The 72,089-nt window shown below is 44.4% G+C and overlaps 1 long non-coding RNA gene across 1 annotated transcript; it reads right to left on the bottom strand.

The window, feature by feature from the left end:
- Positions 1-28,927: 28,927 nt before the first annotated feature.
- On the bottom strand, positions 28,928-47,162 carry LOC141100510 (uncharacterized). Its single transcript, XR_012234708.1, has 3 exons — positions 47,098-47,162; positions 37,631-37,742; positions 28,928-29,038 (listed from the first exon to the last, which is right to left on the bottom strand). It is a non-coding gene; the product is annotated as an uncharacterized lncRNA (long non-coding RNA).
- Positions 47,163-72,089: the final 24,927 nt, after the last annotated feature.

The raw sequence follows: 72,089 nt of genomic DNA, 5'->3' as shown, positions 1-72,089 counted from the left end.
TAACGCGAGATCAAAAAGACGCATATAAATATCCATGGTACCGCTGAAAACGTCATCTTGTCCCGCAAAAAACAAGCCGCCACACAGCATCATCAGCAAAAAAATAAAAAAGTTATAACTCGCAGAATAAAGCGATGCAAAAATAATTATTTTTTATATAAAATAGTTTTCATTGCATAAAACCGACAAAAACATAAAAAAAGACCTAAATGAGGTATCGCTGTAACCGTACTGACCCGAAGAATAAAAGCGCTTTATCAATTTTACCGCACGCGGAACGGTGTAAACGCACCCCCCCAAAAGAAATTCATGAAACGCTGGTTTTTGTTCATTCTGCGTCCCAAAAATCGGAATAAAAAGCGATCAAAAAATTTCACGTGCCCGAAAATGGTACCAATAAAAACGTCAACTCGTCCCGCAAAAAATAAGACCTCACATGACTCGGTGGGTCAAAATACGGAAAAATTATAGCTCTCAATATGTGGTGATGCAAAAACTATTTTTACAATAAAAAGCGTCTTTTAGCGTGCGACAGCCGCCAAACATAAAAACCGCCATAAATAGTAAATCAAACCCCCCGTTATCACCCCTTTAGTTAGGGAAAAATAATAAAATAAAAAAAATGTATTTATTTCCATTTTTCCATTAGGGTTAGGGCTAGGGTTAGGGCTAGGGGTGTGTTGGGGTAGGGTTAGGTTAGGGTTAGGGCTAGGGTTAGGGCTAGGGTTAGGGCTAGGGCTAGGGTTAGGGCTAGGGTTAGGGCTAGGGTTAGGGCTAGGGTTAGGGGCGTGTTGGGGTTCGGGTTGGAGTTAGAATTGGGGGTTTCCACTGTTTGGGCACATCAGGGGCTCTCCAAATGCAACATGGCGTCTGATCTCAATTCCAGCCAATTCTGAGTTGAAAAAGTCAAATGGTGCTCCTTCCCTTCCAAGCTCTGCTATGCGCCCAAACAGTGTTTTACCCCCTCATGTAGGGTATCAGCCTACTCAGGACAAATTGCAAAACAATTTTTGGGGTCCAATTTCTCCTGTTACCCTTAGGAAAATAAAAAATTGGGGGCAAAAATATCATTTTTGTGGAAAAAAAATGATTTTTTTATTTTCACGTCCGAGTGTTATAAACTTCTGTGAAGCACTTGGGGGTTCAAAGTGCTCACCACACATCTAGATAAGTTCCGTGGGGGGTCTAGTGTCCAAAATGGGGTCACTTGTGGGGAGTTTCAATAGTTTAGGTACATCAGGGGCTCTCCAAACGCACATGACAACCGCAGACCATTCCATCAAAGTCTGCGTTCCAAAACGTCACTGCTTCCCTTCCGAGCCCCGACGTGTGTCCATACAGTAGTTTTCTCCCACATATGGGGTGTCAGCGTACTCAGGACAAATTGGACAACAACTTTTGGGGTCCAATTTCTCCTGGTACCCTTGGGAAAATAAAAAAAATGGTGACTAAAAGATCATGTTTGTGGAAAAAATACGAATTTTTTATTTTCACGCCCGGGCGTTGTAAACTTCTGTGAAGCACTGGGGGGGTCAAAGTGCTCACCACACATCTAGATAAGTTCCTTGGGGGGTCTAGTTTACAAAATGGTGTCATTTGTGGGGGGTTTCCACTGTTTAGGTACATTAGGGGCTCTCCAAAGGCAACATGACACCCGCAGACCATTCCATCAAAGTCTGCATTCCAAAACGTCACTACTTCCCTTCCGAGCCCTGACGTGTGCCCATACAGTAGTTTTCTCCCACATATGGGGTAGCAGCGTACTCAGGACAAATTGGAAAACAACTTTTGGGGTCCAATTTCTCCTGGTACCCTTGGGAAAATAAAAAAAATGGTGACTAAAAGATCATGTTTGTGGAAAAAATACGAATTTTTTATTTTCACGCCCGGGCGTTGTAAACTTCTGTGAAGCACTGGGGGGGTCAAAGTGCTCACCACACATCTAGATAAGTTCCTTGGGGGGTCTAGTTTACAAAATGGTGTCATTTGTGGGGGGTTTCCACTGTTTAGGTACATTAGGGGCTCTCCAAAGGCAACATGACACCCGCAGACCATTCCATCAAAGTCTGCATTCCAAAACGTCACTACTTCCCTTCCGAGCCCTGACGTGTGCCCATACAGTAGTTTTCTCCCACATATGGGGTAGCAGCGTACTCAGGACAAATTGGAAAACAACTTTTGGGGTCCAATTTCTCCTGGTACCCTTGGGAAAATAAAAAAATGGTGACTAAAAGATCATGTTTGTGGAAAAAATACGAATTTTTTATTTTCACGCCCGGGCATTGTAAACTTCTGTGAAGCACTGGGGGGGTCAAAGTGCTCACCACACATCTAGATAAGTTCCTTGGGGGGTCTAGTTTACAAAATGGTGTCATTTGTGGGGGGTTTCCACTGTTTAGGTACATTAGGGGCTCTCCAAAGGCAATATCACACCCGCAGACCATTCCATCAAAGTCTGCATTCCAAAACGTCACTACTTCCCTTCCGAGCCCCGACGTGTGCCCATACAGTAGTTTTCTCCCACATATGGGGTATCAGCATACTCAGGACAAATTGGACAACAACTTTTGGGGTCCAATTTCTCCTGGTACCCTTGGGAAAATAAAAAAATGGTGACTAAAAGATCATGTTTGTGGAAAAAATACGAATTTTTTATTTTCACGCCCGGGCGTTGTAAACTTCTGTGAAGCACTGGGGGGGTCAAAGTGCTCACCACACATCTAGATAAGTTCCTTAGGGGGTCTAGTTTCCAAAATGGTGTCATTTGTGGGGGGTTCCACTGTTTTGGTACATCAGGAGTTTTCCAAACGCGACATGGTGTCCGATCTCAATTCCAGCCAAAAACGTCAAATGGCGCTGCTTCCCTTCCGAGCTCTGCCATGCCCCCAAATAGTGGTTTACCCCCACATGTGGGGTATCAGCGTACTCAGGACAAATTGCACAATAACTTTTAGGGTCCTGTTACCCTTGGAAAAATAAGAATTGAGGGTGAAAAGATCATTTTTGTGGAAAAAATATGATTTTTTAATTGTATGGCTTTATGTTATAAACTTCTGTGAAGCCCATGGGGGTTCAAAGTTCTCACCACACATCTAGATAAGTTCCTTAGGGTGTCTAGTTTCCAAAATGGTGTCATTTGTGGGGGGTTTCCACTGTTTTGGTACATCAGGGGTTTTCCAAACGCGACATGGTGTCCGATCTCAATTCCAGCCAAAAACGTCAAATGGCGCTGCTTCCCTTCCGAGCTCTGCCATGCGCCCAAATAGTGGTTTACCCCCACATGTGGGGTATCAGCGTACTCAGGACAAATTGCACAATAACTTTTAGGGTCCTGTTACCCTTGGAAAAATAAGAATTGAGGGTGAAAAGATCATTTTTGTTTAAAAAATATGATTTTTTAATTGTATGGCTTTATGTTATAAACTTCTGTGAAGCCCATGGGGGTTCAAAGTTCTCACCACACATCTAGATAAGTTCCTTAGGGGGTCTAGTTTCCAAAATGGTGTCATTTGTGGGGGGTTTCCACTGTTTTGGTACATCAGGGGTTTTCCAAACGCGACATGGTGTCCGATCTCAATTCCAGCCAAAAACGTCAAATGGCGCTGCTTCCCTTCCGAGCTCTGCCATGCGCCCAAATAGTGGTTTACCCCCACATGTGGGGTATCAGCGTACTCAGGACAAATTGCACAATAACTTTTAGGGTCCTGTTACCCTTGGGAAAATAAAAATTGGGGTGAAAAGATCATTTTTGTGGAAAAAATATGATTTTTTAATTGTACCGCTGTACGTTATAAACTTCTGTAAAGCCCTTGTGGGTTCAAAGTTCTCACCACATATCTAGATAAGTTCCTTGGGGGGTCTAGTTTCCAAAATGGGGTCACTTGTAGGGGGTTTCCACTGTTTAGGTACATCAGGGACTCTCCAAACGTGACATGGCGTCCAATCTGAATTCCAGCCAATTTTGCATTGAAAAAGTCAAACGGCGCTCCTTCCATTCTGAGCTCTGCCATGCGCCGAAACAGTCGTTCCCCCCCACATATCAGGTATCTGCGTACTCAGGACAAATTGCACAATAACTTTTGCAGTTCAATTTCTCCTGTTACCCTTGGTAAAATAAAAAAAATTGAACCTGAAGTATTTTTTTTATGAAAAAAAGTTAGATGTTCATTTTTTTTTAAATTTTCAAAAAAATTCCTGTGACGCACCTAAAGGGTTAATAAACTTCTTGAATGTGGTTTTGAGCACCTTAAGGGGTGCAGTTTTTAGAATGGTGTCACTTTTGTGTATTTTCTATCATATAGACCCCTCAAAGTGGCTTCAAATGTGATGTGGTCCTAAAAATAAAATGGTGTTGTAAAAATGAGAAATCGCTGGTCAACTTTTAACCCTTATAACTTCCTAACAAAAAAAAATTTTGGTTCCAAAATTGTGCTGATGTAAAGTAAACATGTGGGAAATGTTAGTTATCAAGTTTTTTGTGTGCCTTATCTCTGTGATTTAAGGGCATAAAAATTCAAAGTTGGAAAATTGCGAAATTTTCAAAATTTTCGCCAAATTTCCGTTTTTCTCACAAATAAACGCAAGTTATTTGAATGAAATTTTACCACTAACATGAAGTACAATATGTCACGAGAAAACAATGTCAGAATCACCGGGATCCATGGAAGCGTTTGAGAGTTATGACCTCATAAAGGTACAGTGGTCAGAATTGTAAAAATTGGCCCGGTCATGAACGTGCAAACCACCCTTGGGGGTGAAGGGGTTAATAACAATAAGTTATCACTCATACTTCTTCCAGCCAATCACCTCATGCATACGATTCGCCAACAATTTGCTGTAGATTTTGTAATCTGCATTCAACAATGTTATAGGTCTCCAATTCTCTAAACACTTTCTCTCACCTTTCTTATGCACAAGCACAACCACCCCCTCTTTTATTGATTCACACAACTTACCACTCTCCCACATATACTTACATATCTCAGTCAAATCAGCACCCAGAAAATCCCATGCCTTCCCATAGAATTCTACCGGCAATCCATCTTTACCTGGTGTCTTATTCTTTTGGTTTTCTACTTCTTCCATAATTACATCCTCATTCAAAATATTACATTCTCCCCTATCCAACTTGTTCTCTAACCCATTCAGCACTTCTGAAACAAGACCAGAATCAATCCATTTTTTATCATATAACTAGCTGTAGAATCTATTCACCTCCTTTATCACATTCTCACCTGACACACACAAACCGTTCCTATTCAGGATTTTATTCATATCAACCTTTCTAACATTCATTTTCTTAAAAAGAACCTCATGCACTTTTCATCTTTCTCAAGATGTTCTATTTTGGTGCGATAGATGATTTCTTTCCCTTTTTCATCCATAACACTCTTTAATTCACTCTTTGTATCAGCCAGCAGATCAGACACATCCATACCACTTTCTCCACACCTCCATAACCAGTCTAAACGCTTGTTTAAATCATTAAATTTACTCCGATAAATAGCAGCTTTTTATAGCCCCATTTTTTGAAGAATTTTTTGCAACATCCCTCCTACATACTCTCCACTCTTTATACTTTATTCTTAATTCATTCATCACATCCTCATCTTCTAACAATCTTACATTCAGTTTCCAAACCCCACCCCCATACACGGTCATCAATCGCACTAAACACACCTCTCAAACACTTATGATTAGGAAAAGGTACAGCATTTTGTTCAAAATTCATTCACAAGATATTTTTGGAAACAACATTTTATCTATCCTGGATGCAATACCACCCCTATCAGCATGGTATGTTGGCGGTGGTGGGATGCCAAATTTCAGAGGAGCATCATCTAGAAGAGAAGAATCAGAAATAAGATTGGATAACTTTTTACCAGTTATGTCACAATTCCCTTCTGTGACGCAATTAAAGTCTCCAACTAAAACTGTAGGTATTTTGCCCAGAAGAAACAAACTTAATTTTTCCAAAAGAGCCAGACGCTCCTTTTTCCTGTCGTGTCCTGATGGACAGTACACATTAAAAATACATCTACCCACCTCTACCACCGTGTAGCTATCTAAACTAATCTCCCTGTTACCCATTAATATCCCTACACCATCATTCCTATTAACACATGAGCCAGACCATACATGCTGTCCGTAAGGCAAGTCTGTTGTGAATTCGCTTTCTGGCCTCCCTCTAGTTATTACTGAAGGTAGAAGGTAGTGGAGCTTGTCAGATTGACAGAGGGGTTGTGAGTTCTCTTTCTGGGCTTCCTCTGGTGGTTACTGGAGGTAATGGAGCTGATCTGATTAACAGAGGCTTGCCACCTGATAATGAGGACAACGATTGGAGTTCTGGGGTTTCAGATTGGGATTAAAGACAGCCGACTCCCTCTATCCCTGCTGGTGATTTTCTTCTTGCCTCCTGAGGTCTGATGTTTCCAGCTCAGTCCCTGCATGTTCAGCTAAGTGTTCATTTGCTATTTTGTTTGCATTTGATCTGGTTTTTTCTATCTCAGTTTTGTGTGGGTCAGCCAGCTTAGGCTGGGGCTGTGCTGAATCACCGTCCAAATGTTACTGCTTGTGTCAGTTTGTTTTTATCCCTTATTAGATTGGCCTCTTTTTGCTCTGCTTTCAGAATATACCAGAGTGCTGATATAGTGGGCGAGGTCGTGCGACTTCAGTGTTTTTTGCATCAGACGTGTTGGACTTTTTGCAGGGTTTTGATTGCAGACAGCGTTCCTCCTTTCCTGTCTAGTATGGTTTGGGAGACCCCACCCCTCTCTTGTGTGACGTGCAAATAAGAGCTGTCTCAGACCACAAGCCCATACTAGGGAGCAGCCTGTCTGAATCCTGGTCACATTAGACACTGTTCACATGTTCAGGTTTTTAATACATTAGATAGGGACTGCTTCGATAGGGGTTACCTTGACATGGTGGAGCAGCTTGGTGTACTTTTTTTGCGCAAAAAAAGTATCGACTAAATACCCTGTATTTGTTATCCAGCACTTGCTGATTACTGCTATTTTTTATTGCAGAGTATTTTTGCAAATCTGTCATTCTGTGTTTTCTTGTTGTATCTCAATTAGTGGGTGGTGTGAGCATTGTCTGATCGACGTGTTCACACTTGTGCATGTCACATGTGTGTTTTTAATCCGTTGTTTTTTTCCTTGCTTAGCATGGTTTGGGAGACCCCACCCCTCTCTTGTGTGAAGTGCACATAAGAGCTGTCTCAGACCACAAGCCCATACTAGGGAGCAGTCTGTCTGAATCCGGTTCATATTAGACACTGTTCACATGTTCAGGTTTTTAATACATTAGATAGGGACTGCTTCAGTAGGGGTTACCTTGACGTGGTGGAGCAGCTTGGTGTACATTTTTTTGTGCAAAAAAACGTATCGACTAAATACCCTGTATTTGTTATCCAGCACTTGCTGATTACTGCCATTTTTTATTGCAGAGTATTTTTGCAAATCTGTCATTCTGTTTTCTTGTTGTATCTTTTCTTTGAATGCCTCTTTTTTCTCCTGTAAACTCTATGTTGATGCCTTTGCCCAAAAAGCTCTACTTTTGTCTCATCTGACCAGAGAACATTCTTCCAAAACATTTTAGGCTTTTTCAGGTAAGCTTTGGCAAACTCCAGCCTGGCTTTTTTATGTCTCGGGGTAATAAGTGGGGTCTTCCTGGGTCTCCTACCATACAGTCCCTTTTCATTCAGATGCCGACGGATAGTACGGGTTGACACTGTTGTACCATCGGACTGCAGGGAAGCTTGAACTTGTTTGGATGTTAGTCGAGGTTCTTTATCCAACATCCGCACAATCTTGCGTTGAAATCTCTTGTCAATTTTTCTTTTCCATCCACATCTAGGGAGGTTAGCCACAGTGCCATGGGCTTTTAACTTCTTGATGACACTGCATACGGTAGACACAGGAACATTCAGGTCTTTGGAGATGGACTTGTAGCCTTGAGATTGCTCATGCTTCCTCACAATTTGGTTTCTCAAGTCCTCAGACAGTTCTTTGGTCTTCCTTATTTTCTCCATGCTCAATGTGGTACACATAAGGACACAGGACAGAGGTTGAGTCAACTTTAATCCATGCCATCTGGCTCCAAGTCTGATTTTGTTATTGCCAACACCAGTTGGGTGCTACAGGTAAGTTACAGGTGCTGTTAATTACACAAATTAGAGAAGCATCACATGATTTTTCGAACAGTGCCAATACTTTTGTCTACCCTCTTTTTTATGTTTGGTGTGGAATTATATCCAATTTGGCCTTAGGACAATTCTTTTTGTGTTTTTTCATTTAAGACAAATTAAATGAAGATAATAATACCAAAGAATTTGTGTTTGCAATCATTTTCAGGAAGAAACTGAGTATTATCTGACAGAATTGCAGGGGTGTCAATACTTTTGGACACAACTGTATGTAAATATTTGCGCTAAAAAATATGTCCTATAATCCAAAACAAATACTCCAGAGGGACATTTTGAGTACCTGGTGATGCCTTTTGGGCTCACTAATGCCCCTTCTGTGTCCCAATCTTTTATGAATGATATTTTCTGAGACTTTGTGGATAAGTTTTTGATCATTTATCTGGATGATATTTTGATCTTTTCCAGTGACTGGGATTCTCATGTGGAACATGTCCGGACTGTGTTCCAAATTTTGAGGGAAAATTCTCTGTGTGTTAAGGGATCGAAGTGCCTCTTTGGTGTACAGAGGATTTCATTTTTGGGATTCATTTTGTCCCCGTCTGCTATTGAAATGGACCCAGCCAAGATACAGGCCATATATGATTGGGTTCAGCCCACTTCTTTGAAGGCTCTCCAGAAGTTTTTGAGTTTTGCTAACTTCTACCGTAAATTTATAAGTAATTTTTCTGGTATTGTTAAACCACTGACTGATCTGACCAAAAAGGGCACTGATGGGGTGAATTGGTCTCCAGAGGCAGTCGCAGCATTCCAGGAGCTTAAGCGGAGATTCACTTCTGCTCCGGTTCTATGGCAACCTGATATCTCACTCCCATTTCAGGTGGAGGTAAATGCTTCTGAGATTGGTGCAGGAGCCGTTTTGTCCCAAAAAGATCTGGTGACTTCTAAGATGAATCCCTGTGCCTTCTTTTCTCGAAAATTCTCCCCATCTGAACGTAACTATGACGTGGGGAATCGGGAATTGTTGGCCATGAAATGGGCATTTGAAGAGTGGAGACATTGGTTGGACGGAGCTAGACATCAAGTTGTGGTCCTCACCGACCACAAGAATTTGATTTATCTTGAATCAGCCAAATGCTTGAATCCTAGACAGGCTAGGTGGGCCTTGTTTTTCACGCGTTTTAATTTTGTGGTCTCTTTTCTTCCGGGCACTAAGAAAGTTAAGGCGGACACCCTTTCTAGGAGTTTCTTTGCAGATTCTCTTATTGTGACCGAGCCTACTACCAGGGGTAGTAGGGTGTAGTTCTTTCCGCCATCTCACCCGATTTGAGACGTGCCCTGGAGGAATTTCAGGAGGCAAACCTGAACATTGCCCTATGGGAAAATTGTATGTCCCTGACCAGTGGAGGAAGAGAGTAATGTCTGAAATTCATTGCTCCGCATTAGCTGGTCATCCAGGTATTTTTGGTACCAGAGATTTGGGGAGTCGGTCTTTTTGGTGGCCTGCCTTATCTCATGATGTCAGGAATTTTGTGCAGTCCTGTGGGACCTGTTCTCGGTCCAAGCCCTGTTCTCGTTCTAGTGGGTTGTTGATGCCCCTGCTGGTGCCCAGGAGGCCATGGACCCATATCTCAATGATTTTTATTTCCGATCTTCCTGTCTCTCAGAGAATGACTGTTATCTGGGTGATTTGTGATAGATTTTCTAAGATGATCCATCTTGTACCACTCCCAAAGTTGCCATCTTCTTCTGAGTTGGTGCCCTTGTTTTTACAACAGGTGGTTCGGTTGCACGGGATTCCTGAGAACATTGTGTCGGACAGAGTGTCATGTCGGACACTGTTCACACCAGGGTGTCCGGCAGACAGCGGTAATACCCTGTTGGGTATTCTGTTCCAGTCGGGATAGGGTTAACCAGGTTGTCATGCTGGCTGAGGGCTGGGCCACGCCCTTGGTCTTTAAATAGTTCATCCTGACTATGGGCGTCGCCGACTATAGCTTTAGCCTAGTGCTAGCAATACCGGTCAGCAGTGGTGGTGTTGGAGCGTCTGATATCTGGTGCAGTATATCCCTCAGTGGTTCTTTCTCCAATCTGTTATATATATATTTGGTTGCCCTTGCACATTATTGTATTCCCTTGTGTATTAACTGTGTGGTGTTTCTTTTACCCCTGTCCATACGTATTTGTGGGGTCTGGTGTCTGGTCCCCTCACTGGGTGGAGGGAGGTGGGTTCAGCTTAGGGCTGGACAGAAGACAGGGACAGGGTGGAGGCTCAGGCAGGCACACCGTCAGTGTATACCCTGGGTAGAGGGACAGACAGGGTTCCCCTAGTCTGAGGGACATCGCAGGGGTCCCGGGGTTTTTGCCTAAAGTAACCTAGGCATACCATGACATTATAGTCGGCCCAAATAATAAAGTGAGAGAAAAAAAAAAAAGGTAGGGAATATAGGGGTTACTTACTATGGATCCTATACTTTCCCTAACCAAGCAGCTGGAGGCTCTATCCATACAGGTCACTGAACTCAGGGGGGCGGTCCAGCAACAAGGCCTGTCAGCTCCTGCAGTACCTGCTGAGGCTGCAGCCAGGGCAGCTGAGCCCAAGTTTCCCCTTCCTGAACGATTTGCTGGTGATCGTGGTAAGTTCACGGTGTTTCGTGAATCATGCAAATTGTATTTCCGTATGCGTCCACATTCCTCAGGTAATGAGGCTCAACGCGTGGGCTTGGTGATTTCTTTGCTGAGTGGTGACCCACAGGCCTGGGCCTTTTCACTCCCTTCAGACTCACCGGCATTTGAATCTGTAGATTTTTTTTTTCTCTGCTCTGGGTTTGATCTATGACGATCCGGATAGATTAAACTTAGCAGAGTCTAAGATACGCTCACTGCTACAGGGTGATCGACCAGCTGAGGATTACTGCACGGAATTCCGGCGCTGGGCGGTGGACACGCAGTGGAATGACCCTGCGCTTAGAAGTCAATTTTTGCATGGGGTTTCTGGAAGGGTTAAACAGACTCTCCTAATGTACGAGACTCCCGCCTCTCTGGAGGCTGCGATGGCACTTGTAGTACGCATAGACCGACGTCTCCGTCAGGGGGCGCTGGTTTCGTTGCCTCCGGGAGGTGGGGGAGTGGTCGGTGAGGTTGCCGCGGGTGAATCCGTGGAACCCATGCAGATCGCTGGTATAGCACAGTCACCGAGTAACAAGCCTAAACGTCCTTGGCACAGAAGGCAGGGGCTCTGTTTTTTTTGTGGCAAAGGAGGACATTTTATTAACGCTTGCCCCCTGGTACCTAAGAAGGGCGCGCCGGCGGAAAACTGATAGGCTCAGAGGGTTTGGAGGAGTCTAGTCTGAGCCTTTGTGTATCCTCAGTCATGGTTTCCCAGTGTATGCTCCCTGCTAGGGTGGTACTTGGGGGGCAAATGCTCTCTATTACAGTATTTATTGATAGTGGCTCAGCTGCCAATCTCATTGATGAGAGGTTCGCGCATACAGTGGGATTTCCGGTGGAGAAATTGCCGAACCCCATCCGGGTGGTTACCATCAATGCTTCCCCGTTGTCTCAAGGGGAGATCACAGAGTGTGTGTTGGATATACAACTCCACATCGGAGTATTACACTCAGAGCGGGTAACTTGTAAGGTGCTTAGTAACTTACTGGCTCAGATGGTTCTGGGCTTTCCATGGTTGTCAATGCATAATCCTGTTATTGATTGGAAGACCCAGGACATAATTCAGTGGAGCAGGGAGTGTCAGGAGAGGTGCCTGGCTACATGTATTTCCGCTTTGACCCCCAGTATCCCGGAGCCGTTGCTGGACTATGCGGATGTATTTTCTGAGAAGGGTTGTTCAGAACTACCACCGCATCGCCCCTATGACTGTGCTATTAGGTTGAAACCAGGGGCCAAGTTACCTAAAGCTAGAATGTTTAATATCTCAGGTCCCGAGAGGCTAGCTCTCAAGGAATTCATTGCGGATAGCCTGAGCAAGGGTCATATTAGACCTTCCTCTTCTCCTCTGGCTGCTGGCTTCTTCTTTGTTAAAAAGAAGGATGGCGGTTTACGCCCGTGTCTGGATTTCAGAGAACTCAACCAGATTACGGTCCGTGATCCTTACTCTATGCCACTTATACCCGATTTATTCAACCAAGTGGTTGGTGCCAGGTGGTTCTCCAAACTGGACCTCAGGGGGGCGTACAATCTTATAAGAGTCCGTCAGGGGGATGAGTGGAAGACGGCGTTCAATACCCCTGAGGGTCACTTTGAGAGTTTGGTAATGCCGTTTGGGTTGACTATGGCACCGGCGGTCTTTCAACACTTCATCAATGATGTCTTCTCTCAGCTGTTGGGGAGGTTCGTTATAATTTATCTTGACGACATTCTCATTTTCTCTCGCGACCATGATACCCATATAGAGCATGTTAGACAGGTTCTGCAGTTGCTCAGAGAGAACAGGCTCTATGTCAAGCTTGAAAAATGTGTGTTTTTCATACAGGAGCCACCGTTCTTGGGTTATATAATCTCCGCCTCAGGTTTTAAGATGGACACCGCAAAGGTGCAGGCGGTACTACATTGGGATCGGCCTGATAATCTTAAGGCGCTTCAGCGATTTCTTGGCTTCTCCAATTACTATAGGAAATTTATTAAGAACTTCTCTATGATTGCCAAACCACTGACTGACATAACTAAGAAGGGTACCGACTTTTCTGACTGGTCTGAGCCTGCGGTACAGGCGTTTGAATTCCTCAAGAATAGTTTTGCCTCAGCGCCCATTCTGGTGCAGCCCGATGTCTCCTTACCGTTTGTCGTGGAGGTGGATTCGTCGGAGGTTGGAGTGGGGGCTGTACTGTCTCAGGGCCCTTCTTGGGCCAAGTTGCATCCGTGTGCCTTCTTCTCCAAGAAGCTGTCGCCTGCGGAGCGTAATTATGATATTGGCAACAGGGAATTATTGGCCATCAAATTGGCATTTGAGGAGTGGCGACACTTCTTGGAGGGGGCTGTTCATCAGATTACTGTGATAACCGACCATAAGAATTTGCTTTATTTAGAATCTGCTAAGCGCCTGTCCTCCAGACAGGCTCGCTGGGCATTATTCTTCACCCGGTTCAACTTCATTGTTACCTATCGACCTGGGTCGAAGAATGTTAAGGCAGACGCTTTATCCAGGTGTTTTCCTGGTGGAGAGTTATGTGAAGAGCCGGTGCCTATTCTCCAAAAGGGTGTGGTGGTATCTGCCATCACGACAGAGATTGAGGCAGAGATTGCGGAGGCTCAGGAGGTGGTACCGCCGGGGTTGCCTGCTAATAAATCTTTTGTGCCGCTACATCTACGCTCTAGAGTGTTGGGCGAACATCACGACACGGTACTGGCAGGTCATCCAGGGGTTAAGAGCACTCTGGAACTGGTATCGCGTCGTTTTTGGTGGCCTAAAATCTGGCAGGATGTGGCCTCATATGTGGCTGCCTGTACCACGTGCGCACGGGCCAAGACTCCTCGTTCCCGTCCCGCTGGTAGCTTGCAGCCTCTCGGGGTGCCCAGTAAGCCATGGACTGAGATTTCCATGGATTTTATTACTGACTTGCCCGCCTCGGCAGGGAACTCGGTCATTTTGGTAATTGTTGATAGGTTCTCCAAAATGTCACATTTCGTTGCTTTACCGTCTTTGCCCAATGCTAAGACTCTTGCTCAGATATTTATTCGCGAGGTGGTCAGACTTCATGGTGTCCCGTCTGACATTGTGTCTGATCGAGGTACGCAGTTTGTGGCAAAGTTTTGGAGAGCTTTTTGTTCTCGCCTTGGAATCAAATTATCTCATTCATCGGCTTTCCACCCTCAGTCGAATGGACAGACTGAGCGGATGAACCAAAACCTGGAGCAATACTTGCGCTGCTTTATTTCCGACAATCAGGAAGAGTGGTCAGCGTTTCTTCCTCTGGCAGAATTCGCAATAAACAACCATTGCCAGGAATCGTCTGGGGAATCTCTTTTTTTTTTGTGTGTATGGTCAACATCCTCAATTTTGCACCTTGCGTCAGGGGTGCTCAGTTGGCGTCCCTGAGGAGGACCAGTTGGGAGCTCAATTGTCGTCTGTTTGGAGGAGAGTCAAGCAGCGCTTGTTGAAGGTGGGTTCCAGGTACAAACGGGTGGCTGACTGCAGACGTGTGCCAGGTCCGGACCTGTGTGTGGGTGATTGGGTGTGGTTATCTACTAGGAACATTAAGCTCAAGATACCGTCACTTAAGTTGGGTCCCAGGTTCATTGGCCCATTTAGAATCTCTGCAGTGATCAACCCCGTGGCATTTCGTTTGGAGTTGCCGGCTGTGTATAAGATTCATAGTGTATTTCACAAAGCATTGCTAAAGAAGGTCGTGGGTTTGGTGGATGGTTCCCCCGGGCCACCACCTCCCGTCTTGGTGGATGGCGCGTTGGAATTTGAGGTGTCCAAAGTGGTGGACTCTAGGGTTGTGCGTCGCACTCTACAGTACTTGGTCCACTGGCGTGGCTATGGTCCTGAGGAGAGGACATGGGTGCCGGCCTCTGACATTCATGCTGATCGACTGGTTACTATGTTCCATCGTCGCCATCCGGACAAGCCAGGTCCTCGACATGGTGAGGTTCCGGAGGTCCCTCGTAGAAGGCAGGGTACTGTCATGTCGGACACTGTTCACACCAGGGTGTCCGGCAGACAGCGGTAATACCCTGTTGGGTATTCTGTTCCAGTCGGGATAGGGTTAACCAGGTTGTCATGCTGGCTGAGGGCTGGGCCACGCCCTTGGTCTTTAAATAGTTCGTCCTGACTATGGGCGTCACCGACTATAGCTTTAGCCTAGTGCTAGCAATACCGGTCAGCAGTGGTGGTGTTGGAGCGTCTGATATCTGGTGCAGTATATCCCTCAGTGGTTCTTTCTCCAATCTGTTATATATATATATTTGGTTGCCCTTGCACATTATTGTATTCCCTTGTGTATTAACTGTGTGGTGTTTCTTTTACCCCTGTCCATACGTATTTGTGGGGTCTGGTGTCTGGTCCCCTCACTGGGTGGAGGGAGGTGGGTTCAGCTTAGGGCTGGACAGAAGACAGGGACAGGGTGGAGGCTCAGGCAGGCACACCTTCAGTGTAAACCCTGGGTAGAGGGACAGACAGGGTTCCCCTAGTCTGAGGGACATTGCAGGGGTCCCGGGGGTTTTGCCTAAAGTAACCTAGGCATACCATGACACAGAGGAGTTCAGTTTGTTTCCAGATTTTGGAGGGCTTTTTGTTCCAAACTGGGAATTCAGTTATCTTTCTCCTCTGCATTTCATCCTCAGACCAATGGGCAGACTAAGAGAACAAACCAGACTTTGGAGTCCTATTTGAGATGTTTCATATCTGCTGATCAGGATGACTGGGTCTCATTTTTGCACTTGGCCGAATTTGCGCTAAACAATAGAGCAAGTTCTGCCACTTTTGATGTTACCCTTTTTCTGTAACTTTGGGTTTCATCCTCGATTTTGTTCAGGGCAGGTGGAATCTTCGCCCTGCCCAAGTGTGAACACTGTGGTAGAGAGAATGCAGCAGATTTGGGACCAAGTGGTGGATAAATTGTCCCACTCTCAGGAAAAAGCCCAACGGTTTTCCAACCGGCATAGGACCATTGGTCCCCGGTTTAAAGTGGGTGATATGGTTTGGTTGTCTTCAAAGAATATTCCTATGAAGGTTGCGTCTCCAAAATTCAAGCCAAGATTCATTGGACCTTATAAGATTTTGGAGATCCTTAATCCCGTTTCTTTCTGATTGGCTCTTCCAGTTACATTTAAGATCCATAACGTGTTTCATAAATCTTTGTTGAAGAGTTTTGTGGAGCCAGTAGATTCTATGGTGGCGCCTCCTGACCCTGTATTGGTTAAAGGCAATTTGGAATATGAGGTAGAGAAAATATTGGATTCTCGTTTGGCTAGACGGAGACTCCAGTACTTGGTCAAATTGAAGGGTTATGGCCAGGAGGATAACTGGTGGCGTGGATGAGGGTTTGGTGACCCCTCCTCAAGGGGGGGTACTGTTGTGAATTTGCTTTCTGGCCTCCCTCTGGTTATTACTGAAGGTAGTGGAGCTGGTCAGATTGACAGAGGGGTTTCGAGTTCTCTTTCTGGGCTCCCTCTGGTGGTTACTGGAGGTAATAAAGCTGATCTGATTAACAGAGGCTTGCCACCTGATAATGAGGACGACGATTGGAGTTCTGGGGTTTCAGATTGGGATTTAAGACAGCCGACTCCCTCTATCCCTGCTGGTGATTTTCTTCTTGCCTCCTGAGGTCTGATGTTTCCTGCTCAGACACTGCATGTTCAGCTAAGTGTTCATTTGCTATTCTGTTTGCATTTGATCTGGTTTTTTCTATCTCAGTTTTGTGTGGGTCAGCCACCTCCGGCTAGGGCTGTGCTGAATCACCATCCATATGTTACTGCTTGTGCCAGTTTGTTTTTGTCCCTTATTAGATTGGCCTCTTTTTGCTATGCTTTCAGAATATACCAGAGTGCTGATATACTGGGCGAAGTCGTGCGACTTCAGTGTTTTTTGCATCAGACGTGTTGGACTTTTTGCAGGGTTTTTTGCGTGATTGCAGACAGCGTCTTTCCTTTCCTGTCCTGTCTAGTCAGTGTGGGCCCCATCATTTGCTCAGTCTATTTTCCTGCCTGCGTTTGTGTTTTCATCTTGTCTCACCGACAATATATGTTTGGGGGCTATCTATTCCTTTGGGGTCTGCTCTGGGGCAGTTTAGATTACCCCTTTCTTGCTTTAGACTTAGTTACCTCTCCGGCTGTGCCGAGGCATCTAGGATCATCGTAGGTACGCTCCACGGCTACTGCTATTTGTGTGGATAGGATCAGGGGTCTGCAGTCTGCTTAGTTACCAACCTCTCTGGTTTTCTGTGGCTTAGCTGTGGCTTGCTCTCCTCCTCGGTGACCCAATCATAAAACCAGTCCTTATCGCTTGGAGAGTCCACAATCCCACATTCCTGACGACAAAAGATGTGAGCATTCATCTGTTTAATATAATCTAGAACGATTGCCCTCCTGAATTTGGATCTAATTTGCCTGACATTCAGGGACGCAATGCCCCAACCAGCTTGGGGAGCCATAACATGACTGTGTTATTTACATGACAACAAACACGCCACTTCTTCTTCAGCCATTTTCATCTTACATCTGGAACTGCAACTCCCTGAATCTGTTTACGTCTTCTGGAATGCCTAAAAAAGCATTGGTGTCAGGAGAGAAGACATTCTGAGGGTAACTACGTTCACTCACCGGACTTAAACCAGCTTCACCGGGGTCTGCCCAATCCGTTCTAGGCTTCTTACAGGAAGTTCCAGGCTCCTCATCCTCAGAGGACCTTGCAAGAATGAAGTCACCTTTATCTCCATAACTGGCCAATTCCTCCTCTGTAGCTAACCAAGATACATTGGGGGTATTGCCAAGAGCACCCTCCAACTCCCCCTCCCCACAGACATCAGACCGATGAGGGAGCTCACATTCAACATCAGCAAGTTCCAAAGCCGCCACCTCTGGGCTGGGAGACTCCGTTTGGGGCAGGGCCTCCTCATGTACATCCATGATTTCAGGTTCCTCAATAAGATCCGGGTCTGAAACCTGTGGAATGTCAACAACAGCAGCAGGGGGCGCAGCTGCCCCACCTGAGACCTCAGTGAAAGACCTAGGACTGATCCTGGCCTTACAGTCCCGATACTTATGGCCCTCCTCACCACAAGCATTACACATAACAGGATTTGTGCAGTCTTTTGCCATATGGCCAGAAGCATTGCAATTCCTGCAAGTTGGCATCTCTTTGCAACTAACCTGGGTATGCCCGAAAGTTTTACACCTCCTGCAATACATCGGGGCATCTGGAAAGAACAAAAACCCACTCTTTTTCCCAATTGAAAAATTAAGAGGGACCCCCTGGATGCCTCCCAGACCTTGGGGATCCATTCCAAATCTCACAAAAAATTTGTACTTCATTCAGGACCCTGTGGGAGTACTGAACATAAATGCAATGTCTTTTCAAAAATAAAGTAATGTCCTCCAAGGAAACAAAAGGGTTGTGCATGAAAACTACAAGAGGGATATCTCTCTTAGAGTACAGCACAGTAAAGGTAAGACCTTCCAGCAAAGGATTTGAAACTCCATTTTTCAGGGCAGTAAACAAATTCTGGCAAGCCGCCATATAAGATAGCACCAGTACATACCTGCCTTACCTTCTAAACTCCTGCAGGCATATTATATCAGACTTCCGAATCTTCAGGATATCATAAAACACCATGTTGACCAAATATCCCAGAGAAAAATGCAACTTCTTATCTTCAGCGATGTCAATCCTGAATCCATTTTTGACCCGGCAATCACCGGTCCCAGAGAATTGAAGAGGACTAGAACTCTAGTGACTTTTAGGATTGCTACTTCCAATAGGTGGCACTAGAGTTCTACTCCTCTTCCTCTCTGAATAGACAATTTGCATAATTAGCATATTTCCCAGAGGAGCATTGCGGCTTTAAGTCTCCTCATCTCGACATGCTTAGCATGTCATTCTCCGCATGGAGAAATGATACTCTCTCACAGCCAAACCAGATCTCACACTTTGCAATGACGAGGGGCAGTACCCCGAAACACAGTGTCTGCAAATTGAGATTCTGGCTTGGCTTTGATCCTAAGTCATGTAACAAGGCTCATTAAAGGGTCGACATTGACTTTTAGGATTGCTACTTCCAATAGGTGGCACTAGAGTTCTAGTCCTCTTCCTCTCTGAAGAGTCAAGAAACACAAGATGACTGTCACTCTTCCTCGGTTTGGGGCTCCATGCAAGATCTTGCCTCATGTGGTAAGGGCTACATGGGAGGATCTGGTCAATGACCTGATGAGAGCTGGGACCACACTCTCAAACATTACTATTTGTAACAAAATAAGCCGTAATGGATTAAAATCTTGCAGTGCACCAAAGGTCCTCCTGCTCCCACCAGCACTTGTCCAGGCCTGTTTGAAGTCTGCAAATGACCACCTGGATGATCCAGAGGAGGCATGGGAGAAGGTCATGTGGTCAGATGAGACCAAAATAGAACTTTTTGTTATTAACTCCACTCGCTGTGTTTGGAGGGAGAAGAAGGATGAGCACAACCCCAAGAACACCGTCCCAACTGTGAACCATGGTGGGGAAAACATCATACTTTGGGGGTACTTTCTGCAAAGGGGACAGGTCAACTGCACTATATTAAAGGGAGGACAGATAGGGTCACGTATCGTAAGATTTTGGCCAACAACCTCCTTCCCTCAGTAACAGAATTGAAGATAGGTCGTGGCTGGGTCTTCCAGCATGACAATGACCACAAACACACAGTCAGGGCAACTAAGGAGTGGCTCTGTAAAAAGCATTTCAAGGTCCTGAAGTGGCCAAGCCAGCCTCCAGACCTGAACACAATAGAAAATCTTTGGAGGGAGCTGAAACTTAATGTTGTCTAGCAACAGCCCAGAAACCTGAAAGAAATGGGGAAGATCTGTATGGAACAGTGGGGCAAAATCCCTGCTGCAGTGTTTGCAAACTTGGTCAAGAACTACAGGAAATGTCTGACCTCTGTAATTGCAAACAAAGTTTTCTGTACCAAATATTAAGTAATTTTTTTTCTATTGTATCATTACATCATGCAATAAAATGCAAAGTAATTATTTTAAAATAATACATTGTGATTTTCTGGTTTTTATTTTTAGATTCTCTCACATTTAAAGTGTATCTTATGATAAAAATTACAGACCTTTTCATTAGAGTTGAGCGATACCGTCCGATACTTCAAAGTATCGTATCGGATGGTAGCGGCCGATCTTTAAAAAAAGTATCGGTATCGCCGATTCCGATACCGGAAGTCCCATTCAAGTCTATGGGACTTCCGGTATCGGAATAAGAAAAACCCTTTCCTGCCCTTGTACAGCCTCTCTGGGGTCTGTACGGGCCTTTCGGGGGGCTGTGCCGGCCTGCCAGGGGGTCTGTGCAGGCTCCGGGGGGCTGTGCCGGCCTGCCGGGGGGCTGTGCCGGCCTGCCGGGGGGCTGTGCAGGCTCCGGGGGGCTGTGCCGGCCTGCCGGGGGGCTGTGCAGGCTCCGGGGGGCTGTGCCGGCCTGCCGGGGGGCTGTGCCGGCCTGCCGGGGGGCTGTGCAGGCTCCGGGGGGCTGTGCCGGCCTGCCGGGGGGCTGTGCCGGCCTGCCGGTGGTCTGTGCAGGCTTCGGGGGTCTGTGCAGGCATCGTCCGATGGGACTACAAGTCCCATCGGGCGATGCCTGCTACCATGACAGTGATTGACACATTAGCCAATGATGGGACAGTAGTAGTCCCATCATCCGGCTAATGTGTTAAATGTAAAAAAAAAAAAAAAAAAAATTACATGCTACATACATACAACATGCATACTACATACATGCTACATTCATACTACATACATGCTACATTCATACTACATAAATACTACATGCAACATACATACTACATATATACTACATACATACTACATATATACTACATGCATGCTACATACATACTGCATGCTACATACATACTGCATGCTACATACATACTACATGCTACATACATACCACATACATACTACATGCATGCTACATACATACTACATGCATGCTACATACATACTACATGCTACATACTACATATATACTACATGCATGCTACATACATACTACATGATACATACTACATATATACTACATGCATGCTACATACATACTACATGCTACATACATACTACATGCTACATACATACTACATATATACTACATGCATGCTACATACATACTACATGCTACATACATACTACATACATACTACATGATACATACTACATATATACTACATGCATGCTACATACATACTACATGCTACATACATACTACATATATACTACATGCATGCTACATACATACTACATACATACTACATACATACTACATGCTACATACATACTACATACATACTACATGCATGCTACATACATACTGCATGCTACATACATACTACATGCTACATACATACCACATATATACTACATACATACTACATACAATACATTCATACAATACATACATAGACATACAGTACATATAACATAGAGTAACATACTTACCAATACTTGTCACATTGTTCCCCGAAGCCATTGTCTTTTCCGGAATAAATATTAACATAACAAACCACAAAAATACTCACCCACGATCCGAAGCAGTCCACGAGTGTGTCCCACGACGATCTTGGGTAGAGAACTGCAGCATCAGCTGATGCTGCCGTTCTCTACGGGCTGCAGGAATCCAATGACGGAAGGTAGGTATCCTTCCGCACTGTATTCCTCCGCCACTTAAAAAAAAAAAAAGTCCCTAGTCTCACTTTATGCCATTGCTGTGTGGGAATTTCCCACGCAGCAATGGCATAAAGTGAGACTAGGGACTTTTTTTTTTTTTTAAGTGGCGGAGGAATACAGTGCGGAAGGATACCTACCTTCCGTCATTGGATTCCTGCAGCCCGTAGAGAACGGCAGCATCATCTGATGCTGCAGTTCTCTACCCAAGATCGTCGTGGGACACACTCGTGGACTGCTTCGGATCGTGGGTGAGTATTTTTGTGGTTTGTTTTGTTAATATTTATTCCGGAAAAGACAATGGCTTCGGGGAACAATGTGACAAGTATTGGTAAGTATGTTACTCTATGTTATATGTACTGTATGTCTGTGTATGTATTGTATGAATGTATTGTATGTATGTAGTATATATGTGGTATGTATGTAGCATGTAGTATGTATGTAGTATGTATGTAGCATGCATGTAGCATGCAGTATGTATGTAGCATGCATGTAGTATATATGTAGTATGTATGTAGCATGCATGTAGTATATATGTAGTATGTATGTAGTATGTATGTAGTATGTATGTGGTATGTATGTAGCATGTAGTATGTATGTAGCATGCATGTAGTATATATGTAGTATGTATGTAGCATGTAGTATGTATGTAGTATGTATGTAGCATGTATGTAGTATGCATGTAGTATATATGTAGTATGTATGTAGCATGTAGTATGTATGTAGTATGTATGTAGTATGTATGTGGTATGTATGTGGCATGTAGTATGTATGTAGCATGCATGTAGTATGTATGTAGCATGCATGTAGCATGCATGTAGTATGTATGTAGTATGTATGTAGTATGTATGTAGTATGTAGCATGTATGTATGTGGTATGTATGTAGCATGTAGTATGTATGTAGTATATATGTAGTATGTATGTAGTATGTATGTGGTATGTATGTAGCATGTAGTATGTATGAAGCATGTATGTAGCATGCATGTAGTATGTATGTAGCATGCATGTAGCATGTATGTAGTATGTATGTAGTATATATGTAGTATGTATGTAGTATGTATGTAGCATGCATGTAGTATGTATGTAGTATTTTTTTTTTTTTTTTTTTTTTTTTAACATTTAACACATTAGCCGGATGATGGGACTACTACTGTCCCATCATTGGCTAATGTGTCAATCACTGTCATGGTAGCAGGCATCACCCGATGGGACTTGTAGTCCCATCGGACGATGCTTGCACAGACCCCCGGACATCAGCACAGCCCCCCGGCAGGCCGGTACAGACCCCCACAGGGTGCACAGCCCCCCGGCAGGCCGGCACAGCCCCCCGGCAGGCCGGTACAGACCCCCACAGGGTGCACTGCCCCCCGGCAGGCCGGCACAGCCCCCCGGCAGGCCGGTACAGACCCCCACAGGGTGCACAGACCACCGGCAGGCCGGCACAGCCCCCCGGCAGGCCGGTACAGACCCCGGGCAGTCCACACAGCCCCCCGGCAGGCCGGCACAGCCCCCCGGCAGGCCGGCAGAGACCCCCGGAAGGCCCGAAATGACGGCGCATCATGATGCGCACACACCGCGCATCATGATGACATCAGTCTGTCAATCAACTTTGAACTTCCGATTCCGATGCCGAATTCCGATATTGAAAAAATATCGGAAGTCGGTATCGGAATTCCGATACAGCAAGTATCGGCCGATACCCGATACTTGCGGTATCGGAATGCTCAACACTACTTTTCATTCTTTGTAGATGGGAAAACTTGCTAAATCGGCAGTGTATCAAATACTTATTTGCCCCACTGTAGGTATGCATGTCATAGAAAGTTTAATAAAATGAAAGCTTGATATTTGTGATCTGATGTCTTAGTTCAGAGAAATTCATGTTTCTTAATATGTAAATTAGCTGTTAAGATCTATGGACCAGAGACAGATCTTCCACAGAATTTGCCTCCTGAACTTATATTAAATGAAGGGGGGTGTCTCTGGAATAAGACATGCAGATATCAATGTAAGGCTGGGGTTAGACTTGCGAGAAGCTCGGATGAGTCTTGCACGTCAATACCCGGCACTGCCGCCAGCACTCGGATCGGATCGTTCAGCTGCATATATTTCTATGCCAGAGGCAGTGCCGGGTATTGACATGCGAGACTCGTCCGAGTTTTTTGTAAGTCTGACCCCGGCCTAACATGTTGTTCAGCTTCTTATGACCACATGCCCATATAGACGGCTATAACTTTAAACTAGCACAATGTCCTTTGTAAAAGAAAAAGACAAAAATATTGCACACTATTGTTTGTTTTTTTTAAATAAACTGTCAATTCATGTACAAAATTGCTCATGTGCATTACAAGTGACAGTGTTTTGTCTGTTGTGCACACGGATAGAACGCTTAACGAAAGTACAGTAAATTCACTTGAACATAGCCAAAATAAACCAATCTCATGGACCAAGAACCAAAAATATAAACAAACAAACAAAATGTAAATTGCCAAACACTGCTTTAGATTTAGACTTCATAGGAAGTCCCATAACATTTGTGATTTTCCTGCCCCATGGGACTGCAGCTAATGACGCACATAATAAGAAGCTTTGTACTCTGACTGTAAATCACTGCAATAATATCCTAGCTTCTGGCAAAAGAGTAAAGCCATAAGTTACACAGTCTTGGGAGTCCAGACACTAAGAGAGTCAGGTTACAGTTGCTTGATTCACCCTATTTTTGTTTGCAACTGAAAACCGTGTGGAAAATACAGTATGCACCAAGGAAATGCAAACCAGTTTATTTAAAATAAAACTCACGATTATTTAGCTTTGGAATGAACACTGTAGAAATGAACACTTAAGCATAGCTCTACTTTCTTCTAAGAATGAATCAACTTTTGACCTGTTGAAAGCACACTGAGTCAGACAATATACTTGTGGATTCCCATAATTCATGTGGTGCTATGAGCAACAATTCTTCAGAAACATTCTGAAGTTACTGGAAGTAGTGCGAGTGTCATCTGGGTGATAAGCATAGGAATATGAGTAACAGATTAATGTGACTGCACTGAAATAGATTTCTGACTTAGAAATGATGCTAGCTCCGCTAACAACTGCATTTACTCCTTCAGGAACAAAGTCAATTTTGAACTTGAGAGTTTATCATTTTTTCCTCCTTGTATTTTTCTATTGTGGCAATCATAGCTTTTTAAATTCAAGTTTACTTAGCAGTGTGAAGCCTGGGCGTAAGTATTTTCCGAGGTGTGGAAAAATACTGCAAAAGTAAAATGTTAATAGTGTAGTTTTATCACCTAACAATATGGAAAGAGAATGAACAAAAGAGAAATCTAAATCAAATCAGTATTTGTTGTGATCACCTTCAAGCTGAAATAATTCTTCTTGGTAATCTTTATTTTTTTTAGAAATATAGCCAGGTGTATGATTAGCAAATTATACCAAACAGGTGATAATTATCATTTTCATATGTATTTTAGAATACAGTCATTAGCAAAGACAGATATGTAGGAGGCTTAAACTGGGTGAGGAACAGGCAAACTTTAGCTGTGATCAGCAAAGAAAACTTAGTGTAGCAGATGAAATCAGAGGATATCCAGCAGTGCCATCAGCTCAGAACTATGAAGAGGAGGATGAATGAACTCATGGAGATCAACATCCGACACTGCGGAGACACCATCACGTGTTTCTCAACGCAGTGATTCTAGAGCACTGCCCCCATCCCTTATGGGAAATATGCAAAACATGCAAAACAGAAGCTGCGGAGACACCATCACGTGTTTCTCAACGCAAGCAATGACCAGCCAGGTCTTTGTCCGGGAAGGAACAACCACGGGAAGGGCAGTCTCCAATGAAGGAAACCACCTATGCCAAAACATGGTATCCATCCACATACAGCTGTTTCGGGGTATTGCCCCTCATCAGTGTGGAGTAGGAAACTGGCTGGTAGGAGCAATGCCTAGTAAAAAGACTATGAAGAGGAGGATGAATGAACTCATGGAGATCAACATCCGACACTGCGGAGACACCATCACGTGTTTCTCAACGCAGTGATTCTAGAGCACTGCCCCCATCCCTTATGGGAAATATGCAAAACATGCAAAACAGAAGCTGCGGAGACACCATCACGTGTTTCTCAACGCAAGCAATGACCAGCCAGGTCTTTGTCCGGGAAGGAACAACCACGGGAAGGGCAGTCTCCAATGAAGGAAACCACCTATGCCAAAACATGGTATCCATCCACATACAGCTGTTTCGGGGTATTGCCCCTCATCAGTGTGGAGTAGGAAACTGGCTGGTAGGAGCAATGCCTAGTAAAAAGACTATGAAGAGGAGGATGAATGAACTCATGGAGATCAACATCCGACACTGCGGAGACACCATCACGTGTTTCTCAACGCAGTGATTCTAGAGCACTGCCCCCATCCCTTATGGGGCAGCTGTATGTGGATGGATACCATGTTTTGGCATAGGTGGTTTCCTTCATTGGAGACTGCCCTTCCCGTGGTTGTTCCTTCCCGGACAAAGACCTGGCTGGTCATTGCTTGCGTTGAGAAACACGTGATGGTGTCTCCGCAGCTTCTGTTTTGCATGTTTTGCATATTTCCCATAAGGGATGGGGGCAGTGCTCTAGAATCACTGCGTTGAGAAACACGTGATGGTGTCTCCGCAGTGTCGGATGTTGATCTCCATGAGTTCATTCATCCTCCTCTTCATAGTCTTTTTACTAGGCATTGCTCCTACCAGCCAGTTTCCTACTCCACACTGATGAGGGGCAATACCCCGAAACAGCTGTATGTGGATGGATACCATGTTTTGGCATAGGTGGTTTCCTTCATTGGAGACTGCCCTTCCCGTGGTTGTTCCTTCCCGGACAAAGACCTGGCTGGTCATTGCTTGCGTTGAGAAACACGTGATGGTGTCTCCGCAGCTTCTGTTTTGCATGTTTTGCATATTTCCCATAAGGGATGGGGGCAGTGCTCTAGAATCACTGCGTTGAGAAACACGTGATGGTGTCTCCGCAGTGTCGGATGTTGATCTCCATGAGTTCATTCATCCTCCTCTTCATAGTCTTTTTACTAGGCATTGCTCCTACCAGCCAGTTTCCTACTCCACACTGATGAGGGGCAATACCCCGAAACAGCTGTATGTGGATGGATACCATGTTTTGGCATAGGTGGTTTCCTTCATTGGAGACTGCCCTTCCCGTGGTTGTTCCTTCCCGGACAAAGACCTGGCTGGTCATTGCTTGCGTTGAGAAACACGTGATGGTGTCTCCGCAGCTTCTGTTTTGCATGTTTTGCATATTTCCCATAAGGGATGGGGGCAGTGCTCTAGAATCACTGCGTTGAGAAACACGTGATGGTGTCTCCGCAGTGTCGGATGTTGATCTCCATGAGTTCATTCATCCTCCTCTTCATAGTCTTTTTACTAGGCATTGCTCCTACCAGCCAGTTTCCTACTCCACACTGATGAGGGGCAATACCCCGAAACAGCTGTATGTGGATGGATACCATGTTTTGGCATAGGTGGTTTCCTTCATTGGAGACTGCCCTTCCCGTGGTTGTTCCTTCCCGGACAAAGACCTGGCTGGTCATTGCTTGCGTTGAGAAACACGTGATGGTGTCTCCGCAGCTTCTGTTTTGCATGTTTTGCATATTTCCCATAAGGGATGGGGGCAGTGCTCTAGAATCACTGCGTTGAGAAACACGTGATGGTGTCTCCGCAGTGTCGGATGTTGATCTCCATGAGTTCATTCATCCTCCTCTTCATAGTCTTTTTACTAGGCATTGCTCCTACCAGCCAGTTTCCTACTCCACACTGATGAGGGGCAATACCCCGAAACAGCTGTATGTGGATGGATACCATGTTTTGGCATAGGTGGTTTCCTTCATTGGAGACTGCCCTTCCCGTGGTTGTTCCTTCCCGGACAAAGACCTGGCTGGTCATTGCTTGCGTTGAGAAACACGTGATGGTGTCTCCGCAGCTTCTGTTTTGCATGTTTTGCATATTTCCCATAAGGGATGGGGGCAGTGCTCTAGAATCACTGCGTTGAGAAACACGTGATGGTGTCTCCGCAGTGTCGGATGTTGATCTCCATGAGTTCATTCATCCTCCTCTTCATAGTCTTTTTACTAGGCATTGCTCCTACCAGCCAGTTTCCTACTCCACACTGATGAGGGGCAATACCCCGAAACAGCTGTATGTGGATGGATACCATGTTTTGGCATAGGTGGTTTCCTTCATTGGAGACTGCCCTTCCCGTGGTTGTTCCTTCCCGGACAAAGACCTGGCTGGTCATTGCTTGCGTTGAGAAACACGTGATGGTGTCTCCGCAGCTTCTGTTTTGCATGTTTTGCATATTTCCCATAAGGGATGGGGGCAGTGCTCTAGAATCACTGCGTTGAGAAACACGTGATGGTGTCTCCGCAGTGTCGGATGTTGATCTCCATGAGTTCATTCATCCTCCTCTTCATAGTCTTTTTACTAGGCATTGCTCCTACCAGCCAGTTTCCTACTCCACACTGATGAGGGGCAATACCCCGAAACAGCTGTATGTGGATGGATACCATGTTTTGGCATAGGTGGTTTCCTTCATTGGAGACTGCCCTTCCCGTGGTTGTTCCTTCCCGGACAAAGACCTGGCTGGTCATTGCTTGCGTTGAGAAACACGTGATGGTGTCTCCGCAGCTTCTGTTTTGCATGTTTTGCATATTTCCCATAAGGGATGGGGGCAGTGCTCTAGAATCACTGCGTTGAGAAACACGTGATGGTGTCTCCGCAGTGTCGGATGTTGATCTCCATGAGTTCATTCATCCTCCTCTTCATAGTCTTTTTACTAGGCATTGCTCCTACCAGCCAGTTTCCTACTCCACACTGATGAGGGGCAATACCCCGAAACAGCTGTATGTGGATGGATACCATGTTTTGGCATAGGTGGTTTCCTTCATTGGAGACTGCCCTTCCCGTGGTTGTTCCTTCCCGGACAAAGACCTGGCTGGTCATTGCTTGCGTTGAGAAACACGTGATGGTGTCTCCGCAGCTTCTGTTTTGCATGTTTTGCATATTTCCCATAAGGGATGGGGGCAGTGCTCTAGAATCACTGCGTTGAGAAACACGTGATGGTGTCTCCGCAGTGTCGGATGTTGATCTCCATGAGTTCATTCATCCTCCTCTTCATAGTCTTTTTACTAGGCATTGCTCCTACCAGCCAGTTTCCTACTCCACACTGATGAGGGGCAATACCCCGAAACAGCTGTATGTGGATGGATACCATGTTTTGGCATAGGTGGTTTCCTTCATTGGAGACTGCCCTTCCCGTGGTTGTTCCTTCCCGGACAAAGACCTGGCTGGTCATTGCTTGCGTTGAGAAACACGTGATGGTGTCTCCGCAGCTTCTGTTTTGCATGATCAGCTCAGAACTGGCAGCAATCAGTGTCACGCAGCTACACCCATCTACTGTTTATAGATGTCTGTCCGGAAGTAGTCTTCATGAAAAAATTGTGGCTAAAAAGCTGTTCCTACAAAATGGAAACAAGGTAAAGTGACTCAACTATGCACAAAAACATAGGAACTAGGGTGCAGAAAAATGGCAACAGGTGCTTTGGCTAATGCGTCAAAATTTGAAATATTTGGCTGTAACAGAAATTAGTTCATTTGCTGAAAGACTGGAGAGCTGTACAGTAATGATTACCTACAGGTAACAGTGAAGCACGGTTGGAGGTTCCTTGTAAGTTTAGGGCTCAAGCAAATGGAGTTGGGGATTTGGTCAGGATTAATGGTGTCCTCAATGCTGAGAAATACAGACAGATACTTATCCATCATGTGATGCTATCAGGGAAGCAACTGATCGGTTTGAAATCTATTCTGCAGCAGGACAACAATCTCAATCATACTGCCATTGTCATTAAGAATTATCTCCAGCATAAAGAACAACAGTCTTTCCTCAGAAAAACCACTATTTTTTTTTTACGTTGTCGTTTACTGGTTGGGTTGATTACTTTTATTTTTTGATACATCGGATTTTTACGGACGCAGTGATACCACATGTGTATTTTTTATTTCTTCATTTTACTGAGGGGCAAGGAACTTTTTTTTTACGTTTTTGTTAGTTCCTTTAGTGCATTGAACTTGGGATCAGTTGATCATGCTATGTACAGCAATACAACAGTATAAAAAAAAAAAAAAAATTAGTGTCCTATGAATGCCAGACAAAGGCTGGCTTTCACAGGAATAAATCCAAACAGAAAAACAAACACTTGACAATATCTTAAACAAAAATAACAATGCTTCATTTGTTAACAATAAATTACGATAAAAACTTGCATAAAGGTGTACAAATAGTATATAATACAGAGAAAACATAGAACCTGAGGGAAATATGCAAATATAAATACCAGATATCGTAATTGTAAGACTTTGGAAGCAGCTGTCATAGTGTGAGAAGCATATGATATAGAGTCTATATTAGATTAGAGTCAGTCTATATTATAGACCAGCAATATTACCATACTTAGATATTAACAGCAGTCTCAATCTGTCCTTAACCCCTTCACCCCCAAGGGTGGTTTGCACGTTCATGACCGGGCCAATTTTTACAATTCTGACCACTGTACCTTTATGAGGTCATAACTCTGGAACGCTTCCATGGATCCCGGTGATTCTGACATTGTTTTCTCGTGACATATTGTACTTCATGTTAGTGGTAAAATTTCATTCAAATAACTTGCGTTTATTTGTGAGAAAAACGGAAATTTGGCGAAAATTTTGAAAATTTCGCAATTTTCCAAATTTGAATTTTTATGCCCTTAAATCACAGAGATACGGCACACAAAAAGCTTGATAACTAACATTTCCCACATGTTTACTTTACATCAGCACAATTTTGGAACCAAAATTTTTTTTTGTTAGGAAGTTATAAGGGTTAAAAGTTGACCAGCGATTTCTCATTTTTGCAACACCATTTTATTTTTAGGACCACATCACATTTGAAGCCACTTTGAGGGGTCTATATGATAGAAAATACCCAAAAGTGACACCATTCTAAAAACTGCACCCTTAAGGTGCTCAAAACCACATTCAAGAAGTTTATTAACCCTTTAGGTGCGTCACAGGAATTTTTTTGAATATTTAAAAAAAAATGAACATCTAACTTTTTTCATAAAAAAAATAATTCAGGTTCAATTTTTTTTATTTTACCAAGGGTAACAGGAGAAATTGGACTGCAAAAGTTATTGTGCAATTTGTCCTAAGTACGCAGATACCTGATATGTGGGGGGGGAACGACTGTTTCGGCACATGGCAGAGCTCAGAATGGAAGGAGCGCGGTTTGACTTTTTCAATGCAAAATTGGCTGGAATTCAGATTGGACGCCATGTCACGTTTGGAGAGTCCCTGATGTACCTAAACAGTGGAAACCCCCTACAAGTGACCCCATTTTGGAAACTAGACCCCCCAACGAACTTATCTAGATATGTGGTGAGAACTTTGAACCCACAAGGGCTTTACAAAAGTTTATAACGTACAGCGGTACAATTAAAAAATCATATTTTTTCCACAAAAATGATCTTTTCACCCTCAATTCTTATTTTTCCAAGGGTAACAGGACCCTAAAAGTTATTGTGCAATTTGTCCTGAGTACGCTGATACCCCACATGTGGGGGTAAACCACTATTTGGGCGCATGGCAGAGCTCGGAAGGGAAGCAGCGCCATTTGACGTTTTTGGCTGGAATTGAGATCGGACACCATGTCGCGTTTGGAAAACCCCTGATGTACCAAAACAGTGGAAACCCCCCACAAATGACACCATTTTGGAAACTAGACCCCCTAAGGAACTTATCTAGATGTGTGGTGAGCACTTTGACCCCCCCAGTGCTTCACAGAAGTTTATAACGCCCGGGCGTGAAAATAAAAAATTTGTATTTTTTCCACAAACATGATCTTTTAGTCACCATTTTTTTTATTTTCCCAAGGGTACCAGGAGAAATTGGACCCCAAAAGTTGTTGTCCAATTTGTCCTGAGTATGCTGATACCCCATATGTGGGAGAAAACTACTGTATGGGCACACGTCGGGGCTCGGAAGGGAAGTAGTGACGTTTTGGAATGCAGACTTTGATGGAATGGTCTGCGGGTGTCATGTTGCCTTTGGAGAGCCCCTAATGTACCTAAACAGTGGAAACCCCCCACAAATAACACCATTTTGTAAACTAGACCCCCCAAGGAACTTATCTAGATGTGTGGTGAGCACTTTGAACCCCCCAGTGCTTCACAGAAGTTTATAACGCCCGGGCGTGAAAATAAAAAATTCGTATTTTTTCCACAAACATGATCTTTTAGTCACCATTTTTTTATTTTCCCAAGGGTACCAGGAGAAATTGGACCTTAAAAGTTGTTGTCCAATTTGTCCTGAGTATGCTGATACCCCATATGTGGGAGAAAACTACTGTATGGGCACACGTCGGGGCTCGGAAGGGAAGTAGTGACGTTTTGTAATGCATACTTTGATGGAATGGTCTGCGGGTGTCATGTGCGTTTGGAGAGCCCCTGATGTACCTAAACTATTGAAACTCCCCACAAGTGACCCCATTTTGGACACTCGATCCCCCACGGAACTTATCTAGATGTGTGGTGAGCACTTTGAACCCCCAAGTGCTTCACAGAAGTTTATAACACTCGGACGTGAAAATAAAAAAATCATTTTTTTCCACAAAAATGATATTTTTGCCCCCAATTTTTTATTTTCCTAAGGGTAACAGGAGAAATTGGACCCCAAAAATTGTTTTGCAATTTGTCCTGAGTAGGCTGATACCCTACATGTGGGGGTAAAACACTGTTTGGGCGCATGGCAGAGCTTGGAAGGGAAGGAGCACCATTTGACTTTTTCAACTCAGAATTGGCTGGAATTGAGATCAGACGCCATGTTGCATTTGGAGAGCCCCTGATGTGCCCAAACAGTGGAAACCCCCAATTCTAACTCCAACCCGAACCCCAACATGCCCCTAGCCCTAACCCTAACCCTAGCCCTAACCCTAAACCTAACCCTAGCCCTAACCCTACCCCAACACACCCCTAGCCCTAACCCTGGCCCTAACCCTAATGGAAAAATGGAAATAAATACATTTTTTTATTTTATTATTTTTCCCTAACTAAGGGGGTGATAACGGGGGGTTTGATTTACTATTTATGGCGGTTTTTATTTTTGGCAGCTGTCGCACGCTAAAAGACGCTTTTTATTGTAAAAATAGTTTTTGCATCACCACATATTGAGAGCTATAATTTTTCCATATTTTGACCCACCGGGTCATGTGAGGTCTTATTTTTTGCGGGACGAGTTGACGTTTTTATTTGTACCATTTTCGGGCACGTGAAATTTTTTGATCGCTTTTTATTCTGATTTTTGGGACGCAGAATGAAGAAAAACCAGCGTTTCATGAATTTCTTTTGGGGGGGTGCGTTTACACCGTTCCGCGTGCGGTAAAATTGATAAAGAGGTTTTATTTTTCGGGTCAGTACGGTTACAGCGATACCTCATTTAGGTCGTTTTTTTATGTTTTTGTCGGTTTTATGCAATGAAAACTATTTTATATAAAAAATAATTATTTTTGCATCGCTTTATTCTGCGAGCTATAACTTTTTTATTTTTTCGCTGATGATGCTGTGTGGTGGCTCGATTTTTGCGGGACAAGATGACGTTTTCAGTGGTACCATGGATATTTATATGCGTCTTTTTGATCGCGCGTTATTACACTTTTTGTTTGGCAGTATGATAATAAATCATTATTTTTTGCTTCGTTTTTTATTTTTATTTTTTAAGGGGTTCGCTAAAGGGGTTAACTAATGGGACAGTTTTATAGGGTGGGTCGTTACGGACGCGGCGATACCTAATATGTGTACTTTTATTGTTTTTTTATTATTTCCAAAAAATGGATTTATTGGGGGAATATTTTTTTTTTTTTTTCTAATTTATTTGGCGATTTTTTTTAAATCATTTTTACACTTTTTTTTATTTTTTTTTTACTTTATTAAATAGTCCCAGGTGGGACATCACTGTCCTGTGACAGATCGCTGATCTGTCACATCACAGATCACTGTGACAGATCAGCGATCTGACACAGGCACTGCAGAAGGCTTCCTCATGCCTGCGCTTTGCAGGCACTGAGGAAGCCAGCTTCCTCAGGCCCCCGAAGGCCCCCGTCGCCATCTTGGATTTGGGGGCCTGGAGGAAAGGAGTCCCCCGCAGCAGCGCTGCACATTGCGCTGCCGTGGGGGGCTCAGGGAAGCACGGAGGGAGCCCCCTCCCTGCCGATGCTTTCCTTTAACTCCCGGTACACCGCGATCATGTTTGATCGCGGTGTGCAAGGGGTTAACGTGTCGGGGGTGGTCCGTGACCACCCCTGACACATTGTGCCAGGTGTCAGCTGTGATAATCAGCTGACACCCGGCCGCGATCAGCGGCGCTCACCACGTGGGCGCCGCTGATCGCGCCCGACGTACTATCCCGTCCATGGGCATAGGGGCCCAGGTCCCATGGATGGGATATACCGTCGGATGTCAGGAAGGGGTTAATAGATAGTAATGTCAATACCAATGATAAAAGGACCCCTCTCTTCCTCTTTGAATTATAAACAACAAAGTGCTATGTACAGATAAGGTAAGAACCCTAAGGGGGATGTGCCATGTAAAAGCATACAATTAATAATTTCACAGAAAATCTGATTAAGATCCAGCCCATAAACTTAGGTATAACACATAGTACAAAGTATGCAAAAAGCACAGGGGATGTTTTTACCATATAGCATATAGAATAGAATCGTAGAGTTGGAAGGGACCTCCTGGGCCATCTGGTCCAACCCCCTGCTCAAAGCAGGATTCGCTAAATCATCCCAGTCAGATGTCTGTCCAGCCTCTGTTTGAAGACTTCCATTGAAGGAGAACTCACCACTTCTCGTGGCAGCTTGTTCCACTCATTGATCACTCTAACTGTCAAAATGTTTTTTCTAATATCTAATCTGTGTCTCCTCCCATTCAGTTTCATCCCATTGCTTTAGTCTTTCCTTGTGCAAATGAGAATAAAGTTGATCCTTCTACAATGTGACAGCCCTTTAGATATTTGTAGACAGCTATTAAGTCTCCTCTCAGTCTTCTCTTTTGCAAACTAAACAATCCCAAATCCTGCAACCTTTCCTCATAAGACAGGGTTTGCAGACCAGTCACCATTCTGGTTGCTCTTTTCTGAACTTGCTCCAGTTTGTTGATGTCTTTTTTAAAATGTGGTGCCCAAAACTGGACACAGTATTCCAGATGAGGTCTGACCAAAGAGGAGTAGAGGGAAATAATGACTTCACGTGATCTAGACTGTATGCTTCTGTTAATACATCCTAGAATTGCATTTGCCTTTTTTGCTGCTGCATCACACTGTTGACTCATATTCAGTCTGTGATGTATTAGTATACCCAAGTCTTTTTCACATGTGCTGTTGCTTAGCCCTATTCCTCCCATTCTGTATATGCTTTTTACTTTTTTATTGCCCAGATGTAGTACTTTGCATTTTTCCCTGTTAAAAACCATTCTGTTAGTTGCTGCCCACTTCTCCAGTTTATTTATATCTTTTTGAATCCTCTCTCTCTCTTCTCTAGTATTAGCTATCCCTCCTAGCTTTGTGTCATCAGCAAATTTAATCAGTTTACCCTCAATTCCTTCATCGTTGATAAAGATGTTGAACAATACAGGGCCCAGGACAGAGCCCTGTGGTACCCCTCTTGAGACATTCTTCCAACTGGATGTGCAGCCATTTACGACCACTCTTTGGGTCCGATCACTAAGCCAGTTAAGAATCCACCTAACAGTTGCCTTGTCCATTCCATACTTAGTCATTTTTTCAATAAGGATTGTATGAGATACTTTGTCAAATGCTTTGCTGAAGTCAAGATATACTATATCTACAGCATTTCCTTGATCCACCCAATCAGTGATTCCGTCATAGAAGGAAATTAAGTTATTCTGACATGACTTGTTAGTTACAAACCCATGCTGACTCTGTTTAATCACTTCATTCTTCTCCAGGTACTGACATACATGTTGTTTAATAATTTGTTCAAAGATCTTTATGCAGTCAGAAATCCCCTTGATGCTCGGTTCGCGTGGCATCTTCAGGAGGGGTGCCTCACATGAGTCTGTCATGACAGCCAGGGTAGTTTGCAGCAGACCCAGGGCTGTCACGGCAAACTATCATCACCCCATCATGTTGATGGGTTATTAGAACAGTGTACCTATGGGGTGCATGCAGTATATGCCACTGTCACAGATTGACAGCGCCATTTAACAGCTGCAGGTGGAGTGCCACTCCTTTACCTACTCCTTGAGGCAGATGATGGCCAAATATTACAGCCATCATTTGCTAGCAAAGTCAGGGGACCGGCTGACTCTAGCTTGTTTTTTTTGTACATTCCTCAGATTGTTGTCTCATCAGAGGACAATTCTTAGTAAACCTGACTTCATATTAATTGATCCCTCAGCTCAAATTCTGGTGTGACATCTGACTATGAATTTGGCTTAGATTTCCTAACAAGCTCTTGGTGATGAGTATGCACTTGCTATAGGTTGTGTGAGAATCATGTGGGAATAGTGGATGAGGGCAGGTATATCTCGCCCAGATACCTTCCCTATGTGGCCTAGTCTGGTCAGTATCGCACCTGGTTACTAATGAATAATGGGAGGCGTATATAAAAGAATGCCAGGTGGTTGTGTGAGTGTCTCAGCCTGGGAACACAGAGAGCCTGTCTGTGTGAGAGACACGTGAGTGAAAGCAGTGCCCACTGCAACTGTGGTTTGGCTGGACGGGAGAAGCCCGCCAGTTGGTAGTTAGGTTGTACTTTGTTTAGTTAGTGCCGGACAGGCAAGGATTTGTTTTATGTTTTTTTTCTTTATGCATTGCTTTCACCGTTAATAAACCTGACCCAGTGTCAGTTATACCCGGACCCCGGCTGTGCGCCAGAGTTTCATGCTGAACGCATGTGACCTTTGACCCCAGCAAAGGCGATCCCGGAGTGTTTTATCACAGTTGTTTTACAGTACTTCCCATATCACCTGTCAGCAGCCACTGGTCAGACACTTGTATAACTTCTAACTGTATGAAAAGATAAAATCAGTGAAGTATTTTATAACCTACAGAAAGCATTACCCATTTCTTTATAATTTTTCTCAATAGTCTTGTTTTTTTGTGTTGACATGGGAACAGAGAAGCCTGTAAATTTCAAGTAAATCAGTTAGCAGGTTTGATAAGGTGAAAAGGTCAATCCATTTGCTTCACTTCACTTCACTTCAATAAAAATAGATATTGCGATTGGTCACAGATACTTATATAATAAAGATATGTGTCACTTCAAAGTTACTCAGCAGGCAAATTTCTAAATTAAAATACACACATATAGCATTTCAGTTATCAATGTAGGCTTGGTTAAGTAAAGCATGTTGAGTAGAGCCAAAACATTGCATGGGTGAATAAACACCACCACCCTGTCTTGATTCATTCATAAAAGCTCATGTATTGTAAACCCCAACAATCCCTGAAAAGTGTTATAGTGGGGAATCCATTTTAACAATATGACTAAACCAGTGGTTATCTGAGTAATTGAAACATACCACAATCCATTTGTATAGATGTACATAAAAACATCACATTCTTTCCATTTTTTACTTCTTTCCTTCTTCACCACATTAGTTCAAAAAGATCATTTACAGTTTGTAAAATTGTTTGTCTCATTCTTTGTTGCATTTTTGTGAATTAGGTTTTGCATAACTTTGTTTTATGTTATTGACACATCTTCCTTCATTTATGTTCCACTGCCTGGTTTTCTTGAAAAAATGTAATGCAAGAAAAAGAAAGGACTTAAAATGACTAATTCAATATACAGTACAATTAAATCTATAACCAGGTTTTTGCTACCCCATCTGACAGCAGCATAATGTAGGAAAAGAGACCCTGAACGATGTATCACTTAGTTCACTGGGTGCAACAGTTGTAATACAACCAGAGTTTTTAGATTTAGCATGAAGCCGAGCTGAGGAAGCTAACCCCACCCACATTAAAAAATATAGAAAGCCAGTACTCACTGTTTCCTATGGTGAAAAGAAGTGATTGGACCCATAGAAGCACCACCTGCACGCTAAATGGCCGTCGTCATTCCATATCTCCCCTCACACGCCGCTATTCCGCTTTGGATGTCTATATAAATTGAAATAAAAAGAGGGATGCACCAGGGAGTAGAGGATGGGGTTCAACTAAAGTAGGAGAAGAAAGGGAATTATCACACACTCAAAACCTAGCAACAGTCACATCTAAATCCACCAACCGCCCACTTTAATAACCATCAACAGCAACCTCCAGCCATGCAGCAAAAGCTAACTGACAATGAGAGCTAGCCAGGACCCAGTTTATATAGGAAATGGGAGTAGCTAACAGTGCACAGCAGAGAGTCTTAAGGGGGTTTTACACATAGCGATATCGCTAGCAATATCGCTAAAACGTCACCGATTTTGTGATACCTCTGACCGGCTCCCCCGCTGGTTATCGCTGATCGCGCGAGATCATTTCTCGTCTGCTTCCTGCTGGGCTTCCTGCTGTTTGAGATGAGCGATGCTGGACACGGGCGGGAGGATGTCTGGATCGCTGTGTGTGAAAGGTGAGTATCGTGCGCTGCGTCGCTGCATCGCTGTGAGATCTTCCTGTGTGGCAGCTCACTAGCGATCATTTAACGATGCACCAGCGATCCTGACCGGGTCGTATCGCTGGTCGGATCGCTGGTGCATCACTAAATGTAAAAGGGCCTTTAACCCTCCAGAAACTCTCAACTGAGCAGAGTTGATATAGCCAAAGTATTGGATATACAGTATGATCAAAGACCATCCCAGGTCTCATATGGCCTCCGTGGGATGCATTTGCTTTGTCATGCTATGACACCAGCAAATAGGGCAGACTCCAGTGGCAGCACAAAAGTTAATTTAAAAATATATAATACAACAATGAATGTCTATTTTTAACCCTGCTATTCTGTTTGCTACCACTATACACTTGTTATGTTCCGGTCATTTTTGACCGGACCTAATAAAGTCTTGATTTTTAGCCAATTTAAGTGTTTTAATTGAATAATTTTTGCAGTATTATATTGTATGTGAACCTGGTTGTTTATAAACAAATGGAAAGAAAAACTTTTTATTTTTTTGTGTCAAAACATTTAACATGGCTCTATTGGAATATTCATGCATATTGCATATTTGCACATACAAAAATAATTATTTATCCAACTGTAAACAATAATAATACAATGAGAGAACAAACTTACCAGTTTTACAACAATAAACACAATTAGGGGCCCATCACACATTGAGAAATCCACTGCGATTGTGATGCTGGAGCATCGCAAACAAGACCATCCATATAAGCATGCACTCATTCTATCAATTGCTGCTTTACAAAAAAATAGTTTATCTGCTACATACCTGTAAGGATGATCCTTCAGAACTCTGTTGTCTGTATATGTCCTCTCTGCTCTCTCCAGCTGGACTGAAAATGAAACTGGATAGACTACTATGGCAATTGTCTACTGATAAGATAAAATAAAACACCCCCCACCCTTTAGGATAAGAGCTCAGAGTAAAGCAAACACCCTTTTCAGACAGAATTTATTAGAAGTCTTTCAGGTCAGCATTTCACAGAAATTAGATCAGGGAACACAAGTAAAAAAAAGAGAATATGTTCATTTACAATATGAAATGCTGAGAACTGAATTGAACTATTTTACATGAACATCAGGGTAAAAATATTTTGCACATAACTATACTGGAAGGTAATCCATCAGCAGCATTGTAATGAGAAAATTTATGTATGTGTAAATCTGCATGGACCAAAAGGACCTAAATAAATTGATAAATAGTAGTAGATATATAGTCCAAAATGAGATTATAGCTCCTTTATTTTACTCATAAAATGGCTGGAGATCACTATAAAAGGCTATCGGTCATTTTTGACCAAACAGTACAAGTGTATAAAAAAATTGTGGAGCAAAAAGTAAACAAAAAAAAAAAAAAAAGTACCCATAGTAAAAACTCCTCAAATGAGGAAAAGTCAATCAGCCACAAGTTTCAGAACCGCATCTTGAATATTTTAAAAAATATTAAAGTTCAAAATCGGTTGTTTTTGACCGAACATAACAGCAGGGTTAAAAAAATCACGTTATGAAAAGTACTTTTCATTTCTATATTTAAAAAATTGGATTTAGGGGTAGAAGTGTAATGAGTTAATAGCAGGTAAATTAATAGCAAATGGCACCCATTACACAACTGCCTTAACTTGCATCTTCCAGGGACAGTTTAACTCTCCTTGTTACTTAGGCATTGTCCTTGTGCACCCTCAATACAGTGAAAGTCACCTAAAGCAGAAGTCAATTATATATTGTGAGGCATTTAATTAACTATATAGAATGTTTATTTTATGTACTGTAAACTCCTTTATATTCTATATGCAATGTATCATTTTTATTTATGATACATTAAAACAGTTGAAAAATTATTGGATGCAAATATTATTTCTCATCTGATTCTGTCTCTGGTAAAGTTTGCTTTGCTGTTTATATCATCATCACTGAATTCTGGGCTGACAGCCTAAAGAAAAAGGCAAACATAAAAAGGGCTGAAACAATGAAGAAAATGTACAAGTAGAGAAAAGTAGTTTGACTTCATACATGTTTAATTAGTGTTATGATTGATGATCATCAGAATGACAAATAAATTAGCTGCCATTGTTTTCAGCTTTTGAATGCAGAAATGTTTACCTTTATGATACTACAATTGTAAGGAATACTTCCACACTGACTAAGTTACTGCTAATTTTGAAATTTACTGACACTTTAAGGATCAGGCCAGATGGAGCTGCAGAGAACCACAGAGCCTAATGGCAAAATATTGAGTGTTGCAGATGTGACTGGCTCCATGTGCAGCTTGATTTTCTCATGGCCTTTGCAGATGAATGTACAAGCTGCCTATACAAATGATCATGAACATGGGACTATAGCTGGAATTGCTTTGTATCCATAGTTTAATATTTGCACCAGTAATTCTTGAGACTAATTCCTATACATACAAGGTGATGGGTTCTGAAATGGAAACTACTGTATTTAAAAGTGAAGGCAATAAGACTGAAAAATGTTACATTAACAACAATATTGATATACCTTTTGAATTTCCACTGAAAAGAATTGTTTGACTTACACAATTGTATTTCCATTACATCAGTAGAACAGTTTAAGGGTATGTGCAGATGTTCAGTAATTGGCAGCGCTTTGGACGCAGCACATATCCGCTGCGTCCAAAGCGCTGCCGGCTATTGGACGCAGGGGAATCCGCATGTGTTCATTGAACCATGCGGAATCACAGCGTCCAACACATTACACGGGTGAAATTTATCTTATGGAGATGTGCGACATGTCCGTCTCAACGGATGAGTCGCGGGTGTCTGTGGACACATAGTGGGCATGGGATTTCTTGAAATCCCATCCACTATGATGTAACATCTGGACACTGCAGGTTGGACTCTGTGCAAGTACGCAGCATCCTCCAACCTGCAGAGATTAATGATTGTGTGCACTTACCCTAATAGTTTAATAAAGGTAAGAACAGTTTAGTAAAGGTAATTGGTTGACAGATTTTTGCTATTTAATCTGAGAGCATCCTGATGTAAGGGCAGAGAACCTGATTCCAGCAATTTGTCAGTCTGGGCTGCTTGTTGTATTTTCAATAGAAACAGTGTTTTTTAAGCAGGATATTATCACTAGAGGACATGCCATGTAGTCCTCTTGCTCTGTGTAATCTCACCACTGATTAGCCAATTTCTGCCAATGTACTGTGTACATGTGACATCAGTCACTTCTCACAGCCAAGCCCTGAGTCAGAGTGGTCAAGGAGTTCAAGGTCAGAAGCCAGGAGGGTACGTCATAAACAGAAGGAAGAGGCAAAAGCGTAGTCAGATAACATTCCGAGATCAGAGTACCAGGAGGATAACATCAGAGCAGAAGGGGTTGAACAGGCGGATGGTCAGAACGAATTCCAAGGTCAGGCAACAGATCAGGCATATAAAACTCAAGGCACAGGAAAGCACAAACCTTGCACGCTGAATGTACATCTGGCACAGTTCTGGGAAAAACTGCTCAGTTAAGAAGCAGTCTCAGATTGGATTGCTGAGCTGTCGATCAATACATTGACACCTCAGCACGCCCCTGTGCCAGACTGGATGGCCAAGCTGTCAGTAATTGCATCCCAGACACACTGAGGGGTGGAACTGTGACAGTACCCCCTCATCTAGGGGGGATTACCGGACCTCCAGGCTTCCCAGGAAATTTTAGATGGAAGGCACTGAGTAACCGGTTGGAATTCACATCTCGAGAGGGGATCCAGGATCTCTCCTCTGGTCTGTACACCCTCCTGTGGATGAGGTACTGGAGGGAAATACGTACCCTCTGAGTATCCACACCCCTCTGAACCTCATACTCCAGGTCACCGTCAACTGGAGGCGGGGATGAGGTAGATAATGCAGAAGGGACATACAACTTTAACAGGGATTTATGGAATACGTTAGGAATGTGGAGGGATGGAGGAAGCTTTTATCGAAATGCCACAAGATTGACCACCTCTAGGATCTCTTATGGACCAATAAACTTTGGACCCAACTTAGTCAACAGCACTTTAAGTTTAATGTTTCTGGAAGACAACCAAACCTTATCCCCAATCTTAAAAACAGGACCCACCGAGCGTCTTCTATCGGCCTTTTGTTTTTGATGAATCTGGGCAGTCCCAATATTCTTTTGCATCTCCCTCCAGATATCCCCAAGTGTCTGCAACCTCCACCCCAGGGCATTCAGAACTAATTCTAGAAATTTCACCAAAGTGGGCGTGAAAACCATAATTACAGAAGAACGGTGAGGTTTCGGTAGATTGATTTTGACAAGAGATTTCAACGCAAGATTGTGCGGATGTTGGATAAAGAACCTCGACTAACATCCAAACAAGTTCAAGCTGCCCTGCAGTCCGAGGGTACAACAGTGTCAACCCGTACAATCCGTCGGCGTCTGAATGAAAAGGGACTGTATGGTAGGAGACCCAGGAAGACCCCGCTTCTTACCCCGAGACATAAAAAAGTCAGGCTGGAGTTTGCCAAAACTTACCTAAAAAAGCCTAAAACGTTTTGGAAGAATGTTCTCTGGTCAGATGAGACAAAAGTAGAGCTTTTTGGGCAAAGGCATCAACATAGAGTTTACAGGAGAAAAAAGAGGCATTCAAAGAAAAAAACACGGTCCCTACAGTCAAACATGGCGGAGGTTCCCTGATGTTTGGGGTTGCTTTGCTGCCTCTGGCACTGGACTGCTTGACCGTGTGCATGGCATTATGAAGTCTGAAGACTACCAACAAATTTTGCAGCATAATGTAGGGCCCAGTGTGAGAAAGCTGGGTCTCCCTCAGAGGTCATGGGTCTTCCAGCAGGACAATGACCCAAAACACACTTCAAAAAGCACTAGAAAATGGTTTGAGAGAAAGCACTGGAGACTTCTAAGATGGCCAGCAATGAGTCCAGACCTGAATCCCGTAGAACACCTGTGGAGAGATCTAAAAATGGCAATTTGGAGAAGGCACCCTTCTAATATCAGGGACCTGGAGCAGTTTGCCAAAGAAGAATGGTCTATAAATTCCAGCAGAGCATTTTAAGAAACTCATTGATGGTTACCGGAAGCGGTTGGTTGCAGTAATTTTGGCTAAAGGTTGTGCAACCAAGTATTAGGCTGAGGGTGCCAATACTTTTGTCTGGCCCATTTTTGGAGTTTTGTGTGAAATGATCAATGTTTTGCTTTTTGCTTCATTCTCTTTTGTGTTTTTTCATTTAAGACAAATTAAATGAAGATAATAATACCAAAGAATTTGTGTTTGCAATCATTTTCAGAAAGAAACTGAGTATTATCTGACAAAATTGCTGGGGTGTCAACACTTTTGGCCACAACTGTATATTGCTCCATACAGAATAATAAGCCCCATATAATGCTCCATACAGAATAATGAGCCCCATATAATGCTCCATACATTATAATGAGCCCCTTATAATGCTCCATACAGAATAATGAGCCTCATATAATGCTCCATACAGTATTATGGGTACCACATAGTCCTCCATACAGTATTATGGGTACCACATAGTCCTCCATACAGTGTAATGAGGCCCATATATTGCTCCATACAGAATAAGCCCCATATAATGCTCCATACAGACTAATGAGGCTCATATATTGCTCCATACAGAATAATGAGTCCCATACAATGCTCCACACAGTATAATGAGCCCCATATAATGCTAAATATGCATAATGAGCCCCATATAATGCTCCATACAGAATAATGAGCCCCATATAATGCTCCATACAGAATGATGAGCCCCATATAATGCTCCATACAGTATAATGAGCTCTATATAATGCTCAATACAGTATAATGAGCCCCATATATTGCTCCATTCATAATAATGAGCCCCATATAATGCTCCATACATTATAATGAGCCCCATATAATGCTCCATACAGAATAATGAGCCCCATATAATGCTCCATACAGTATAATGAGCTCTATATAATGCTCAATACAGTATAATGAGCCCCATATATTGCTCCATTCATAATAATGAGCCCCATATAATGCTCCATACATTATAATGAGCCCCATATAATGCTCCATACAGAATGATGAGCCCCATATAATGCTCCATACAGTATAATGAGCTCTATATAATGCTCAATACAGTATAATGATCCCCATATATTGCTCCATTCATAATAATGAGTCCCATATAATGCTCCATACATTATATTGAGCCCCATATAATGCTCCAGACAGAATAATGAGCCCCATATAATGCTACATACAGTATTATGGGTACCACATAGTCCTTCTTACAGTGTAATGAGGCCGATATATTGCTCTATATAGAATAATAAGCCCCATATAATGCTCCATACAGAATAATGAGCCCGATATAATGCTCCATACAGAATAATGAGCCCCATGTAATGCTCCATACAGAATAATGAGCCCCATATAATGCTTCATACAGAATAATGAGTCCCATATAATGCACCATACAGAATAATAAGCCCCATATAATGCTCTATACAGAATAATGAGCCCCATATAATGCTCCATACAGTATTATGGGTACCATATAGTCCTCCATACAGTGTAATGAGGCCCATATATTTGCTCTATACAGAATAAGCCCCATATAATGCTCCATACAGAATAATGAGGCCCATATATTGCTCCATAAAGAATAATAAGCCCCATATAATGCTCCATACAGTATTATGAGTACCACATAGTGCTCCATACAGTATATTGCACCCCATATATTGCTCCATACAGCATTGTGGGTACCACATAGTGCTCCATACAGTACAATGAGCCCCATACATTGCTCCATATAGAATAATGAGCCCCATATATTGCTCCATACAGAATAATGATCCCCATATATTGCTCCAAGCAGTATAATGAGACCCATATAATGCCCCAAACACTATAATGAGCCCCATATAATACTCCATACAGTACAATGAGCCCCATACCTTTCTCCATACAGAATGGGCACCATATAATGGTCCATACAGAATAAGTTCCATATAATGCGCCGTACTTTATATGATGGGCCCTATATATTGCTCCAAACAGAATGGGCTCCATGTAATGCTCCACATATAATGGACCCCATATGATGCTCCATATATAATGGGCCCCATATGATGCTCCATTATATGATGGGCCCTATGTAATGCTCCATATATAATGGGCCCCATATGATGTTCCAGTATATAATGGGCCCCATATGATGTTCCAGTATATAATGGGCCCCATATTATGCTTCAGTATAGTGGGCCCCATATGATGCTCATTACATAATGTTCACCATATTATGCTCCAGTATATGATGGACCCTATATGATGCTCCAGTATATGATGGGACCCATATATTGCTCAAAACATATAAAAAAACTAAAATCCTGCTCTCTCCTCGCTGGCCACTGCTTTGCTCTGGACCCCTAAACGTCGGAGTCTTCCAGCTTTCTGCACTGTGACTGTTCAGGCAGAGGGACTACAGACGTGATGTCATTGCACCCTCTGACCTGAAACGTCACAGTCAGAAGACGCCGCAGCAGAGGAACGGGAAGAGGTAAGTATCGCAAGTGCTCGGGGCCCTGAGCAAGCGGGGAGGGGTGGATTCTTTATTAGCCCATGTGGCAACATTTCAGTTCCACAGCACAGAAAAGGTTATGTTATGGATCTGAAATATTGCCACATGAGCTAATAAAGAGTCCGCCACTTATTTCACAATTTATCAGAGTGATATATATATATATATCACATACACACACACACACACACACACGTACTCACACTCACACACACGTACTCGCACACACACATACTCACACACACATACCCACATACACACACACACGTACTCACATACATCTCCAGCACAGGCCGCAAACCACCCTCTTTCCTGCCGGCTGTGATTGCACGGAGGTGGGTGGGCAGGCAGCTGTGACACACACACACATACGTACACACACATATGTACTCACACACACACCCCACACACACACTTCCCTCCCGATGCGATAGCATCGGGCACACCTCTAGTATATATATACACACATATACACACATAATAAGCGCAGATACTAAGAATTACAACATGTATACAGAAAAATATTCAGAATTGAGAGTCCTCAGTGGTTGATACCTTGAGGTCCTTGAGGACTCACAATTCTGAATATTTTTCTATCTACTGGCTAACACAGTACAAAGATATACATCTTTCCTGTATCAACATGTATACAGGATAGAAGTATACACAGCTCCACAATATATACTGTGGTAACTGGTAAGTAATATTGAGTGGAGCTATGTATATACTATATAGTGGAACTCACCCTCGCAGACACGCTCAGACATGCATGCAGACATGCACACAGAGACGCTCGCATACACTCACTTAGATAAGTACATAGACATGCTTATAGACACTTATAAACGCACACACACAGAAATACATGCTTATAAACAATCGCATGGAGACTCGCACACACGCAAGCAGACACACACGCAAGCAAACACACATGCAGAAATGCATGCAAGCACACAAGCAGACATGCATGCAGGCATGCTTATAGAAATGATTATAAACACGCATGCAGACCTGCTTATAGACACAGCCACAGACACGCTTGTAACACGCATAAGACACACTTATAGACATACTTATAGACATGTTCACATGCATACACGCACATAGACAGGCACACAGACACTCATGCACGCATGAAGACATACACATATATAGACACATACACAGATATATATACATGCAGTCACACACATATTTGAAGACTTATATATAAAAAAAAGTTATAAAATTAATATCTACAGACATATAAATATACAGAATTAACATATATGTACACACTTATTAGGGGAGGGTTTCTTTTTACCTTCCTCTGACTTTTCTCTGGCCCACATGATCCTTCCTTTGATGTTCCTCTGCAGCAGATAGCAGTGCAGGGCGCATTGTATTATATAATTTTAGCAGACAAGGCTGTGCCTGTCTGCTAGCTGTGATGAGGCCGGGCCGGCACACAAGATTTAAAGGCACAGTGCTGGCCCGGGGGAAGAAGCAGCCCGTCTTGTGTCCCTGCATAGCATTGGAGGAGCCGTCTGGGGGCCATATGCCCCTCTGCAGAGCAGTGGATCCTTGGATGGGGCTGATGGTGAGTAGCGCAGGGAAAAAAAAATCTGCTCTGACGCTGGTACTGGCCAGCATAAGACTGAAGAGCCCTGCGCGTGCCACGGCGGCCCTTTCAAACTTGTGACTGAAGGCCCTGTGTGCGCGCACTCCTGCTTGCACATTGACAGAGGGCCATCGCGGCTCTTGTCAGCACAGCGTATGCAAGGAGAGCGCATGCACACAGGGCCTCTAGTAAGATGTTTTAAAGGGCCAGCGGCCCACTTTGTTACATAGCCGCCAGCCCACCGGGAATCTGTCCGGTTCACCAGATTATCAATCTGCGCCTGGTTAGGGTTGGGTTTAGGGTAAGGGGTGTGTTGGGGTTAGGGTTGGAGTTAGAATTGGGGGGTTTCCACTCTTCAGGAACATCAGGGGCTATCCAAATGCGACATGGCGTCCGATCTCAATTCCAGCCAATTTTGCGTCGAAAAAGTCAAACAGCGCTCCTTCCCTTCCGAGCTCTGCCATGCGCCGAAACAGTGGTTCCCCCCACATATCAGGTATCAGCGTACTCAGGACAAATTACAAAATAACTTTTGCAGTCCAATTTTTCCTGTTACCATTGGTAAAATAAAAAAAATTGGACCTGAACTAATTTTTTGGGTAAAAAAAAGTTAAATGTTCATTTTTTTGAACATTCAAAAAATTCCTGTAAAGCACCTGAAGGGTTAATAAACTTCTTGACTGTGGTTTTGAGCACCTTGAGGGGTGCAATTTTTAGAATGGTGTCACTTTTGGGTATTTTCTATCATAAAGACCCCTCAAAGTGACTTCAAATGTGATGTGGTCCCTAAAAATGATGTTGTAGAAATGAGAAATCGCTGGTCAACTTTTAACCCTTATAACTTCCTAACGAAAAAAAATTTGGTTCCAAAATTGTGCTAATGTAAAGTAAACGTGGGAAATTACTTATTAAGTATTTTGTGTGCCATATCTCTGTGATTTAAAGGCATAAAAATTCAAAGTTGAAAAATTGCAAATTTTACGCCAAATTTCCATTTTTTATTCATGACTAAATAAATAAATAAAGTTATATCAATGAAATTTTACCACTAACATGAAGTACGATATATTACGAGAAAACAAACTCAGAATCACCAGGATCCATGGAAGCGTTCCAGAGTTATTACCTCATAAAAGAACAGTGGTCAGAATTGTAAAAATTGGCCTGGTCATTAACATGCAAACCACCCTTGGTGTCAAAGGACAAATGTTGGAGTAAAAATAATGAAACAACATGGATCAAAAAATGTAAGGGATGAGTGCATGAAATTGAAAAAAAGAATACATCATCAACATAGAGGATGAACACATACCTTAATATAAGTAAAAGGCGCTCCTTTGCAGAAATACACTTGCGTATCTTGGTGTCCTTAAAGGTGATCCAAGGGCGCACAATCTCCAGCAGAATGTCAAATGTGGGCATGCTCCTCCGACAATACTGGAAGAACTTGTCAGGATGGCTACGTAGAGAAGCATGCAGAAGGTGGAAATGCCCTTTAGTCACCTCAAAAGTGGATGTACCCACAATCTTCTCCGTCTCCTCGGATCCACTATCACTGAGTAAGGCTCCGCAAAACGTCGGGACAGAACCCAGTGTAAAAGCACCCGCTCAGTAGTGTTGAAAGTAAGCCTGTCTGCCATGTTTGACACAAAGCAGAAATACCACAACACTTGCACGGACTCTAATGCAGAGATTGGAGGCTGTCATCTGTTGTTGAGGCAATAAATAGGGTTGCTGATTCTAATATTAATTAATTTCAGGCCAAGAAACCGTTATATGTCCAGTTTGCAAGGCTGCGATAAAATCACGCCATATGGATGCCATACATATGTCACACGGATACTTAAATTTGAATGGATCAGAGCAGAAGGGGTTGAACAGGCAGATGGTCAGAACGAAGTCCAAGGTCAGGCAACAGATCAAGCATTTAGAACTCAAGGTACAGGAAAGCACAAACCTCATACGCTCAATGTACGTCTGGCAGAGTTCTGGGAAACACAGCTCAGTTAAGAAGCATGGCAATTAACTGGAATACTGAACACATGGAGACAGTCGACGCCTCAGTCTCAGATTAGATAGCGGAGCTGTTGAGCAACACATTGACAGCTCAGCGCGCCCCTGTACCAGATGGGATGGCCAAGCTTTCAAAGTACTGACAGCTTAAGCACACCAGTATACCAGATTGGATGGCCAGGCTGTCAGTAAATGTATCCCAGACACGCTGAGGGGTGCAACGGTGACAGTACAAAGAAAGCAGCCAATCACAGCAGCCAATCAATGGCCCATCAGAGGAATATTCAGAAAACTGGTAGGTCTGCAACAGAGAAAATGGTTTTATCAAAACTGCAGCAAGCAACCAACTAAGTGATAATCCATGCAATCAGGGTCTCTTCCCCTACATCACAATATTGTTCCAAATTAAATAGCAAAAACACTAGTGATAGACCACCTTTCAATACCACAGAATTGCATAACCTGGTTAACTTAGACAAAATGACTTCAAATGTGATGTCCGTTATAACTGCATAAATCACTTGTCACAGCAGTGTAAACAGGTTTTAACAGAGCACTGTTTCCAATCCAGGATTAAAGCAGAGACAGGAACAAGCTGAGTATGCCCTTGTCCTCCGACGTCCATCTCGAAGGGCATTTATGGTAATCCACTGCCCCGAATATATTGTTGTCCCTAGCAGCCCAAAAGTCCCTATGCGTATTCACTACTGCCCTCGCATTAACTGACTGTCACTTCCTGACTCTATTACTAACACTCAGTTCCCACTCCCATCTGTGCTAGCCTCTTCAGTGAACCCTGTTCTAGCTAAATGCACCCCAGGGGGTGTTTTACCTGTACCAAGTACATAAAACACATTTAACCCTTGGGGGTCTGAGAGCAATCCTGAGCTCCCAGCACCATTACAGCCTTAAAAGTAAACAAGTGCATAAAGCTATTGTGAGAGGACCAGGGGAAAAGTGTCACCTACAATCCTCTCTTATAATGTTGTTACATAAACATCATGCAGAATCAACTTTTCTTGGGTAAAAGGTAAGGTGCGATCTGCTTGTAACGCCTAATGAGGACCCTGGAAACCACAACATGTTTGAACTGAAATCTTTGTCAGTTTATTTTCACTGATATCAAAATATCAAAACAAAAGCATAAACATAAGTCCTTAGGGTACTGTTACAGTTAGCGATGCACCAGCGATCCCGACAACGGTATGGATCGCTGGTGCACCGCTAAGTGGTCGCTAGTGAGCTGCCACACAGGCAGATCTCACCAGTGACATAGGGGTCGGGGGTCACTATTTACCTGTCAGACGCGGCGATCCTGACGTCCTCCCGCCCGCGTCCACGTGTCGCTTGTCGGCGCCACAGGAAGCGCCCGATGGGAAATGGTCCAGGACCTTCTCGCGCGATCAGCAATAGCCAGCGGGGGAGCCGGTCGGAGGTAAGTATCACATGTAGCGATATCGCTAGCAATATCGCTGCTACGTCACAAAACCAGTGACGTTACAGCGATATTGCTAGCGATATCGCTATGTGAAACAGGCCCTTAAGTCTTGTCCATGTGCTACCTAAACAATATAAACCTTGGTTAGTCACACAAAAACAACTGTCATTAATAGCAACCAGTGGTACTTGCGTGTTATGATTAGGTAACTGAGGAGGATAACAGGGGAATAGGTGAGGCAACCAGATAACCAGAGAGGTTGGTAACTTAGCAGATTGCAGACCCCTAAACTGACAACACAAATAGAATTAGCCATGGGACGTACCTACGATGCCCTAGACACCTCAGCACAGCCAAAGAATTAACTAAGCCTAAAGCGAGAAGGGGGAGAGCTAAACTGCCCCGGCGTAGACCCCCAAAGGAATAGATAGCCCCCGAACATATATTGCCAATGAGACAAGATGAGGCACAAACACAGGCAGAAAATAGAGTAAGCAAATGATGGGGCCCAAACTGTCTAGATCGAATAGGACAGGAAAGGATACTGTCTGTAATCACGCAAAAAACCCTAAGAAAAATTCCAACACGTCTGATATGCAAAAATACTGAGGACACATGACCTCTCCCCCACTAAATCGGAACTCTGGTGTAACTGGACGGAAACAAAAGATACTGATATAACAGGGGATTAGAAATACTGCAAGAATGACATAAGCTGTGGCAAAAGAAACAGAGTCCAGCACAGGTCCCAGCAGGGAACCAGGCTGGACTCACACCAGCAAGGCAGAAATCAGAGAAAAGCAAAAAATGGAGCAAATGAAGATTCAGGCAGACAAATAACTTATCTGAAAGGTGCAGGACGAAGCAGGAGGCATGCAGACTTCCAAAATACTCACGAAGAAAACCAAATCACCGGCAAGAGCTGAGGGAAGGTTGCATATTTAAATCACTCCAGTCTGTAACACCTGACCTCCAATCATCCTGCTCAGGTGATTGACTTCTGTCAGCCAGACCAGCTCCATTACCAGCAGCAACCACCAGAGGGAGCCCATACTCATAAGCCAGGTCAAAAGTGTTCACAACACTTGTAATTGTGAAGCACACATCATGTGCAGTTGTGAGGGAAGCTGTTGTGAATTCGCTTTCTGGCCTACCTTTGGTTACTAGTGAAGATAGTGGAGCTGGTTATATTGACAGAGGGGTTGCGAGTTTTCTTTCTGGGCTCCCTCTGGTGGTTACTGGAGGTAATAGAGCTGATCTGATTAACAGAGGCTTGCCACCTGATAATGAGGAGGACGATTGGAGATCTGGGGTTTCTGACTGGATTTAAGACAGCCGACTCCCTCTATCCCTGCTGGTGATTTTTTCCTGCCTCCTGAGGTCTTGGTTTCCAGCTCAGTCCCTGCATGCTCAGCTAAGTGTTCTTTTGCTATTGTTCACATTTGATCTGGTTTTGTCTATTTCAGTTTTGTGTGGTCAGCCAGCTCTCCATCCATATGTTACTGCTTGTGCCAGTTTGTTTTTGTCCTTTATTAGATTGGTCTATTTTTGCTCTGCTTTCAGAATATACCAGAGTGCTGATATAGTGAGCGAAGTCGTGCGACTTCAGTATTTTTCTATTAGACGTGTTGGACATTTTTTGCAGGGTTTTTTGCATGATTGCAGACAGTGTCTTTCATTTCCTGTCCTGTCTAGTTAGTGTGGGCCCCATCGTTTGCTCAGTCTATTTTTCTACCTGCGTTTGTGTTTTCATCTTGTCTCACCTACTATATATGTTTGGGGGCTATCTATTCCTTTGGGGTCTGCTCTGGGGCAGTTTTGATTTCCCCTTTCTTGCTTTAGGCTTATTTAGCCCTCCGGCTGTGTCGAGGCATCTAGGATCATCGTAGGTACGCTCCACGGCTACTGCTAGTTGTGTGGTTAGGATCAGGGGTCTGCAATCCGCTTAGTTACCAACCTCTCTGGTTTTCTGTGGCTTGGCTTTGTCTTGCTCTCCTCCTCGGTCACCCAAACATAACAGGAAGCACTGGGCCGTAGTCTTGGCCAAACACTCTGGTACTGTTGTGTCCGGGCCTCCCATCACAGGAAAAAGGTACGATATTTTCTGCATGGCGCAATATGCACTCACAGTGCTGGCAGAGTCCTCCTGCCTTCCAGGACTACCTTCGGTCACTGGCATACAAATAAAGACAGAGTCCAAGCTTAACTCACAATGCAGAACTTTACTGACATCACTTCGCAGCTCATCCAGAATAAAATCATTATGGACAATAGAATCTTCGTTACATTCCATAGCAGCTTTACTTTCTTTACTCTCTTTCCTATGCAGCTCGAGGTCGGGTCATACCCACTTGTACGTATTACTGGTGTAGCTTCTATCCATACTCATTGTCATTGGTGCTTCCCTCTGCCATTTCACCCTGGTTCCTAGAGAATGCGCCCAGGCTGCGAGCCGCCACATAATGAACCCTCACCTGTCTGTCTGCCATTTGCTTCTCTCACTTTTTTCACTGGGGAACGCTACCCCCCTGACCTTGCTGCTGTGCTTGTTCCTCTTTCCTGGATAGCTGGGCACTTTACTTGAATGTTGCTAGAAGTCTGTGTAGGGTCCTGAGCACTTAAGCTCATGTCAACTGAGGGTTTCTCAACCCCGGGCAACTAAGCCCAGCCACAGGGTTCGAATACTCCTGCCCTAACTAACTTTAAATAGGAAGTCCCCCCTATTCCTATCCCGCTAACCCCTCCTATTGTTAACCCTTAATACTATACTACCTGGATAAGGAACTCCACGCCCCCATCTAGTGGCCATTACCCTAACTGTACTGTCCCTATTATATATATAGGTTAAACAGCAACAGGAAATATACACGTTATAGCACAATACTGTTTGAATCACGATAACACGTAGCAACTATATATATATATATATATACACACACACACACACACACACACACACACACACACACACACACACACACGGAGCATAAGGAACTTAACGGAATAGAGGGTTTTTTCACATACCCCTACACAGTCTCCTCTCTGAGAAATGTGGCTTTTCTCCCTCCCCAGGCTAAGAGCCTAAATTGCTCACACACATTGGTTACAGTAATGAGCAAAAGGGTAACAATGTTTTGAACTAACTTTCAAGCTCCATATCTCACCATCCACTACTGCTTTGAACTTAAGACTGCCATCATTTTATAAATAATTATCTTGGCTAGCTCTTACATAAATTTGACTTGAAATTATTTACATATAACTAGTTATGCAAATTATTGTCATGTCACTGCATTGTTACTGTTTTGCTCCTGGCAGTGGAAAAATCTTTTTCTTCCTGGATACTACAAAATAAAATGTGTTTTTGTGGATGGCAATACAGTTGAAAGCAATGATGGAGGAGGGAAGACATCTGCTTCCTCCTCCATCATTGAGATCTTATGTCTCAGTGCAGCGGGCGAGATGATGTCAGTGTCACTACACGGTGCCCACTGAACGGAGTTGTGCATTGCTTAAGACCACACGGTTGGTGGAGAGGAGCAATTGGGGACTGAGGGGAAGTTAGTTTTTCTTTTTAATCAGTTAGTACATTGTGTGGCACATTATACTATATGAAGTGCAATGACTGCTCATTATACTATATGGAGGTCCATTGTAATATATTAAGCGAAATTGGGGCGCTTTATACATATATGGAGGTGCATTATATCATATTAAGTTCAAAGGGGGCACATTAGACTATATGGAGGTGCATTATACTATATAAAGCGCAATGGGAGTGCATTATACTATATGAAGTACAATGGACACATTATACAGTCATGGCCAAAAGTATTGACACCCCTGCAATTCTGTCAGATAATACTCAGTTTCTTCCTGAAAATGATTGCAAACACAAATTCTTTGGTACTATTATCTTCATTTAATTTGTCTTAAATGCAAAAACACAAAAAGTATTGTCCTAAAGCCAAATTGGATATAATTCCACACCAAACATAAAAAAGAGGGTGGACAAAAGTATTGGCACTGTGCGAAAAATCATGTGATGCTTCTCTAATTTGTGTAATTAACAGCACCTGTAACTTACCTGTGGCACCTAACAGGTGTTGGCAATAACTAAATCACACTTGCAGCCAGTTGACATGGATTAAAGTTGACTCAACCTTTGTCCTGTGTCCTTGTGTGTACCACATTGAGCATGGAGAAAAGAAAGAAGACCAAAGAACTGTCTGAGGACTTGAGAAACCAAATTGTGAGGAAGCATGAGCAATCTCAAGGCTACAAGTCCATCTCCAAAGACCTGAATGTTCCTGTGTCTACCGTGCGCAGTGTCATCAAGAAGTTTAAAGCCCATGGCACTGTGGCTAACCTCCCTAGATGTGGACGGAAAAGAAAAATTGACAAGAGATTTCAACGCAAGATTGTGCGGATGTTGGATAAAGAACCTCCACTAACATCCAGACAAGTTCAAGCTGCCCTGCAGTCCGAGGGTACAACGGTGTCAACCCGTACTATCCGTCGGCATCTGAATGAAAAGGGACTGTATGGTAGGAGACCCAGGAAGACTCCACTTCTTACCCCGAGACATAAAAAAGCCAGGCTGGAGTTTGCCAAAACTTACCTGAAAAAGCCTAAAACATTTTGGAAGAATGTTCTTTGGTCAGATGAGACAAAAGTAGAGCTTTTAGGGCAAAAGCATCAACATAGAGTTTACAGGAGAAAAAAAGAGGCATTCAAAGAAAAGTACACGGTCCCTACAGTCAAACATGGCGGAGGTTCCCTGATGTTTTGGGGGTTGCTTTGCTGCCTCTGGCACTGGACTGCTTGACCGTGTGCATGGCATTATGAAGTCAGAAGACTACCAACAAATTTTGCAGCATAATTTAGGGCCCAGTGTGAGAAAGCTGGGTCTACCTCAGAGGTCATGGGTCTTCCAGCAGGACAATAACCCAAAACACACTTCAAAAAGCACTAGAAAATGGTTTGAGAGAAAGCACTGGAGACTTCTAAGGTGGCCAGCAATGAGTCCAGACCTGAATCCCATAGAACACCTGTGGAGAGATCTAAAAATGGCACTTTGGAGAAGGCACCCTTCAAATATCAGGGACCTGGAGTAGTTTGCCAAAGAAGAATGGTCTAAAATTCCAGCAGAGCATTGTAAGAAACTCATTGATGGTTACCGGAAGCGGTTGGTCGCAGTTATTTTGGCTAAAGGTTGTGCAACCAAGTATTAGGCTGAGGGTGCCAATACTTTTGTCTGGCCCATTTTTGGAGTTTTGTGTGAAATGATCAATGTTTTGCTTTTTGCTTCATTCTCTTTTGTGTTTTTTCATTTAAGACAAATTAAATGAAGATAATAATACCAAAGAATTTGTGTTTGCAATCATTTTCAGGAAGAAACTGAATATTATCTGACAGAATTTCAGGGGTGTCAATACTTTTGGCCATGACTGTACTATTGTATATGGTGGGGCATTTGTTGTGAACTCTCTTAATCTGACTTTTGTGGCAGGGCTCCCTCTGGTGGATACTACTGGTAGTGGAGCTGGTCAACAGGATGTTAATCCAACAGCTGCAGAGGATGATTGGAGAAGTGGAGGTAGTGACTGGGAGTACATAAGCGAGCAAGCTTCTCTCAGTGGCTGCTGGTGATACTCCTGTCTGTGCATAGTGAGGATATCTGTCTCCTACCTGATCCTGCATTTTCCAGCTAAGTGTCTTTTGCCAAATCCTTTGCATCTGATTTTGCCTTGCTGTCAGGAGTCAGCTGGCTCCCCCTGGGACTGCTGGCTCCTGCCCTGTATTTTTGTATCTTGTGTTTGTTTGCTCAGTCCCCTGCTGAATTAGCCTGTTGCTAGCCACCAGTTCACACCTGAGTGCTGATATAGTGGGGGCGAGGTTGTGCTAACCTCAGTATTTTTGTGCTTCTGTCGTGTTGGAATTTTTAGGGTTTTTGCATGATTGCAGACAGTGCCTTTTCTGTCCTGTCGTATCTAGTTAGTGTGGGCCCCATCATTTGCTCAGTCTATTTTCTGTCTGTGTTTCATTTTGTCTCACCGACAATATATGTTTGGGGGCTGTCTATTCCTTTGGGGATCTGCTCCAGGGCAGTTTAGATTTCACCTTTCTGTCTTTAGGCTTAGTTAGTCCTCTGGCTGTGATGAAGCGTTTAGGGCATCATAGGAACGCTCCATGGCTACTGCTAGTTGTGTTGTTAAGATCAGGGATCTGCAATCTGCTGAGTGACCAACCTCACTGGTGTTCTGGTGGCATAGCCTTTTGCGCTTTCCTCCTCGGTGACCAATTCATAACAGGCATTATACTCTTTGAAATGCAATGGGGCGCACTATACTATATGGAGGTGCATTATGCTATGGGAAGTGAAATAGGGTGCATTATATTATATGGAGGTTCCTCATACAATATGAAGTGCAAAGGAGGTGCATTATACTGTGTGAAGTGCAATGGGGGCGCATTATACTACATGGAGGGCAATGCAGGGCCGATTACACTATACTGAAGGCAATGTGGGGGCCTTTGTAATATTTGGAGGGCTAAGTGGGGGCCATTATACAGGGTAGGCCTTTTATACAGATACCCCTAAATAAAATGGGAATGGTTGGTGATATCAACTTCCTGTTTGTATCACATTAGTATAAAGGAGGGGGAAAATTTTTCAAGATGGGTGGTGACTAGAGATGAGCGGCTTTGCCTTTTTTAGGGTCGAGTTGGGTTTCAAGAAACCCGACTTTATCAAAAGTCGAGTCAAATGAAATCGGTAGACTATCGTGAAAAGTCGAAGGTGCGACTGAAACACGAAACCCAATGCAAGTCAATGGGGAAGAAAAGTCGGCAGGGAGTGGAGGACAGTAAACACACCTACATGCCAGACCGCTTTTTAAAGTGCTCGAAATATCTATCTCTCCCCCCCGGACACTGCACATGTCATCTCGTTGCCCACAGTGTACGTCCTTCCTCGGTGGCTGAAAACAGTCACGTGCAAGCATTCTGGGAAATCCGACTTTGGCGCTCGTTTTGACGACCGCATGGCCGACTTCACACTGTGGTCAGGTTTCGATCGGCGAAACCCAACTTTGCCATAAGTCGGCAACTTATGAATCTGGCCGACCTGTTTCACTCAACTCTAGTGGTGACCATGGTGGCCATTTTGAAGTCAGCCATTTTGGATCCAACTTTATTTTTTTCAATGGGAAGAAGGTCATGTGACACATCAAACTTATTGAGAATTTCACAAGAAAAACAATGGTGTGTTTGGTTTTAACGTAACTTTATTCTTTCATGAGTTATTTACAAGTTTCTCTTTGTTTACAGTCATTGACATGTCGCAGAAATTAACATGTGAGGAGCGGATAGAAATTGTGTTGATGTCTGGTGAACACAGTACCCGGGTCATTGCAGCAGATTCAATGCAAGACACCCTACGCAAGAAAACTGTCACCATTCCCATTTTATTTAGGTGTATCCATATAAATGGCCCACCCAAAAAAGTTTGCCTCATCACTGAACATAATGTTCTGTGCAAACTGTGGGTCCTGTTCCAATTTTTGTTTTGCCCATTTTGCAAATTCAACGTGCTGATCTGGGTCACCAACCATTACAATTTTATTTAGGTGTATCAATATATATATGGCTCACCCTGTACTATATGGAGGAAGTCCTTTATGTGACGAACGTCAGCTTACGCTGAGTCGTTTTCCTTTTGAATGAGTGGACCCTCTGGACCGTGGCACCCACCCACCTAGGGCGAGCTGACCTAGTGAGAATCCACCCCCTATACAGAGAGAGTCAGGGGCAAGACCAAAGGGGTGAGCCACCACAGCAGCTGGACCAGACGGCCGGCTCAGGGAGACAAGACAAGGCGAGACAAGACATTAGTTCAAGGAAACTTCATTAAGGAACACTTCTGGGTACAACAGGTGCAAAACGTGAACACACAAAGTACATAAAGCAAGATGCACGCAAGGGCACGCCGAGGTCCAAGGCATGAGGAACACTTCAGGGTATAACAGGTGCAAAATGTGAACACACAGAGTACATTGAGCAAGGTGCGTGCAAGGACCCACCCAGGTCCAAAGCATGGTACGTGCAGATGATAGAGGCACGAGGACATCGGACTCCGGACAGCAGGCAACGATCAACCGGGACATCAGGTACTGTAGCTCTGAAGGTGATCGGCAGGTTCCAGACATCCGGTAAGCAATCCAGGGTTCCATGCAAGGAGACAAGACAAAGTTAGAAACAGGATGCGTGTCAACGAGCACGCCCGGGTCAGGTTCACAGGACGGAGGCCTGCGCATGCCAAGGGGCATGCCAGGGAAAGGTACAGGGACGGTGGCCTGCGCGTGCGAAGAGACATGCCAGGGAGAGATACAAGGACGGAGGCCTGCGCGTGCAGAGGGCACGCCAGGGGCAGGTACAAGGACTGAGGCCTGCGCATGCAGAAGGCACGCCAGGGAAAGGCAGAAGGACGGTGGCCTGCGCGTGCGAAGAGACACGCCAGGGAGAGATACAAGGACGGAGGCCTGCGCATGCAGAGGGCACGCCAGGGACAGGTACAAGGACGGAGACCTGCGTGTGCAGAGGGCACGCCAGGGAGAGTCACAAGGACGGTGGCCTGCGCTTGCGAAGAGACACGCCAGGGAGAGATAAAAGGACAGAGGCCTGCGCGTGCAGAGGGCACGCCAGGGACAGGTACAAGGACGGAGGCCTGCGCGTGCAGAGAGCACGCCAGGGAGAGGCACAAGGATGGTGGTCTGTGCGTGCAGAGGGCACGCCAGGGACAGGTGCAAGGACAGTGGCCTGCATGTGCGAGGACACGCCAGGGACAGAGTACGAGAACAGGGTTAGGGCCTGTGCGTGCAAGAGGGCACGACAGGATACATGGCAAAACCTGCGCATACTTTTATAGAAGCATGGGGAGGTATGCCAAGGGCAGGCGAGAACCTGCGCGTGCTATAGAGAGCACACAGAGCACAGTGCAGAAACAGCGTGAAGTGCAAGGAAGCACAGAGAGTACGGCTGGGGCACTGGCTAGCTGATCGGGCTGCGGCACTGACAGACGGGCAAGACTCCAGCGAACCCGACCGAGGCATGGCAGGCGACACAGCTGTCACTGACCGACGAGCACGGCTGAGGCACAAGCAGGCGGGCACAGCTAGGGCGGGCACGGCTGAGGCACAAACAGGAGGCTAGGAAGGCCAGGCGCATGCAAAGGGCACACGAAGCAACAGAGCAAGGCAAGACAAGAAACCAGGCAGAGCATAGGCAGCGTACGGAACCAGGAACGGAAGCATAGGCAGAAACACGGAGTCAGATCAGAGTGAGAACGGAGCTAGCAGCGGAGCGTAGGCGGAAGCCCAGAGCCGGGCCAAGGGACAGCCTTGGGACTAGCCTAGAAACATGCATGAGAGCACAATAGGAAAGAGGAGGAATGGTGCGTGTGCCAGAGGGCACTACAGAGCACCATAGGAGAGAGCGAGGCAGAGCAAGCAAAGACTGAGACCATAGGGAGGAACAAGGCAGAGCAAGGCAAGGTACGGAACAAGACATAGCGAAAACAGGCAAGGCAAGGAACATAGAAAGTACTACAAGGCAAAGCAAGGCACGAACAAACATGGCACGAAGGACAAACACCAGACAAGACACGAGACAAGAGACGGAGTACGAGCACGGAGCATGTGCAGAGACGCACGACAGAGCAAAGTGCAAGGGCACAGAATAGAGGGAGCGACCCAGCAGACCAAGCAGCCATGCAGGGAAGCAACACAATACTCAGGCCCTGAGCAAAGGAAGGGGCGGTCTGATATAGGGCATAGCACCTCCACTTCCGGGTCAGGACCAGCGGAGAACTTCCAGTTCAGGTCCTCCAGAATCACAGGGAGCAGCCACATGATCAGGATTCCAGACATGCAGCGATGATTGCAGAACCACTGCTGAAACCTAGGCAGGTCACATGGTCAGAGCTCCAGACATGCCGAGATGATTGCAGAACCAGCCTATGCTGGAGCATAGGAATGACACATGATCAGGGGTTCTAGACATGATGAGCCGATCACAGAAGGCAGTGCAGAAATGCAGGCATCCTGCAGCTCAACAAACATGAGGTGAGTGTGCACTCTGCTCTAGGGAACATGCAAGATAGCAGACACGAGATGTGCGTGCACACCGCTCCAGGGGTTCTTGAGGCAAAACAGACAAGGCAGACATGACAGACATGGCGGACATGACAGTACCCCCCTCCTAAAGCCCTCTCTACCGGGACTGGAAAGAAGAAAAAAAAAATTCTTCGGCAGAAACCAGAGTTTAGTACAAACCACTCCAACAACGTTGATCCGACATCTGAAACGGACACCTACACCGGTCAAGACACAGGAGCCGCGGACGAGACACGGGGATCCAGTGCGGAGGACTGCGGGTAGACAAACAAGTCTTCTTACTCTGGCTGCCATCATTTCCAAACAAGTTCAGAGGTCAAGGGCTGGGTCTGATTTACATCAGAAGAGTGGCTGGGGAACCGCCATTTTCAAGCGAGTTCAGGAGACATAGAACAGATCAGATTCTTCATCAGACGGGTAGCCGAGGTACCAGCGGAGTCCATGGCCTGAGTATTCTGTGACGAACGTCAGCTTACGCTGAGTCGTTTTCCTTTTGAATGAGTGGACCCTCTTGACCATGGCACTCACCCACCTAGGGCGAGCTGACCTAGTGAGAATCCACCCCCTATACAGGGAGTGTCAGGGGCAAGACCAAGGGGGTGAGCCACCACACAAGACGGCCGGCTCAGGGAAACAAGACAAAGCGAGACAAGACGTTAGTTCAAGGAAACTTCATTAAGGAACACTTCTGGGTACAACAGGTGCAAAACGTGAACACACAAAGTACATAAAGCAAGATGCCTGCAAGGGCACGCCGAGGTCCAAGGCATGAGGAACACTTCAGGGTATAACAGGTGCAAAACGTGAACACACAGAGTACATTGAGCAAGGTACGTGCAAGGGCACCCCGAGGTCCAAAGCATGGTACGTGCAGATGGTAGACAGAGGCACGAGGACATCGGACTCCGGACAGGAGGCAACGATCAACCGGGACATCAGGTTCTGTAGCTCTGAAGGTGATTGGCAGGTTCCGGACATCCGGTAAGCAATCCAGGGTTCCATGCAAGGAGACAAGACAAAGTTAGAAACAGGATGCGTATCAACGAACACGCCCCGGTCAGGTTCACAGGACGGAGGCCTGCGCATGCCAAGGGGCATGCAGGGAAAGGTACAGGGACGGTGGCCTGCGCGTGCGAAGAGACACACCAGGGAGAGATACAAGGACGGAGGCCTGCGCGTGCAGAGGGCATGCAGGGACAGGTACAAGGACGGAGGCCTGCGCGTGCAGAGAGCACACCAGGGAGAGGCACAAGGACGGTGGCCTGCGCGTGCGAGGACACGCCAGGGACAGAGTAGGAGAACAGGGATAGGGCCTGTGCGTGCCAGAGGGCACAACAGGATACATGGCAAAACCTGCGCGTACTTTTATAGAAGCACGGGGAGGTATGCCAAGGGCAGGAGAGGACCTGCACGTGCTATAGAGAGCATGCAGAGCACAGTGCAGAAACAGCGTGAAGTGCAAGGAAGCACAGAGAGTACGGCTGGGGCACTGGCTAGCTGATCGGGCTGCGGCACTGACAGACGGGCAAGACTCCAGCGAACCCGACCGAGGCATGGCAGGCGACACAGCTGTCACTGACCGACGAGCACGGCTGAGGCACAAGCAGGCGGGCACGGCTAGGGCGGGCATGGCTGAGGCACAAACAGGAGGCTAGGAAGGCCAGGCGCATGCAAAGGGCACACGAAGCAACAGAGCAAGGCAAGACAAGAAACCAGGCAGAGCATAGGCAGAGTACGGAACCAGGAACGGAAGCATAGGCAGAAACACAGAGTCAGATCAGAGCGAGAACGGAGCTAGCAGCGGAGCGTAGGCCGAAGCCCAGAGCCGGGCCAAGGGACAGCCTTGGGACTAGCCTAGAAACGTGCAAGAGAGCACAATAGGAAAGAGGAGGAATGGTGCGTGTGCCAGAGGGCACTACAGAGCACCATAGGAGAGAGCGAAGCAGAGCAAGCAAAGACTGAGACCATAGGGAGGAACAAGGCAGAGCAAGGCAAGGTACGGAACAAGACATAGCGAAAACAGGCAAGGCAGGAAACATAGAAAGTACTACAAGGCACGGACAAACATGGCACGAAGGACAAACACCAGACAAGACACGAGACAAGAGACGGAATACGAGCACGGAGCGTGTGCAGAGACGCACGACAGAGCAAAGTGCAAGGGCACAGAATAGAGGGAGCGACCCAGCAGACCAAGCAGCCATGCAGGGAAGCAACACAATACTCAGGCCCTGAGCAAAGGAAGGGGCGGTCTGATATACGGCATAGCACCTCCACTTCTGGGTCAGGACCAGCAGAGAACTTCCAGTTCAGGTCCTCCAGGATCACAGGGAGCAGTTACATGATCAGGATTCCAGACATGCAGGGATGATTGCAGAACCAATGCTGAAACCTAGGCAGGTCACATGGTCAGAGTTCCAGACATGCCGAGATGATTGCAGAACCAGCCTATGCTGGAGCATAGGAATGACACATGATCAGGGGTTCTAGACATGACGAGCCGATCACAGAAGGCAGTGCAGAAATGCAGGCATCATGCAGCTCAACAGACATGAGGTGAGTGTGCACATGCACACGCCTCCTTGATGAAGCATAGCGAAACACGCGTCGGGGCATGAGGGACGATCCAGGAAGCATCTTGAGTACATGGTATGCTATGATATTCACGTTTATTGTATGATACTGGGTTAGGTAGAGCTTAGCATGGACATCTGACTGAAGGAATTTAGGAGGGTATGATGCCCCCATACAGCGGGATATGTCTGTCGATAGCCAGCTTATTAAAATGAAAGATAGTAGAATCATGCTGATCGCCAAACATGTCTATTTTTGTTGCAATTCAACGCATGGTAATGCATTAGCATAGTGAAATGTACTATTTATGATACATCTATGATTAGCAGACACGAGATGCGCGTGCACACCGCTCCAGGGGTTCTTGAGGCAAAACAGACAAGGCAGACATGACAGACATGGCGGACATGACACATTATTCTATACTGAGAGATATATGGGGCCGATTATACTCTATAGAAGGTCATGTGGGGAGCATTATACTATTTCAAGGCCTATGTGAGGCCCATTATACTATGCAGTGGTCATTAAAATATTTGGAAGATTGTGAGGGCCAAACTATTTGGAGGGCTATGTATGGGGACAATATACTGTTTGCAGGGCTATATGGTGGTCCATTATACTATTTGCATGACTATGTGGGAGTCCATTATACTGTTTTCAGGGCTTTGTGGGCGGCCATTATACTATTTGGAGGGCAATGATGAGGACCATTATACTATTTGGAGGGCTAGTGAGGCTATGTGAGCAATTATACAGTGTGAAGGTTTGTGTGGGGTCTATCTTCCTGTGTGGACAGCTGTGTGGGGGCCATTATGCTCCACGGAGGGCTAGTGGGGCCGTCACACAGTGTGGAGGGTTGTGTTGAGGCCGTCATAGTGTGTGGAAGGTTGTGTGGGGTCCATTATACTGTATGAAGGGCTGTGTTGGGGTGATAGTTGGGGCATCGTACCATGTTGGGCTCATCATACTTTGCCGGGAAGGTACAGTAGGGTCATCTTAATGTGCGCGGGGAGGGTACTGTGGAGAAATTCACTGTGGATGTATCATACTGGGTTTGGGGGGCAATTTGGTTGGAATCATAATTCGTGGATGCAATGAGAGGGGAAATAGGGTGTTATGATTGGGTCACCAAGGAGGAAAGCAAGACCAGGCTAAGCCACAGAAAAACAGAGAGGTTGGTAACTAAGCGGATTGCAGACCCCTGATCCTATCCACACAACTAGCAGTAGCCGTGGAGCGTACCTACGATGATTCTAGATGCCTCGACACAGCCGGAGGGCTAAATAAGCCTAAAGCAAGAAAGGGGAAATCTAAACTGCCCCAGAGCAGACCCCAAAGGAATAGATAGCCCCCAAACATATATTGTCGGTGAGACAAGATGAAAACACAAACGCAGGTAGGAAAATAAGCTGCGCAAACGATGGGGCCCAAACTAACTAGACAGGACAGGAAAGGAAAGACACCGTCTGCAAACCCTGCAAAAAATGCCCAACACGTCTGATAGAAAAATACTGAAGTCACTAGACTTTGTCCACTATATCAGCACTCTGGTATATTCTGAGAGCAGAGCAAAGAGAGGCCAATCTAATAAGGGATAAAAACAAACTGGCACAAAAAGTAACATATGGATGGAAATTCAGCACAGCCCCAGCCGGGGCTGGCTGATCACATGAAACTGAAATAGACAAGACCAAATCAAATGTTAACAATAGCAAAATAACACTTAGCTTGAGCATGCAGGGACTGAGCTGGAAACTAAGACCACAGGAGGCAGGAAAAAATCACCAGCAGGGATAGAGGGAGTCGGCTGTCTTAAATCCAGTCAGAAACTCCCAATGTCCAATCGTCTTCCTCATTATCAGGTGGCAGGCCTCTGTTAATTAGATCAGCTCCATTACCTCCTGTAACCATCAGAGGGAGCCCGGAAAGAGAACTCGCGACCCCTCTGTCAGTATGACCATCTCTACTACCTTCACCAGTAACCAGAGGTAGGCCAGAAAGTGAATTCACAACAGTACCCCCCTTGAGGAGGGGTCACCGAACCCTCATCCACACCACCAGGCCGATCAGTACGGGCCTGATAAAAAGCATGAACCAATCTATCGGCATGAATGTCAGAAGCAGAGACCCAAGAATTATCCTCCAGGCCATAACCCTTCCATTTGACCAAGTACTGAAGTCTCCATCTAGCCAAACAAGAATCCAATATTTTCTCTACCTCATATTCCATATTGCCTTTATCCAATACAGGGTCAGGAGGTGCCACCATAGAAACTACTGGCTCCACAAACCTCTTCAACATAGATTTATGAAACACGTTATGTATCTTAAACATAACTGGAAGAGCCAATCGAAAAGAAACAGGATTAAGAATCTCCAAAATCTTGTAAGGTCCAATGAATCTTGGCTTGAACTTTGGAGATGCAACCTTCATAGGAATATTCTTTGACGACAACCAAACCATATCACCCACTTTAAACCGGGGACCAATGGTCCTATGCCGGTTGGAAAACCGTTGGGCTTTTTCCTGAGAGAGGGACAACTTATCCACCACTTGGTCACAAATCTGCTGCATTCTCTCTACCACAGTGTCCACATTTTTGGGCAGATCGAAGATTCCACTTGCCCTGAAGAAAATCGAGGATGAAACCCAAAGTTACAGAAAAAGGGCGACATCAAAGTGGCAGAACTAGCTCTATTGTTTAGCGTGAATTTGGCCAAGGGCAAAAATGAGACCCAGTCATCCTGATCAGCAGATATAAAACATCTCAAATAGGACTCCAAAGTCTGGTTTGTTCTCTCAGTCTGTCCATTGGTCTGAGGATGAAACGCAGAGGAGAAAGATAACTGAATTCCCAGATTGGAACAAAAAGTTCTCCAAAATATGAAAACAAACTAGACTCCTCTGCCCGACACAATGTTCTCAGGAATCCCATGCAACTGAACCACCTGTTATAAAAACAAGGGCACCAACTCTGAAGAAGATGGTAACTCTGGGAGTGGTACAAGATGGATCATAAAAAATCTATCACAAATCACCCAGATAACAGTCATTCTCTGAGAGACAGGAAGATCAGAAATAAAATCCATTGAGATATGGGTCTATGGCCTCTTGGGCACCGGCAGGGTCATCAACAACCCACTAGAATGAGAACAGGGTTTAGACTGAGAACAAGTCCCACAGGACTGCAAAAAATTCCTGACATCACGAGATAAGGCAGGCCACCAAAAAGACCGACTCACCAAATCTCTGGTACCAAAAATACCTGGATGACCAGCCAACGTGGAGCAATGAATTTCAGACATTACTCTCTTCCTCCACTGGTCAGGAACATGCAATTTTCCCATAGGGCAACGCTCAGGTTTGTCCTCCTGAAATTCCTCTAGGGCACGTCTCAAATCGAGTGAGATGGCGGAAAGAACTACCCCTTCACCTAGAATGGCAGTAGGCTCGGTCACAATAAGAGAATCCGCAAAGAAACTCCTAGAAAGGGCGTCCGCCTTAACTTTCTTAGTGCCCGGAAGAAAAGAGACCACAAAATTAAAACGCGTGAAAAACAAGGCCCACCTAGCCTGTCTAGGATTCAAGCATTTGGCTGATTCAAGATAAATCAAATTCTTGTGGTCGGTGAGGACCACAACTTGATGTCTAGCTCCCTCCAACCAATGTCTCCACTCTTAAAATGCCCATTTCATGGCCAACAATTCCCGATTCCCCACGTCATACTTACATTCAGATGGGGAGAATTTGCGAGAAAAAAGGCACAGGGATTCATTTTAGAAGTAATCGGGTCTTTTTGGGACAAAACAGCTCCTGCACCAATCTCAGAAGCATCTACCTCCACCTGAAATGGAAGTGAGACATCAGGTTGCCGTAGAACCGGAGCAGAAGTGAATCTCCGCGTAAGCTCCTGAAATGCAGAGACTGCCTCTGGAGACCAAGTCACCACATCAGCGCCCTTTTTGGTCAGATCAGTCAGTGGTTTGACAATACCAGAAAAATTACCTATAAATTTATGATAGAAATTAGCAAAACCCAAAAACTTCTGGAGAGCCTTCAAAGAAGTGGGCTGAACCCAATCAAATGGCCTGTACCTTGGCCAGGTCCATTTCAATAGCCGACAGAGACAAAATAAATCTCAAAAATGAAATCATCTGTACACCAAAGAGGCATTTCGATCCCTTAACATAAAGGGAATTTTCCCTCAAAATCTGGAACACAATCTGGACATGTTCCACATGAGAATCCCAATCACTGGAAAAGATCAAAATATCATCCAGATAAATGATCAAAAACTTATCCACAAAGTCCCAGAAAATATAGTTCATAAAGGATTGGAAGACAGAAGCAGCATTAGTGAGCCCAAAAGGCATCACCAGGTACTCAAAATGTCCCTCCGGAGTATTAAACGCTGCCTTCCATTCATCCCCATGCTTGATGCGAATAAAATTATATGCCCCCCTGAGGTCAAGCTTGGTAAACCAGCAGGCACTTTTAACTCTGGAAAATAAATCAGAAATCAGAGGCAACAGGTACTGATATTTAACAGTGATTTTGTTAAGGGAGCGATAGTCAATACAAGGCCTTAATGAACCATCTTTCTTGGTCACAAAAAAAACCTAGCACCTAAGAGTGAAGAGGATGGTCTAATATGACCTTTCTCCAATGACTCCTTGATATAAGATCGCATAGCATCATGTTCGGATACCGATAAGTTGAAAAGTCGACCCTTGGGAAATTTACACCCAGGTATTAACTCAATTGCACAGTCATAACTCCTATGAGGAGGCAAAGACTCAGACTTACTCTCACTAAATACATCAGAAAAATCAGCCAAATAATCAGGAATATCATGAGACTGGGGAGAGGTGGAGAAAACAGGAGTGTCATTAAGAACACACTGACAACCCCAACTCACCACAGACACAGATTTCCAATCCTAAACAGGATTATGAGTTTGCATCCAGGGAAAACCCAGAACAATAGTATCATGCAAATTGTGCAGCACCAAAAATTTACAATTTTCTTGGTGGTCCGGGGCGACCCGCATTATCACCTGGGTCCAAAACTGGGGTTTATTCTCCACCAAAGGAGTAGCATCAATACCCCTCAAAGGGATAGGAGTCCGCAGGGGTATCATGGGAAAACCACAACGTTTAACAAACTCCAAATCCATTAAATTCAAAGCTGCTCCTGAATCCACAAAAGCCTTAGAGGAAAATGTAGATAAAGAGCAGATCAGAGTAATTGCCAAAAGGAATTTTGGTTGTACACTGTCCACAGCAAATATGTGCACAAAATGTTTCTCTCGTTTAGGGCAGACAGAAATAGTATGAGAGGCGTCTCCACAGAAAAAACTCAGCTTATTACGCCTTCTAAACTCCTCACGTTGCGCCCTAGACAAAACCCTATCACATTGCATGGGTTCAGACGTTTCTTCTAAAGGTGGCATCGCCTCTCGTGTAGTTTTACGTTCACGTAAACGCCAATCAACTTAAATGGCTAATGACATAGAATCATCAAGACCAGCGGGAACAGGAAATTCCACCATAACATTTTTTACGGTTTCTAATAAACCCTTCCGAAAGAGAGCTGCTAAGGCACCATCATTCCATGTAGTAAGGACCACCCACTTTTGGAATTTTTGACAGTATAACTCTGCAGAATCCTGACTCTGGTTCAATGCCAATAGAGTTTTCTCTGCTTGATCAATAGCATTAGGTTCATCCAACTACAACCCCAAGGCTTGAAAAAATGCATCCACATTAGTCAGAATAGGATTTCCAGGTGTCAGAGAAAAAGCCCAATTCCGGGGATCGCCGTGCAGCAAGGAGATGACAATTTTAACCTGCTGCACAGAGCTCCCCGATGAGTTAGGCTTCAAGGCAAGAAATAGTTTACAATTATTCATAAAAGTCAACAATTTAGACCGATCCCCAGAAAACACATCAGGAGTAGGGATTTTTGGTTCAACAGCAGGTGATTGAGCGAGATAGGCGGAAATTCCCTGCACTTCAGCAGTGAGCTGCTCAACACGATCAGACAATTGCTTAATCTCCATTAGAGAAAAAAAATATCCTCCTACGGCCCCAGAGAAAGAGAGGAAAAAATAATATATATAAAAAAACACATTCTGACACCTTATTTTTTTCTTTCTTCTCTTTTTTTTTTTTTTACAATTCTCTCCTGCTTTTGAGTACCCTAGAATCTGCGGTTTAGACTGGTGATTCTGTTATGATTAGGTCACCGAGGAGGAAAGCAAGACCAAGCTAAGCCAAAGAAAACCAGAGAGGTTGGTAGCTAAGCAGATTGCAGACCCCTGATCCTATCTACGCAACTAGCAGTAGCCGTGGAGCGTACCTACGATGATTCTAGACGCCTCAACACAGCCGGAGAACTAAATAAGCCTAAAGCAAGAAAGGGGAAATCTAAACTGCCCCAGAGCAGACCCCAAAGAAATAGATAGCCCCAAACATATATTGTCTGTGACACAAGAAAAAAAAACACAAACGCAGGTAGGAAAATAGGCTGAGCAAATGATGGGGCCCAAACTAACTAGACAGGACAGGAAAGGAAATGAAAGACACTGTCTGCAATCACGCAAATAACCCTGCAAAAAATGCCCAACACTTCAGATAGGAAAAATACAGAAGTCACTAGACTTCGCCCACTATATCAGCACTCTGGCCTATTCTGTGAGCAGAGCAAAGAGAGGCCAATCTAATAAGGGACAAAAACAAACTGGCACGAAGAGTAATATAAGGATGGAAAGTCAGCACAGCCCCAGCCGGGGCTGGCTGACCACACGAAACTGAAGTAGACAAAACCAAATCAAATGTGAACTGTTATGATTGAGTCACCGTAGGAGGCAAAAACAGAAATGCTAGCTAGTCCTGAAAACCAGAGAAGTTGGCAACTATCAGATTGCAGACCCCTGAACCTATCAACACAACTAGCAGTAGCCGTGGGGGGTTCCTACGATGACCTAGACCCCTCGATCACAGCCGGAGAGATACATAGGCCTAAAGAAGGAAATGGGAAATCTAACTGCCCCAGAGCAGACCCCAAAGCAATAGGCAGCCCCCCCCACATATAATGACGGTGAAGCAAGATGAAAACACACAGACAGAAAGACAGGCTGAGCAAAGACGGGGCCCAAAAACTACCTAGATAGGAACGGATAGGAAGGCTGCTGTCTGCAATCTGCCAAAACCCTATCAGAGACAAAAGCCAACAAGCTGATATAAAAATGGCCCTGAAGCAACTAAGCTTCAAAAACTAAATCAGCACTCAGGTACTTTCTTAAGACAGAGCTCTAGGAACACTGCACACTCCAGCAGGGAGTGGCAGAATCCAAAAAGCAAGAAAAACAAAAACAAATTTTAGATGCAAAAAGGCAAAACAGAAAACTTTGCTTTAGGAGAGCAGGAATCAGACTGGTGTCCAAGAGTCCACAGAGAAATCACCCGCAGGGCAGAAAGGGCGTAGGCTGCCTTAAATCCAGTCAGTGACTCCACTCAGCCAATCGTCTTCATTAGTCCCAGGTGCCTGATAATCAGGCTCACTACCTTCCTTCACTAGAATAGGGAGTTCACCAGGCCTCAGTGACAGAGGGGAAAATGAACTCACAACAGTACCCCCCCCTTGAGGAGGGGTCACCGAACCCTCAACAACACCACCAGGGCGATCAGGGTGAGCCCGATGAAAGGCACGCACCAATCTTTTGGCATGTATATCAGAGGCAGAGACCCAGGAATTATCCTCCTGACCATAACCCTTCCACTTAACCAAATACTGGAGTCTCCGTCTAGCCAGACGGGAATCCAGAATTTTCTCTACCTCATATTCCAAGTTACCTTCAACCAATACAGGGTCCGGAGGTGCCACCTCAGGCACAACTGGCTCAACAAACCTCTTCAACAAGGACTTATGGAACACATTATGGATCTTAAATGTGACAGGAAGAGCCAAACGAAAAGAGACCGGATTAATAATCTCCAAAATCTTTTAAGGTCCAATAAATCTAGGCTTAAACTTAGGAGAAGCCACCTTCATAGCGATATTTTTTGATGATAACCACACCATATCACCAATCTTAAACTGGGGACCAATGGTCCTATGTCGATTGGAAAACCGCTGGGCCTTTTCCTGGGAGAGAGATAACTTATCCACCACTTGGTCCCAGATCTGGTGCATTCTCTCCACCACAGTGTCAACACCTGGGCAGGCAGAAGGCTCCACCTGCCCTGAAGAAAATCGAGGGTGAAAGCCAAAGTTACAAAAAAAAGGTGACAAAGTGGCAGAACTAGCTCTATTATTTAAAGCAAATTCGGCCAAGGGCAAAAATGAAACCCAATCATCCTGATCAGCGGAAATAAAACATCTCAAATACGACTCCAAGGTCTGGTTTGTTCTCTCTGTCTGCCCATTGGTCTGAGGGTGAAAAGCAGAGGAGAAGGACAACTGAATTCCCAACTTGGAACAGAACGTC

The sequence above is a fragment of the Dendrobates tinctorius genome, unplaced genomic scaffold (genome assembly GCF_039654945.1).
Source record: "Dendrobates tinctorius isolate UK_male_01 unplaced genomic scaffold, ASM3965494v1 ptg000105l, whole genome shotgun sequence".
Taxonomy (NCBI): domain Eukaryota; kingdom Metazoa; phylum Chordata; class Amphibia; order Anura; family Dendrobatidae; genus Dendrobates; species Dendrobates tinctorius.
This window is presented reverse-complemented; position numbering and strand designations above follow the sequence as displayed.